The sequence below is a fragment of the Lissotriton vulgaris genome, chromosome 4_1 (assembly GCF_964263255.1).
Source record: "Lissotriton vulgaris chromosome 4_1, aLisVul1.2, whole genome shotgun sequence".
Classification (NCBI taxonomy): domain Eukaryota; kingdom Metazoa; phylum Chordata; class Amphibia; order Caudata; family Salamandridae; genus Lissotriton; species Lissotriton vulgaris.
The window spans coordinates 2,037,988,185-2,038,060,273 of NC_141691.1; the positions used below are offsets into that span (position 1 = coordinate 2,037,988,185).

At 42.9% G+C, this 72,089-nt stretch overlaps 1 protein-coding gene across 1 annotated transcript; it reads right to left on the reverse strand.

Annotated features, from left to right (window-relative positions):
* Positions 1-11,889: 11,889 nt before the first annotated feature.
* LOC147724919 (fucolectin-1-like) lies at positions 11,890-45,707 on the reverse strand. Its single transcript, XM_086918133.1, has 3 exons — positions 45,545-45,707; positions 34,850-35,132; positions 11,890-12,043 (listed from the first exon to the last, which is right to left on the reverse strand). Exons 1-3 carry the CDS (start codon positions 45,705-45,707, stop codon positions 11,890-11,892), a joined length of 600 nt encoding a protein of 199 aa, XP_086774259.1.
* Between the last annotated feature and the right edge of the window lie 26,382 nt (positions 45,708-72,089).

Consider the following 72,089-nt stretch of genomic DNA (forward strand, 5'->3'; position numbering starts at 1 on the left):
CTGGGTCCTTTTGTATTTGCTGATTCCAGGTAAGTAATGTTAGGTCACTTTATTTCCAATTATGATTTAATCATTACAGATGAAAATAATTCCCCTACAGCAGTTTCAGTGGCTACTTTTTTGGGGGTATGGCTGCGCCTTGATGGTTGATTACATCTTTATGTCGCATGGCCTCTTGAATAAATTTTGTATGTATGTATGTTATGGATGAAACTATATGGACCACCATCTGGTAATTTTGTCACTGTTGTCCCCCACCCCACCTCTAGTTAGCAAACATGCTCTATATATTCACCAGCCTGTTGTACAAAATATTAGACCGCTACTAGCATGGCACCAATTCAACACACACGTATTCTTGAAAACATTGATAAAATTACATTTGATTACTGTTATGACGTCTTTCAGAGACACTCAGTCCAGCACAAGCCTTGGAGTCCTTTGTTAATGTATGTGTTTGCACTAATTGCCCTGTCAAAACCTGTAGTAAGTGCACCTGCACGAGCTCCACTGTGGTACGATGCTTGTTCTGATACCAACAGGGGACCGCCTGCAGCATTGGCTAAGAATCGGAGAATAGGTCTTACCGGGCACAAAGTTGTATATTGCCAGTTTGCTGGTCTCGGATGTGGGTCAGTCACAGTGCCTGGCTAGTATTGCTGAGATGGCGCAGCCATAGCGCTTTACAAATATCTTCATTATTATTATTTTTATTAAAGTAGAAGAAGAAAAGTAAACAAAAAAAAAGAAACTAGAAATAAAATAGAAGGAGGGAACTCCAAATTATGCACTGGGACTGGCTGATGCCACGTTTGACAATCATAATCCAAAATATTTTTGGGAGAAGGTCAATTTGATTAAAATCAGAAATAGCTTTGCAACGATAATAAACACCCATATTCAGGGCTCACATTAAGTATCTCATTTTCAGTTGATCTACCGCTACAACAATCTTATCTGTGTTTCATACACTACATGTAGTCCAGATGCCGAACATAAAGATCAACTTGATATTGATGACGTTTCACTTGCTATTCATTAGAGGCCATCTGGCAAAATCCCCGGACCCAATGGAGTTCCTTGAGATATTTTTAGATGTAATTTGGACATTTTGGCTCCGCTGTAACAAATATTTTTAATAATTGTGGCACTGCTAATTTTCTTCCAACTTGGTCAACATCTACTATACTCCCATTTCTTTAAAAAACAAATGCAACAGAATCGAACTACAAAGCTATATGCCCATCTCAGTAATTGATTCTTCAATTAAGTTTTAATGCAGAGTGTTTTTTAATATCAAGAAATAGGTTCTCACTGTTTTGGAGTCCAGCTCCAGCTCGCATCTTGATTGCCCTCGCGCTTCTTTCACACACTCTAAATGGTCGGAGGACCCCAGCATTGACCTCGCGGTTTTGACATTCTGCTACCTGCAGTGGTCCCACCCCCTCAGAGCAATTATTCGGACGGCAGGTAGCGCGTCCACGTGATGTGCGGTGCTTCTGCGCCACACTTGCCCTTTATATGGCGTCTGCACTGCACTGGCCTGTTGCGGCTGCCTTTATAATTTATTTGGGTACACTGACTGACAGTAGTGTCAGTCAGTATCCCCAAATAAATTATAGAGGCCGCCACAACAGGCCAGTGCAGGCCAGTGCAGCGCGGCCGCCGTCCTCAAAATAGTGCCGCCTGGGGCGGACCGTCCCCACCGCACCCCCCTAGCTACGCCGGTGTTTGTGGTCCTCTTGTTATTAGTCTCCTTGTCCTGTTTCTACTCACTTTCAATCTCCTAGATGTAACGCTGCTGGTCCTGGTCCCTTCTGCGTTCTCCTATCTTGGTACTCTTAAACTTTGTCCTTCTGATTTGATTGTCCTTGTCCTCCTGGATCTGCATCAAGCCCATTTAGGTCTACTGGTATGCAACCATTGATCCAGGTGTTCTTGATCCCGATTCTCCTTGTTCGGATCTTTCTGAGCCTGGCAATTCTAGTGCTGGTCCTCCTGCCCAACCCAGATACTGGCTGAACTTCTTACCACCTCACCCTGGTCCTATTAATTGTAATAATTATTCTTCCTCACTTGGTAAATCAAGCTGTGGTCCCCTCGGTCCTGATCTTCATGACCCTCTTAGCCCTGTGTACAGTCCATTTGGTCATAATCTTTTTAGTTGACCTAGACCCCTTGCTCTGGTCTTCCAAGTGCCTTTGGTACTCCCTCCTTAGCCTTCCTAATTCCTGTTCCGCTTATCCTATTATCCTGAACATACTGTAATGTAATGCATATGTAAAGTAATCTACAGTTAATATAATTTAGAAAGCGCAGCTTATGCCCGAGGGCATCCTGACGCTCTGATCAAGGGCAACAGAAAAAGCCAATGTGGTACGCAGGAGGCTAAGATGCTTTATCCATCCTTTGTAAAAAGCCTGGATCTTAAGGCTTTTCTGAAACTGAGATGAGAAGGAGCTGTTTTTATGGAAAGTGTCAATTTATTCCAGAGCACTGCCTTTGTCCTGTAAATGCTCACATCCTCATGTAGCCTTTTTAAATGGGGAGACCATTGTGTTCCTGTTTGAACCTGAACATTTTTCTTTTGCTGTTATGTTTGATTTACATTTTCTCCTAAACTAGTCAGGCGCCAGCCCTTGCAAAGATTTAAATGCCAGACAGAGGACTTTGAACTTACTACATTGTCTAACAGGCAAACAATGTAGTTTTCTGATGGCTTCTCTTGCTGATTCGTATTTTCTTATTTAAAAAAGGAAGCAGGCCAATGCATTTGCAGAATCTGCAGTCTGTTCAGAAGACCTGATGTGAGAGTCAGATAGATGACTGTTACAGTAGATGATGACCTCGGTCTTTGAGCCATTCAGGTTCAGGCAATTGCCATCCATCCAATTGCTCACCTTCTTCATACATGAGCTGAATGCCTAACATGATCTTTTGTCCACCTTAGTCAGAGACACCACAATTTGTGTTTCATTCACATATTAGGCCAAGGTAAAACAAGCGTCTTTAATTATTGACGCCAGTGGCATAACATAAAGATTTAAAAAGGGTGGGGCACAGTGCCGATTCCTGTGGGACTCCGCATGGCAGGGGAAACTGCCTGGAGACAAAATTGCCCATTGCCATGTTTTGTTGTCGATTTGTTAGAAACGATTTTAGGAGACCCATTGCTGTTCCTTTTATCCCCAGGTCATGGAGCAGGTTCACCAAGATCTCGTGGCTGACCGTAACAAAGGCAGCAGAGAGGTCAAGCAGCACCAGCACCGCAGTCTCCCCTCTGTCAAGAACTTCCTGTATATCTTACGTTACTACAGTTAGTGCAGATTCTGTACTATGATTTTTTCTAAATCCATGTTGTGTGTCATCTAGCAGCGAGTTCACTTCTATGAATTTTGCGATTTGTTCGTTCATAATTTACTTTCCCAGCTTAGCAGCAATAGGGAGTCTCAGGAAAGGGCGATAATTACTCGGGTCTGCAGTATCCAGCTTGTCTTTTTTTAGAAGTGGTAGAATTGAGGCAAGTTTCCATTGGAAGGGGTGGATCCCACTGATAAACATATCGTTAGGGATTTGTCTCAGATTTTTTGCCCCTTTGGCAGGTATCATGTGCATTATACAGGGTGGCCAGGGATCATATGGTGAGCCATATTTAATGAACAGAGTTAGGAGTTGTTCCTTCGGGAGTCTTGAAGGTGGAGAAGCTGATTCTGCCCTCTAGGTAAGTTTGCATATGCTCAACTGGAAGATTAGCTACTTTGTTTGCCGCAAATTTATTTTGAATATCAACAACCCTCTCTTGAAAAAGCTAGCTAGTGTGTCACAGAAATCTTGATTTATCCCTGCTCCTTTATTACAAAGAGGGGAGTTTTGTTTGCATCGCAGGTGGTGTTTATGTGCTCTGAGTAATAAGTGCAAAAAACACAGTTGATGGACAGAATGTAGAACAATGTCATAAATTCACCCCAGTTCAATGATCTGGGCCTAAATCCATCGTTTTTTTGCACTCCACACCACCCTGGGTTAGACACTGGCTATGCAAATCAGCTCTGACCCTGTGCCTCATGGGAACAGTCCAGTCGAACTACCAAGCTATGTCTTTCCCAGACCGGAATCAAGCATCCAAGGACCGGTTTCTAGCTATCAGCCTTCATCAGCCTGGATAGCTTGACTCCAGTGGTGTGGGGAGCCTGGGACTCACGTCTGAGTATACCCAGCACACTCGGGGTGAAATTGCAAAAAACACAGTTGATGGACAGAATGTAGAACAATGTCATACATTCACCCTAGTACAAGGATCTGGGCCTAAATCAATCGTTTTTTTGCACTCCATACCACCCTGGGTTAGACACTGGCTACATGCAAATCAGCTCTGACCCTGTGCCTCATGGGAACAGTCCAGTCCGAACTACCAAGCCATGTCTTTCCCAGACCGGAATCAAGCATCCAAGGACCGGTTTCTGGCTATCAGCCTTGAAAAGCTGGATAGCTTGACTCCAGTGGTGTGGAGAGCCTGGGACTCAGGTCTGAGTATACCCAGCACACTCGGGGTGAAAATTGCAAAAAACACAGTTGATGGACAGAATGTAGAACAATGTCATACGTCACCCTAGTACAAGGATCTGGGCCTAAATCTATCGTTTTTTTGCACTCCACACCACCCTGGGTTAGACACTGGCTATATGCAAATCAGCTCTGACCCTGTGCCTCATGGGAACAGTCCAGTCCGAACTACCAAGCCATGTCTTTCCCAGACCGGAATCAAGCATCCAAGGACCGGTTTCTGGCTATCAGCCTTCATCAACCTGGATAGCTTGACTCCAGTGGTGTGGAGAGCCTGGGACTCATGTCTGAGTATACCCAGCACACTTGGGGTGAAAATTGCAAAAAATACAGTTGATGGGCAGAATGTAGAACAATGTCATACATTCACCCCAGTACAAAGATCTGGGCCTAAATCCATCGTTTTTTTGCACTCCACACCACCCTGGGTTAGACACTGGCTACATGCAAATCAGCTCTGACCCTGTGCCTCATGGGAACAGTCCAGTCGGAACTACCAAGCCATGTCTTTCCCAGACCGGAAGCAAGCACCCAAGGACCGGTTTCTGGCTATCAGCCTTCATCAGCCGGGATAGCTTGACTCCAGTGGTGTGGAGAGCCTGGGACTCACGTCTGAGTATACCCAGCACACTCGGGGTGAAAATTGCAAAAAAAACAGTTAATGGACAGAATGTAGAACAATGTCATACATTCACCCCAGTACAAGGATCTAGGCCTAAATCCATTGTTTTTTTGCACTCCACACCACCCTGGGTTAGACACTGGCTATATGCACATCAGCTCTGACCCTGTGCCTCTTGGGAACAGTCCAGTCCGAACTACCAAGCCATGTCTTTCCCAGACCGGAATCAAGCATCCAAGGACTTGTTTCTGGCTATCAGCCTTGATCAGCCTGGATAGCTTGACTCCAGTGTTGTGGAGAGTCTGAGAATCACGTCTGAATATACCCAGCACACTCGGGGTGAAAATTGCAAAAAACGCAGTTGATGGATAGAATGTAGAACAATGTCATACATTTACCCCAGTACAAGGAGCTGGGCCTAAATCCATCGTTTTTTTGCACTCCACACCACCCTGGGTTAGACACTGGCTATATGCAAATCAGCCTTGACCCTGTGCACCTTTGGAACAGTCCAACCCGAACTACCAAGCCATGTCTTTCCTAGACCGGAATCAAGCATCCAAGGACTTGGTTCTGGCTATCAGCCTTGATCAGCCTGGATAGCTTGACTCCAGTGGTGTGGAGAGCCTGAGAATCACGTCTGAATATACCCAGCCCACTCCGAGTGAAAATTGCAAAAAACACAGTTGATGGACAGAATGCAGAACAATGTCTTACATTCACCCCAATACAAAGATCTGGGCCTAAATCCATTGTTGTTTTGCACTCCACACCACCCTAGGTAAGACAATGGCTATATGCAAATCAGCCTTGACCCTGTGCCTCATGGGAACAGTCCAGCCCGAACTTCCAAGCCATGTCTTTCCTAGACCGGAATCAAGCATCCAAGGACCGGTTTCTGGCTCTCAGCCTTCTTCAGCCTGGATAGCTTAACTCCAGTGATGTGGAGAGCCTGGGACTCACGTCTGAGCATACCCAGCCCACTCGGGGTGAAAATTGCAAAAATCACAGTTGATGGACAGAATGCAGAACAATGTCTTACATTCACCCCAGTACAAAGATCTGGGCCTAAATCCATCGCTTTTTGCACTCCACACCACCCTAGGTCAGACAATGGCTATATGGAAATCAGCCTTGACCCTGTGCTTCATGGGAACAGTCCAGCCCGAACTACCAAGCCATGTCTTTCCTAGACCGGAATCAATCATCCAAGGACCAGTTTCTGGCTATCAGCCTTCTTTAGCCTGGATAGCTTGACTCCAGTGATGTGGAGAGTCTGGGACTCACGTCTGAGCATACCCAGCCCACTTGGGGTGAAAATTTGCAAAAACACAGTTGATGGACAGAATGCAGAACAATGTCTTACATTCACCCCAGTACAAAGATCTGGGACTAAATCCATATTTTTTTTGCACTCCACACCACCCTGGGTTAGACACTGGCTATATGCAAATCAGCTCTGACTCTGTGCCTCATGGGAACAGTCCAGTCCGAACTACCAAGCCATGTCTTTCCTAGACCTGAATCAAGCATCCAAGGACCGGTTTCTGGCTATCAGCCTTCATCAGCCTGGATAGCTTGACTCCAGTGATGTGGAGAGCCTGGGACTCACGTCTGAGCATACCCAGCCCACCCGGGGTGAACATTGCAAAAAACACAGTTGATGAACAGAATGCAGAATAATGTCTTACATTCACCCCAGTACAAAGATCTGGGCCTAAATCCATCGTTTTTTTGCACTCCACACCACCCTAGGTCAGAGAATGGATATAAGCAAATCAGCCTTGACCCTGTGCCTCATGAGAACCGTCCAGCCCGAACTACCAAGCCATGTCTTTCCTAGACCTGAATCAAGCATCCAAGGACCAGTTTCTGGCTATCAGCCTTCTTCACCCTGGATAGCTTGACTCCAGTGATGTGGAGAGCCTGGGACTCACGTCTGAGCATACCCAGCCCACTCGGTGTGAAAATTAAAAAACACAGTTGATGGACAGAATGCAGAACAATGTCTTTTATTTGCCCCAGTACAAAGATCTGGGCCTAAATCCATCGTTTCTTTGCCCTCCACACCACCCTAGGTCAGAGAATGGATATAAGCAAATCAGCCTTGACCCTGTGCCTCATGAGAACCGTCCAGCCCGAACTACCACGCCATGTCTTTCCTAGACCGGAATCAAGCATCCAAGGACTGGTTTCTTGCTATCAGTCTTCTTCAGCCTGGATAGCTTGACTCCAGTGATGTGGGCTAAAGAACGGTGATGGATTAAACCCAGCTCTTTTGACCGGGTGTGAGTGTTTGATTGATTCAGATGTTCTGTCAATCACCACCCCCTTTTGTACCGCTTTAGACCACCATAAGTGTGGCAGGGTATGCTCAGACGTGAGTCCCTTGCTCACTTTGCCACTGGATTCAAGCAAGCCGGGCTGAAGACGGCTGGAATGCCAGAAACCGGTCCTCGGACGCTTGTTTCCGGTCCAGGGAAGACATGGCTTGGCAGTTCGGGTTTGACTGTTCCCATGAGGCACAGGGTCAGACTGATGTGCATATAGCCATGTCTGAACTGGGATGGCAGAGTGGGCTAAAGAACGGTGATGGATTAAACCCAGATCTTTTGACTGGATGTGAGTGTTTGATTGATTCAGATGCTCCGTCCATCACCACCCTCTTTTGTACCGCTTTTGACCGCCATAGGTGTGGCAGGGTATGCTCAGACGTGAGTCCCTTGCTCACTTTGCCACTGGATTTAAGCAAGCCGGGCTGAAGACGGCTGGAATGCCAGAAACCAGTCCTCGGAAGCTTGTTTCCGGTCCAGGAAAGACATGGCTTGGCAGTTCGGGCTGGACTGTTCCCTTGAGGCACAGAGTCAGACTGATTTGCATATAGCCATGTCTGAACTGGGGTGGCAGAGTGGGCTAAAGAACGGTGATGGATTAAACCTAGATCTTCTGACTGGGTGTGAGTGTTTGATTGATTCAGATGCTCCGTTCATCACCACCCCCTTTTGTGTCTTAATCCTGGCCATTTCCCATCAAGTCCTGATCCTCGTAGTCCTCTCCAATATGGTTCTGTTCCTCCTGGCCCTCGCCTTCCTGCTCCTTGCCTGCATGGCTCTGCAATAATTTTTACTGTCACAGACCATTCCAGCCATTTCTAGTTCTGGTGTTCCTTGACTTCCAAGTCATGCTAGTCTATGAATTTCCTAGCACTGTACTTCATGGTGCTGATTTGACTGGTCGTCATTCCCTTTTACTCCTCCCCTTGTCATTTGGATTTTGAGTCTCATGATTCAAAGGCTTCCAATCCTGGACCTTTTCATTCTCATCCATCATTCCTCTGTTTGCTGCTCCCCTGATTTATATAGTCTCCTTGTTTACATGTTAGTAATCCTAATGTTGGTCACCTTGTTACATGTAGTTCTGGTACTCCTTTTTCCAGGCCTCATGTATTGTGTTCCTTCAACCTCTAGTCCTTATGTTCCACCAGGCTCTTGTCCACTGGGTCCAGATCCCATTGTTCCACAACCTCATGGCCCTCCTGCTTCATCTCATCCCGGTCCTAGTACCACCAGTGTTGTGCTTCATTATACTGTGCCTCATCATCTAGTTGTTCCTGGTTCCCTCTGGCATTTTAACCCTTGTCCTCATAGATTACGTTTCTATGGGCCTTGTTCCGCTTGTCCTGGCCCTTGTCTCTCAGGTCACCATACCCCATCTCCTGCCCCATATTCTCCTACCTTTCATCCTCCTCCTAATGCTTCCTTTACCATCCCCCATCCACAATGACTTCAATCAGAAACACCATCCAAGCCTGTCACACAGATACGTTTTGTCTTCCAGATTTCTTTTAATGAGACAGCACTTTCAGGTACAGAAATTATGCCCCAGCGCAAACATGATTTTGCCCATTTAGAACACTTCTTAACATGTTCAAAATCAAAACTACCATTCCCAATATGCATTGTGCAGGTGACTAAAATTACAGGGGTCTCTCATTTCATGGGTCCAAAAAGCATTCATGTAAAAGACCTACTCTCCTGGATAAATATTATAAACATGTGTATTTATTCACAAGTAGCAGAGTGGACTCCTCCTGTAAATTACTCAGATATAGTACTTGCCTGCTTTCACTTCACCATTTCAAATATATACTGTTACTGTGTCTTGCTCAATTTACCTCCTGCAGGTGCCTTGTGTCCCCAAATACCCATTACCGACTGTATGTGTCCCTTCCTTTGGTGCCCAGATGCCACTTATCTGTCTGCATTATGTTTGCTTCTGCTTGTTGACTTCTGCTGTGTTGCCAGATTTGAAATAATAAGCAAGCATAATCCACCTCAAATAGAAGCCTAATGCTTTCCACTAGGCCTTTCATAGGAAGCCAAAAAGAGCTCACCCCCAACAAAATATCAAAAGGAGCATCCTCAACTTTAAAAAACAATGCATTCTTATGAGGGAATAAAACATGTATGTAACATGCTTTAAATTCATACTCAGTAGTCTTTGCTGAAAATCAAATACTCTCTAACTGAAGAGCGACATATCTGTGTGCCATATCCTCCTGAAGCTTCTGTTGTGTTATTTGATGTCTTATTTGAATATATTAAGAATTTTTATTCAAAATGTATTTCATTTTTTTATCTATAATCAGAGTAGCTTATTTCATGCAATTACCTTTTACACTATTTATCATGTGCTGGTCATTGCACATCATCAGTACTATTCGGCCTATGGCCTGCTAAACAGCAGACATTATGTACTTTTACCGACGCTGGATAAATAGCAGAGATTTTGCACTGTTTGACCGGTGATCAGGTAAATAGATACTTCCTGATTAAAACAGATACAGCTCACTGCCTGCCTCCAGGATGAATGTATACAAGCCTCATCAAGGCAAAAATAATCATGGCTCATAGGGTGGCGCAGCCTACTGATGCATTTCCAGGTTTACGATTTCTCATAAATCTGGAAATGTGTCTGGTTCCATGAGTGGTGCACGGGAACACCCACAGCAACACCCATGGAACACCCCTTTCATATAAAGCGCTGAGTTCCAAATGGCCATATTACAGGGATAGGACAAGCCATGCAGGGTGGATTTTCCTGTCCTTGTACATATAGGGCAAAGAGCTGCGCTACCAGTGCGTCACATAAAGTGACGTGCTGGTAGTGCAAGGGGCTTTTAAATCTGCCTTCTAGTTTCTATGAAGCACACTGCTGCTAAATGCAGGTAAGAAAGGAGGGGGAGGAGCACAATCCCAACTGCACTTGATAAAAATTAGAAAATAGAAATTTTAATCTCCACTACACACATGCCTGGATTTGAGGCAAACATGTGGACCTTGGACATCAGTCGATGACCAAAACTATTTGCAGTAAAGTAAAATCATAGGTTGGCTACTGCATATCTGTGGGATTTCTCATTCTTGGTCAAGCAGCTTAGTTAATGATTGCACCTTTTTGATTGCAGCTTTATAAGCCTTCTGTCTGACTTGTGAATACTGTGGGGCCTACTTAATAGGCATGTGCCAATTGTTAGTTCCTTTCTTAAATTTATCACTTAATATACCAGCCTGCTGCACACAATTTACATAAATCTTTTGTTTGGCAAGATGTGTTTTGGGGAGGCATCACCCGGTAATCCTTTGATGCGTGTGTTTTTTTGCAATGTGTTGGATGTGGCATTGAGCTTTGTGCGAGATAATCATAACATGAAATCGGAGCTACTGTGAACCGTTACAGAGTATGCTTTGGGAGTAGGGTGTGAATTAGTGGCTAGAGCTGCTGAATTTAGAACTGGGGAACAAGCTCTAAATCGCAACGTCCATCTAACATCCTGTGATTCCGGACAAATCACATAATTTCCTGTATGTAAACAAAGGAATGTGTAATGTTGTCTGGTTCAGTTATAAGGTGCTCAAATGTTCCTGGACCAAGGTTACTTTGTGTTAAACTGCTAAACAAAACTATAGGATGCTTTCTACCTACTTATTTTTGTCCTTTCTTCTGTTTTAGTTCTGGTTTGACATGACAGCTTTCTGTGACGCATTGCTACCAATTGTTTTAAATATACATGCATTTGGCTTATGCTCCACTGGCTGGAGTATTACATTCTATTGGCTGTTTGGTTATCATTCCACTCTACAGGAAGTTCTTGCTTCAACTGGAAATTATGAATTATCATGCTGTTTGTCACATTCAGTTCTCTGTCTTCTGCATGCATCTGATACAGACAGAAATCATATTTTGCTACCTATTTTCCCAGCACTGGTAGAGCCAATAGGGCAGGGTTTAATGTGATACACAGCATTTGTGGATGCAGCACAAGCAAACAGCATTTGAGTATCTCAGTATTTACTTACATAGGCAAGCTAGAACAAACCATTTGGCTTTGCCAATGCTCTTTTTCTTAGCCCAGTACAATTTCCTCTGAAACGTGAATTTTAGCAATACTATAATCATATCACTGGCATTTTATTATAATACAGAAAAATACATGAAAACCTAAAAAGTAATTAGAATGGCTGCTTAAAGGAAGACATCATACACCAGATTTTTCTAATGTGCAATTAACTATCTATTACAACATACATGTAAGAAAGTAAGTAATACAGAGTTTAAGGTAATTTCCTAGACGATGGTGCAGCCAGGCTTATCAGAGCTCGGTGTGTCTTGGATCATTATACACACTATCCGATGTGTCCGTTTTACATTGTTTCCAACACCGGATAAACCTCTACTTCACACAGAGAAAGGAACTGGGTATACTTTGGAATTTGGATATGGACGTATTGTCCCACGATCCCCTTGCAGCAGAATACGGCAGGGTCGTAAATGTTCATCTGTGTGAAGACACCACAGCTGTGACAAAAGAGATAAAAGCAACAGGTTTAAGTTAATGAGAAACAATCCAGCCTAAAAGCAAAGCAACAAATCATAAAAAGCACTATCTTTCCCTTTTTATAAACACATTTATGATTCCCCTACACCTAAATAAAGAGGGCAGCCTAAAAATCAATTTGGGTTACGTTATTTGGACTCCCTCCAATCTTACCTTTCATGATGGATTAGTACATGCCATGTCTGTACATAGAGAATGTGATGGCTTTACCCGTACTTCCCTTTTCTTGGTGGCCCACCTTTACTAATACCTTACTACTGCCTAATCCAGGGGCGTAACACAAGCCCCCGCAGCCCATGCGGTGAGGGGGGGGGGGGCAGAAACTCCAGGGGGTCCCCTCAGCACTCTACTCTGTCCGGAGTGCTCCTAATTGAGCCCAGAGGGGGCCCCTCTACATACCTTGCAGGAAGGCCCCCTCAATTTTCATTACGCCAGTGGCCTAATCAATATGTTACTGACCTTCATGAATGTCTCCTAAGTTGATTCCCACCTATATTCATATTTCCAGAAATTGAATTTGGCACAATTTGGTACACTTCTCATTGATCCATAAACGTTTCTCAAGAATCATCATCTCATTTAGAAGTAGAGATGACTTCCCCTTACTTTATATGATTATTTACATTTCTGGCCCGGCTGGGGGTCACAACATTAGCAGTGATGAACAACATTAAAATGTCAGTAAAACAATCTGAACGTAGCAGCAGATTCACCTGATAATCTCTTGAAATTCCAGCCAATGGGGTGAATATGCTAAAGTACATTTTCCAAAGATCACCATATCTCAAATTCCCATCCTGTATTATACATGAGAGATTCCATTTCCAGAGTACACATAGACAACAGATTACTGCTAAGATGGAATGTAAGTTTGGGTAATTTCCTCTCCACATCAAGATGACAACAGGGGGTTTTCCTGGGTTGTGCCTGTGCTCTCTGTACAGAGATTTAATACATCAGGATATTGGTTGATGAGGATGTAAACCCTTTTCAATCAACAAACACAAAAGGCACTAAATTAACCCTCTGGTAGGTTTGCACAAAATCAGTGAGGCAATTTGCAAAGTATTATTGAAACATAGAAAGAGTATTAAAATGAAACAGAACACAAGAAATATCCTAAATCAATAAATAAAATGCTTAAAATGAAATGAGACTCTAGTGACAAAAATCCAATCGGTAGAATCCGATATATGTGATTATAAAGTATTAGTACATTGGAATGTTGGGAGCTCCATTGCAGACAATGGAGTGCTCCCTGCTTCTACGGGCCGGTAAAGGCCCGCAGAGCAACATTCCAATGTTCTACTGAGGCTTCTCGAAGCTCGAGGGGATTTATATCCCCTCGAGTTTCGAGAACCCATTGTTTAATTTGTTAGAACATTCTGCCCTCTAGTGGCAGAATGTTCTAATAGCCTTATAGCCCTTCGTAGCAGGGCTATATCGGCAATTAAAGTCCCGCTGTCTCGTTAAAGTCCCTCGCCTTCGGCTCGGGCCTTTAACGATTCAGCGGGCCTTTAATAACCGGTAAAGCCCGCTACGGCGGGGTATAAGGCTATATTATGTGGATTCAGTGCCTAAAAACGCAAAGACCCACTCACAGTGCTCTGGCCATGCCAGACCCAGAGAAAGTCACATTTTCAGGCTGACTAGAATGAACCATGCAAAAGACACACAAATAATAGATGGAATTCAGAAAAAACTAAAACATTCACCCCCAGTCAAGTTAAATCCATTGTTCTTTTGCTCACCATGCTATCTCAGTGTAAGCCCAGCAATATGCAAATCAGTCTTGACCCTGTTCATTATGTGAACAGTCTAGCCCAAACTGCCAGCCAGGTCCTTCATTACCTGGAAACAAGCATCCTAGGACCAGTTTATCAACCAGGCTAACTTGAAGACAGTGGCACAGTGAGCCCGAGGCCCACATCTGGGCATACCTGTTGCACTTACGGAGAGAAAGCAACAGGCACACAGGTCCCGTGGTCTACATGCCATTGGAGTCAAACTCGCCTGGCTGATGAATAGTGAAACCCCAAAACCAGTCCCAGGATGCTTGTTTCCAGTCCAGGGAGACCTAGCCTGGTAGTTCAGACTGGACTGATCAGATTGGGAGCAGGATCAAGACTGATTTGCATATGGCTGGGTCAAAACTGGAATGACATGGGCAGCAAAAACAATGAAGGATTTAGGACCAGATCTCTTTACTGGTGTGAAAGCTTGACATTGTTCAGCATTCTCTCCATCTATTGTTATTTTTGCATTTGTCACCCCGAGGGAAAAGGGTATGCCCAGACATGTATCCTCTGCTCTCCATGTCACTGGAGTCAAGAAACAGTATAAAGAGTGGTCCCAGTAGAGCAACTTCTAAGAACACACACAATTTGAACACCAACAGGTATGCATTTTCGCACCTTTAAAAATCTGTGTTCCATATTATTTAACCATATCAAACATTTGGAGATGTGGCTTAATTGGGTAATTGCCATCATTTGTAACTACTGGAGTCAAGATAGCCTGACTGATGAGGGGTGAAACCCTGATACTGATCCCAGGATATTTGTTTCCAACAAGGGAGGACATGGCCTGGCAGTTCAGGATGGACTGTTCCTATGGGAGCATGGACAAGTCTAATTTGCGCACGGCTGGGTTCATAGTAGAGTGGCATGGGGAGCAAAAAAATAATGGCATAGGCCCAGATCTCTGTGCTGGGCTGAATGCTTGGATTTGTTCGGCATTCTGTCCATCAATTTTACTTTTCGCATTTGTCAACGCGAGTGGAACAGATATGCCCAGACGTGGGTTCCCTGGTCTCCATGCCACTGGATTCAAGCTAACCTGGCTGATGATGGTTGAGACTCAAAAATTGTCCCAGGATTCTTGCTTCCATTCCAGAGAGTACCTGACCTGGCAATTTGGTATGCAGACAGAATATTAAGTTGGAAATGACAACGTGCACAAATATGGAGTTGGAAACATTGTGACACAGACATATCGACAGCAAGAATATCGTGGTCAAGAATATCGACTTTAAGGTAAGAAATATTGTTTGAAAAAATATTACAGTCATTAACATAATTTGCAAAAATATAGTTGTTTATAATATCGATTGGTTAAATAGTGTTATATATTTTAGTACACATTTTAAATATACGTGATCTATTTTTTTGTATAAGTATTGTTTTTTTTAAATATGTGTTCAATTTTAGTAGTTATCAATTTTATCTCAATAAAATGTTGCATTTTTCTCTCCAGTAGTGGGTTGGGTGTTTAAAGTGGAATAGGAAGGGAAGAAATTGAAATATAATAAATTAATGATTATATTTATATATTTATTTAATTTAGATTTTATAATGTTAATTGTCGGAAGTCATTTATTAATAATTTATTATTAATTGCTCATTTAATTATTATTTATTAATTAACTGGTAATTAATTATGGTAATCATAATTTTTGTTTCATGAGCGGGTTGTGGGGTTTATAGGGTTAAAGGGTGGGGAGTAATTGAACTATCATAAATTAATGATTTTTTTAACATGTATTAATATTTAGAGGTAAAGGGTGGCAAGTAATATAATCTGAATTAGTTAATACTTATTTGGTAATTAATGTTAATTAACAAATTAACATTTAAATATGGCAATTGTGTAATTAATTTTATATGTGAGTTTTTGAGTTTATCGTCGTAAAGAATAGGAATTAATTTATGGTTTATTAATTATTAAGTAAATGTTAATTGATATTAATGTATTATTTTAAAATTAATTATGGAAATTGTGTAATGATTTTAGGTGTGGGTCGTGGGCTTTATAGGGTATAGGGTGGGAAGTAATTAATGTTTAATTAATTAATAATAAGTTGACCTTTAATATTAATTCATCAGACAATAATTAGGGTGAATGTTTCTTTTCTTATGTGTGTGAGTTTTGGTTTTATAGCTGTAACATTTGAGGAGTAAAGTAATTCTTATCTGTTTTCATTTTCTTTTTGATTAATCATATTTCTGTAATTGAATGGTAATTATGTTAACTATGGAGGTAGATTTTTTAAAAATGTAAATGTGTGTTGTGAACTGTGCGGTGTTATAGGGTAGGAAAAATAACACAATTACATTTATTAATAATTCATGTTTTTGTTTATTAATAATTTCTAATTAAATTGTCATTTGTCTGTAAATTATTTGTACATTTATGTAATACAATATATCAAGCTATTTGTCATATCTATTTAAAAAATCTAATATATTTCTATTTTTTAGATTTTTTAAATCATTTTCTTTTTCCTTTTTTTAATATATTTTGTGTTTGTTATATTATGTTTATTTTTAATGTTGACCTTACTGGACTGGGACTATTAGTTTTTTACCTATCCCCTACCCAACACTTTCCCTAATGTTGCCGTAACTGGAATGGGGAAAAGTATTTCTTGTGCCTCCACTATCCAACATTTTTTCTAGTGTTGCACTAAGTGTAGTGGGAATATAATGTTCTACCCCTCTTTTATTTAACACTTTTCCTACTGTTGCACTCACTGGAGTGGAAGTAGGAATTCTTACCCCTCCTCTGTCCAAGACTTTACCTACTGTTGCACTCACTGTAGTAGAACATTTTAGTTAAAAGACTTATAAATAGTTTAATATTTTAATTTATAATATGATGTATTATTATTGGTGTGTGTATATATGTGTGTGTATGTTTTCAAATTTTCCTATAAACAGTTATAAAATCAATTAAATTTGATAGTGTTCTAATTGTTTTAAAGTAAATATATATATTACATTTTGAATACATACGTTTACATTTTGTAAATTCTATTTATTTACTAAAATCTATATTAAATCCATTTATCTTTTTAAAGTTAATTTTAATATTTATATATTTAAAATGTATGTTTATACATACATTACAATCAACATATTATATATATTAACTATATTTTGACATCAATATTGGTATACCATATTTTTGTACTTACCAATATAAATATAGGATGATGATATTTTTGATATTGATATTTATATCTCAATATTTATGAATGAAGATATTTTAGGGGTTGATATTGGTATATATAGTGAACCGTTGAGAGCAGGGTCAAGACTGATTTGCATATGGCTGGGTTTAACAGGGAGCAAAAAAAATATGAATTTAGGCCTAGATCTCTTTACTGGGGTGAATGGTTGAAATTATTCAGCATTCTGTACATCAATTGTTCTTTTTGTACAAGGTTAGTCCCACTAAAAAAAGTTACCTTCCCAAAGTCAGGTGCGAAGAGTCGAGAAATTCAGGAGTGCATGCGAATGCCATCCAAGGCTCCAGGGACTGTGTGGGCATCTCTTGGGGTTCAGAGACTCTAGCAGAGGCCAGCAAGGCACAGGGTGGAGCAGTTGCAGCAGGTCAGTTAGTCAGTTGCAGGGAGGTCTCTATGGAGTAATGTGTCACTGTAGCTCACTGTAGCTCAGAACAAGAGGTCCAGTCTTTCTTCACAGAGGGTAGTTCAGGCCCCAAGCAGCATTGCAGTCCTCTGGAGAACAAGGCTGGCCCCAAGCAGTAGGGCAATCGTCAGGGAAACAAGACATGCCTAAAACAGCAGGGCAATCCTCTGGTAGCAGCAGAGCAGGTTCTCAGAGGAAATATGAAGGCCTATAGCAGGTAGTCAGTCCTCTGGGGAACAAGCCAAGTCTCAAGCAGCAGAGCAGTCTTTTCAAAGCAAGGCAGGCCTCCAGCAGTAGCGCAATCTTCTGAGAAACAAGGTAGTCCTTCTTCTGTAATGTCCTCAGCTAGAGGAATGTGCTGAAGAAATGCTCTGGATGTCCAATATTTATACCTTGTGCCATCCAATGAAGTGGGGGAATTCTCTAGTCTATCACCCACATCTGGTTCTGAGAAGTTTGCCCCATGCCCGCCAAGTGCCTGTGCTATAGACAAGTCCTTTGAAATGTAAATAATACATGAAACAGCTCCACCGCCATCTTTTCTGGAAGAATGGGCCATCCTGTCCACATCTAGTCCCCTATTGTTCACTCTCTGGGTCCAATACAAATTCTTGATTGTGGAGCGACATTAACAGCAATGGACAGCTGAAAAATTCTAGATTGCCTAATAAGCTAATGGGCAGGAAAATATTAACTTTCTAAAAGTGCATTTTTTTAAATTTTAATCTAAAATCTGATTTAACCATCAAAGAGGATTTTAAACTACAATTCCTTTGAATCCAAGCTAAACATTTCTGTCTGCTCCCAATCAAACGTTAGCACCTATTATATTTAATATGGTTTCTGAATGTTATTCACTGGAGGAGGTAGCGCTTAACGTAGTGAAAAATATTTTTTTTCACTACCAGGACATATAAAACCTACGAACACATGTCCTATTTTTTTAACATTATGCACCCTACCCTTTGGGCATTTAGGGTCCACCCTTCGGGTTTATTACATGTATTCAAACCATGTCTTGGCCTTACAAGATATTTTTTTTGCTAGCCAAAATGGCAGTTAAAAACTGCACTTCAGGTTGCAGTGGCAGACCTGAGGCATGTTTTAAAAGGCCATTTTAGTGGATGGCACAATGAGTGCTGCAGGTCCACTAGTAGCATTTAAGTCGCAGTCCCTGGATGCATATAGTACCATTTTACTAGAGACTTGCAATTAAATTGAATTTACCAATCAGGTTAAAGCCAATTGCACCATGCTTGAGGGAGAGAACACACGCACCTTAGCACTAGTTTGCAGTGGTAAAGTGCACTGAGTCATAAAAGACATTCAAAACAGATTTGGCAGAGGAAAAGTGGGAAGGCAGACATTTTGAGTGAACCTGCAGAGAGGGCCACAGCCAACAGGGAACAACTATGACGTTAATGAAAAGGGCAGAATCATCCTCAAGGAGAAAAAAAAATGTAAGCCTTCGGTGAGCAGACTATCTACAGATATATGTAATTCCAATAATATGTGACACATTTTCTTAAAGAGGTAAAAATTTCACATTTATTCTAATTGAACTTAATCTACATTTCTAAATAGGTAAACAATAGTAATTTGAGTAAGCTAATCTGCATTTATTCTTATTTTATTGTAATAATATCATTAAAAAGTACATTAGATAACAAATTTCAAGAAATACAACCAAACATAACCATTCCTACAGGCATCCATTTAACACTATCTGTATGGTATTTCAATGTGTGTATAGAAGTGTTCTTGCTGTCCCTGACTGCTATTGTATCCAATGCTGCTTACTTTGTATTTATATGCCCCCTAAATTGGTGCTTGCTCCTATTTTAACTGATTCTGAGGACATCCTTGCTTAGTGTTGTATTGTGGGAACTAGACATTCATCTACCTTAAGAGACCACCAAGGAAAAATATACCAAAGGTCTTGATGGGATATGGGACATTATATCGGGATGCATAAAATCAAATGCAGAGTGGGAACCCCTGGTAAGGAGAAACAATACCTTTGAATAAATCCACTATGACCCTAACTAACCAAATCATCCGGGCAGTTTAGCAGATTATAAAGAGAAATTATGGGAACAACTAGTTGACTTGGGTACAAAAATGGAATCCCTCAGATAGGACATTGACTCACTTGTAACCAGGATGATTGATCTGGAAAATAAAGCCACTCAACTGAACAACCCTGGCTCTGAGATGCCATAAATGGTTAAACTGCTACAGACCAAGTCAAACTTAACACTCATAACATGTAAGAAAATGGTTAACAGCTTGTTAGAAATGGGGATTCTGGCTGGCAGAGGTGCCTACCATGTCCAAGCAGAACCACAAAACTCTAAAAACGGTAAGTCAGATACACGCCCTCTATTAACCTTTGCTCACACTCTGGTAGCTTGACACAGAGAAGACAGGCTTAATTTATGAGCCAATATGTAAATGATTTGTTTAACACTTCAAAAAGTAGCAAAATGAAAACACCACAAAAAGACTCCATATCAGTTTATAAAAATAGATTATGATTTTATAAATAAAACTAGACCAAAATGATAAAAATTCAATAAGTAGAAGGACAATGATCACAGTGCCACTGGATTCAAGCTAGCCTGGCTGATGAAGTGTGACATACCCCAAAACCAGTCCCAGGATGCTTGTTTCTAGTCCAGGGAAGACCTGGCCTGACTGTTCCTATTGATTGTAGTGTGAAGACTGACTTGCATTTGTCTGGGGCCAAACTGGAATGGCATGGTGAGCAAATAAATGATGGCTTTGGGGCCAGATCTCTGTACTGGGGTGAATGTATGACATTGTTCTGCAGTCTATCCATCAATTGTTCTTTTTGCATTGTCAACCCGAGCTGGACGGTTATTCCTAGACGTGGGTCCTGTGCTCTCCTTGCCACTGGAATCTAAGCTATCCTGGCTGATCAGGGGTGAAATCCCAGAACGGGTCCTATGATGCTTGTTTTCAATCAAGGAAGGCCCTGGCCTGGCATTTCTGGCTGGACTGCACCTAATGTGGGCAGGGTCAAGGCTGATTTTCATATGGCTGGGACAAAACTGGAAAGGCACTGTGAGCAAAATAACTATGGATTTAGGTCCAGGCCTCTGTACTGGGGTAAATATATGACATTGTTCTGCATTCTGTCCATCAATTTTTCTTTTTGCATTTGTCACCCAGAGTGGGACAAGTATTTCCAAACAAGGGTCATATGCTCCCCTTGCCACTGGAGTCAAGCTATCCTGGCTGATGAGGGGTGAAACCCTGAAACTGGTTCTAGGATACTTGTTTCCATTCCAGTGAGGACCTGACCTGGAAGTTTGGGCTGAACAGTTCCCATTGGGTGCTGGGTCAAGACTGATTTTCATATGGCTGGGTCCAAACCGAAATGGCATGGTGAGCAAAACAATGATGGAATTAGGCCCAGATCTCTGGACTGGGGTGTATGACATTGTTCTGCATTCTGTCCACCAATTGTTATTTTTTCATCTTTCTAAAAATGACATTTCTAAAATAGTGATGTTAAATCCAGCTTTGGCAGCGAAGAAGATTTTACATTACCATTCCAATATTAAACATGACAGAGCTACTCCTTCACAATCAGGAAATGCATCCTAAAAGTCTCATTAGGAATTCCCAGTGAAAGGGGTAAGCCTCAAAATAGTGAAAAACAAATATATGTGCTCTTCTCCACTAGATCATGCAAAATGTAAATGTGCACATCCTACCTTTTAGTTTCATGGCACCCTGCCCTAAAGGCTACCCTGGGGATACCTTAGACATGACATATGTGTGATAAAAGATCAGTTTAAGGCTTTGTCAGAAGATTTATATATCAAGTTGAGAATGCAGTGTAAATGGCACACTAAGCTCTGCAATGGCAAGTCTGCATTATATTTAAAGTCCTACTTGTTTGGGTGGCACTATCAGTGCTTTAGTCCCACTAGTAGAATTTAATTTATATTTAGTGCACAGGACTAGGGAATTACAGGTAAATTAAATGTGCCCATTTGGATACATCAATCAAACCCTGTTTTAGATGAGTAGCATAAGCACTTTAACACTGGTCAGCAGATTAATAAATATTTAATACAGAAAAAAGTTAAGGTAAGCAGGCAAAATGTTTGTAGAACACCACTCAAAATATGTCAGGTCTAACACAGCTAAAAAAACATTTACAATTAAGAACCCTGGAAGTAGGAGTAGAAGGCCTAGATGTTTGGAGGTGTATGAAGTGGGCTTGTGCTCATCTTTGATTGTTACAGTGAGGCGAGATTGGACAGGCTGCACAAGGGTGCATGATCAGAGGTTCCAGAACATCCTTGCAAAAGTATATTGCTACTCAGTAAAGAAGTATTCAAATATGTGAGAGAGCAGATGAGAGCTCATGTTATTAATACTTAGATTCATTCGTACAGGACATTTCCACAGTGACCCTTCAAATAAGCCTTGTGATAAAACCCATCACAGACACATGTAGAATGAATTAGGATCAACATTGCGAATTTCCATCGGTATCTATTTGGAGAAGGATTATCTAACCAGATTCTCCTTAGATTGAGAATCCGTGGTGGAGTTCCTGAACATCCCACTGTTGGTCCATGGTGCAGTGAAAGAGAAAATACAAGATAGAAACATGCCATATGCCATTCCGAAATGGGGTTGAGCAAGCAGATGGAAGAAACCTATATCAAACAGGTGAAGGAAGGTGAGGAAGGGATTATTAGACTTAATACCCTCTCCGTTGGTTTATCTTCTAGATAATCAGGAGTGATCAAATAGTGACTTTTGCAATGCATAACTTCAACATGAGAGTTACATTTTTCCTTTTTTCTGAACTATCATTGTACAATGTTGTGATTAATTATGTGTGGAGGGTTCTGCACCACTTCTTTTAACATAGCTATAGTTATTTTTTTGCTAAGGGAGCATATGGATGGCATGGTGCTGCTCACCCAATGAGAGCTCACAATAAAGGGGATCTCCCAATAAAAGTTGACTGTCCTGTAGGAGAAACTCTCTCATTTTCATAAATATCATGTATCAATACGCTGCTTATGTTTATATTGTTGCTCTGGGATAACATATTTATGCTTGGAGGCACCCAGTCCTATTTTCAAAAGATGCTGGAGTTTTCTGTTTCCTGCAGAGTATATATGGATATACAAATATTTAGGAGGGAACTGCTTCAAAATGTCTATCCCATATGTGCTATTACTCCACATGCTCTATAAAAGGTAATGAGATAGCAATCTATTGACATCTAGAGTTATACTTTCCAGTGCTTGACTTAACAATAGATAAAGAAAAGAAGAACCCTTTGGTCTGAGGAACTCTAAGCCTTAACAACGGTCAAAGTCTACTCCCCAGCCTAATCCCTTACTCAGGGTAGAACTCTTTTTTGGTTGACTTTCTCTCAGAACTCTCAGAATTGAGGGGATATACTTGTGTGAGTGGACATTCATTCAGTTTAGTATGCAACTACAGACAGATATGGGTAATGCATTTTCTAAGAAACTATAGGGTGCAATAAATACTTTGGGTTTAAGAGATATTTGGAGAGACATAGGCTGGGTTAAAAGGCATATATTTACATTTAAAGCACATATAAATCAGTGGCATGAAAATGCCATGTTCTGGGTGTCTTCTGGCTCACACGGCTGATGCTATTTGATTACATTTTCCAATCATTGCTTGATGACTGTGGACTGGCAATATTGCCCATTTCATGAATGAAGTGGATGCCTCAGTTATTCTCAAACTGGGAATAACCCTTAAGTCTGCATTAATGTAGGCAAGTAGCTGCTCTCAATACTGATGCAACATATGTATTAGTTCTGTCTTCCAGAGCAGGCCTGCTCTTGTCAGTTTTAGTCCACCCAGATAAGTCTAAATTCATTAATGGTAGGCAAGCACAGGACAAGATATGAAGCCTGAGCCATATGGTGAGATAGATGTGCAATGAGTCTCCCTGGGTGTTAAGAACATGTATGTGTTGACTGCTTTTTGTTTAGGATGATTCTGGAATGGATACAATATGGCCTATATTATATCACAATGATTATGTTCAAATAGGTGAACGAAGGACAACTCAGTTACGTTTTAGCTGGTCAGTGGTGTAGCTTAAATGTTTGACAAATTGGGATACACTGCAAATTGATCTCTTTAATACCATTCACCCTCCTTATTTGCAGAAAAGTGCAGTCATTTACTAATTTTATGTTATACTACTAATAGTCTTGCACTTCTTTCTGCCCCTTCTGATTATTGATAACACGGGCATCCTTGAGGCACTGATGCATTACAATAGCTCTGTGGTGTATATAGTCCCATCTCCCTGTCTTTTTTGATTTGTATTTGCTGGAAATTGATACATTTTGGGTTCACATGGTGACAGGCAGATCTGTTTAGGATATAGCATGGTATTCATGGCACAGGCAACTGCATAACCCCTACCTCTGTTACTTGTTATATACACTTTTAAAAATGTGAGCGTCACAGGGGGATTAACTACCTTCACATCTCCCTATAAACTCATCCATTTTAAACCAGACTCAATACTAGGAGGGAAAGTCGGCCCTTATGAGAAATCGCAATGAAGTTGGATGTAGGTCCAGAGTAGACATGTTTCATGGGGACACGCTGTAAATTAATTTTGAGGTGTGGGAAATGTTAGTTTTAAATGGCCAATAGCCTATATACATTTTGGGAATTAGAAATATAATACAACTTGATCTTTTTAGGGCAGGTGCCCTCCCTTATTTGACAACATATGCTGTAATTTACAACAGTGATTCATTCTTTTTATGTCTTTCTGTGAGATGATGGGCACAATAAAAATGAATAGTCCTCACTGTAATTTACTTATTTCAGGCAATTCTTTTTACTATGAATAGGGGCTTCTAAGAAGCTCTGAAGAATTCTACAATGCACTATGGTTGGGATGGTTCCCAGCTCAGTGTTCCTATTGCATCTCAAATCAGAGGGTACCTAGGTGTTACAAAATTGAAACTATGAAAATATTACTCCAAGCTCTAAATATTGTTCAATTGATCCTTGATGGAAACTGTTTTGGGTCCACATGAAGCAAGCAGTTGTAGGCAGGTCTGCTTGTGATGTAGCATGACTTCCATGGCATACGCAATTAAATACCATGTGGCTCAATTTGCACTATGAATGTTTTTAATATACTTTTTTTAAAGTTCAAAAACCTTTATTGACTTTTTGCACAGTAGAGCAAAGTGACAAAAGGGGTCACAATCCAAGCACAAGCGTCTTTGATACATACAGTGCAATTGTCCACGCAATTATGTAAACAAACTAAACTTACCCATTCCCCAACCGACTGACAAAGAGGTCAAGAATTAATGCAAAACTGTCAAGTCTATGGTAGTAAAGTCTATTAGCGCTTATGGAGAAGTAGCGATACAGTATGGCTTTGCAAGAGGTCACAACATTATTTTGAGACAGAATATCACTAATAAAGATAGCACAGCATCACACCACCCTCATCCCCAACACCGTTAAATACAATAGTTAAGACCTTGATGCTTCCATTCCTGAGTCAGAATGCCAAAGCGCCCCGTTCTGGGAGCTCATGTCTCATGCGGATACTAACTGTGAGGTGTGGGGGCAGGTTCCAGTTCCGGGTGCTACATCCTTCTCCCCCGATCTGCTTCCTGCTCCAGAAGATGTGAGGTGAGTGGGCCCCAGATGTCTTTCGGGCGTGATTTGGTGTGAAGCATGTCTGCGTAGTGGTGCATGAAGACTTGCCATGTAGACATAGTGTGAATCCAGTCCTTACATTTAGGAGCACGACCTCTCCCCCACCTACACGCCACCTGTCATTTTGTCAGCAGTAATCCCATTGCTAGGAACTTTTTGTGCATTGTTTGGATTTTCTGGGTCAAATCTATAAGGGCCATGAGAGGGCATGGTGTCATCTGGATACCTATCATGGTCGATAGTCCCTGAAACGTCTGTGCTCAGTAGGCCATCACCTGGGGGCAGTCCCACACCAGGTGTAAAAACCCTGCTCCGTCCTGACCGCATCACGTACATGCATCACTGTCTCTGAGGCGAAACCTTTGCAGCCTGTCCGGAGTATGTTATAGGCGATGCAAAAATTTAAAATGAATGAAGCGTAACCTACTGTTGCAGGTCACTGTCTCTGTTTGCGCACAGCTAAGTTCCCACTGTTCATCCGTCAGAGTGACATGTAGATCAGTTTCCCATTCCTGCCTGGTGCGCACTGGGTAGGAGGCCGGCGTATTTTGTGTGCCAAGGGCTATATGCTTGTAGTATGGCATGCAGTGGGCCTAATGTATCAGTCTCCTCTGGAAAGGCAGTTGTTACAGCCTTCACATTCTGTCGAAGACATGTATACATTAATGCGTCCATTGCCGTCGGGCCGCAGGTCTCAAAAAATTGTTCCCTGGAGCTGAACTGCCCTCCCACTTTGAGATCTCCCCAGGGGCATCATTTAAGTTTCCCCAGCATCTTCCGACACAGCCCCTTGTAAGTGACTTGCCATAATTGGTTTCGCGATTGGGACAACATAGTAGAGTACAACATGGGAATCTCAAGCTTACAAGCTGCAATGCCAGTATTGTACAGTCCACGGCAGACAGGTCTCGTTTGTGTTCCTTTACCACTGTGAAGAGATAGCACGTTGTGGGTGTTGGGGCCATATAGCCATCCTCCACTGGTAAATGGGTCATAAAGGGAGGTGGGTGAAACCAATATGTAGGGAAGTGGGCCTGTGCACAATAGTAATATAGTTCGAAAATGGGGACATTGTATCCCCCCTTGTGGTATGGCAGCATTAAAATGATAAGGTTTAATCACGCCTGTTTCCCACCCAATATAAGCCTCGTAAGTTGAGAATTGAGTGTTTTAAAGAAAAAGTCCTGGGATGATAAGTTACATTAATAAAACGGTACAAAAGTGTGGGCAATAAAACCCTCTTAATATAGGAGGTCCTCCCCACCATGGAAAAGGGAAGGTGTATCCTCTTAGTGACGGTGTCTGTAATTTTGTCTATGGATGTATCATAAATTAGCCACATGAGCGCATCCCTGTCTCTAGCGAAATGTATACCTAGGTATTTTACCTTGTCCACCTCCAAAACAAGGGGATAGTACAGTTGGTGCGGTGGAGTGTTTTCAGTAAGGGCAAAGACTGCAGATTTAGACCAGTTGATTTGCACCCCGGAAATGGCCTCAAATTGATCTCACAAAGTATAGGGTTGAGATTATCAGGGTTATTTTAACATAAAGTGTCATATTATTTGCATAAAGGGAGATGAGTAGCTGTCCAGTCGGGTAGATTAACGCTTTATCATTATGGTGTCGCCAAAGCTTAGGGGCTAAGGGCTCGATGGTCAGGGCAAATAGGATTAGGGACAGCGGGCTACCTTGCCGTGTGCCACTAGATACAGTGAAAGGAGAGGATTTGGTCCCGTTCAGAAGAAATGAGGCCTCCGGGCGATTATATAACAATTGGATCCATTGGAGGAAGGTAGAAGGCATCCCCATATAACCCAGTGTGCCTAGTAGGTAGTCCCACTCCAGGAAGTCAAACGCTTTGGTAGCGTCAAGGAATACAGCAACTGCCGAGCATTTAGGGTCAATATCTTGTAATACAGCGGCCAGGGTTTGGAGATTGAGTGACGTGGCTCGACTCGGAATAAAACCAGCCTGGTCAGATAATACCAGGCGCTGCTTAAGTAGATTGAGCCGGGACGCCGGGACCTTGGCTAATATTTTAGTGTCGCAGTTTAAGAGCGAAAGGGGCCAATATGAGTCACGATAGTGTGAGTGTTTCGCTGGTTTCAACAGGAAATTTAAAAGTGACTCTCGCATCGTTATAGGCAGACTACCTTTCTCAAATGCTGCGCAGTACACCTCCTTCAGGATTGAGGCCAGTATTGAATCGTAGGCTCTATAAAATTCTATTGGCAACACCTCGGACCCCTGGGCCCATACGGATTTCATCTGCATGATAGCATCTGTAATTTCATCCAGTTCTAAATACAGATTGAGAAATTTCCGTTGAGTGTCCCCTAACCAGGCGAGGGCTCTATCCTCAAAGTAGCCCGGCAAGTCAAGAGGGGTGCTTGTTTGGGAGGAGTTACTATATTAGTCCCTAAGCCTGCACAATTGACCAGGGAGGTTCCTATGCATGTTGCCTTGTGTATCCTGCAGCTCTGTCACATAATTGAAAAATCTAGGTGGTCTGATCGCGGCAGTCCAGAGCTTTACCTGGGCGGTCCCCCTCACCATAAACGCTATATGGTGTTTCCCCCAAAACTTGCACTTCCTATCAGCAAGATCTTCATATTCCGTAAGTTTGCTGCGTATGGTGGCCCTGGTGCCATTCCCATCAAGATCTGAGCCCAGCCCATTTTCCAATTGTTTGAGTTCTCTTTCTAATGTGGATAAGCTATTGCGCAGTAATTTCAGTATGCCCTCACCCTTAGGTGTGCACCAGCGCCGGATCATAACCTTGAATGCCTCCTACAAAGTTGCAATGCTAGGAACAGAATCTTAATTGCGATCAAAAAAGTCTTGTATGTCTTGTTCCAGCTCAGTTCTAAATGCCGCGTCTTGAAGGTGCAATGGGTTGAGGCGCCAGCTATTGTATGGAGATTGTTGGAGGGGTGCATGTATCTCAGCGATGACAGGGGAATGATCAGAGTGGGTACAAGCCAAGTGGGTCACCTGCCCTAGCTGGTGCACCATACCCTTGGACACATATAGGTAGTCTAGTCTGGCCCAAGCTGAGTGGAATGCCAAGAAGTGTGTGTACTCCGAGTGCATGGGGTGGTTATATCTCCAGGAGTCAAGTAAGTAAATCTCATCAATAATGTCTCGTAGCACTATCTGGGAAGTCGTATAATGCCCCAGGGAATCTCGGGACCTATCAATGTGGGGTTGCATTAATGTACTAAAGTCCCTGCCCCACATGTAGGTTGTGTCTATCCCCTGAATTCTACTCCATAAGCAAAGGAAAGCCCGCGAATCATCAGTATTAGGTCCATAATACTTGGCAAAGTTCACATCGTGAGGGTGAAATCAACCTCAGAGCAAACAGAATGTGCCTTCTGCATCAGTTTCCGACCCACCTGGTACGAATGTCACCCCCCTTTTGACAAATATAGCCACTCCCCGGGGGTAAGTAGAGCATGATGCTAAATTGCGGTGCAAGGCCCACCTTGAGGTGAACTGGGGAGTGGTGCAGGGACTTAAGTGCATCTCCTGTAGCATAGCCACTGTAACGTGAAGTCTATCAAGATAACCCAGAATCTGTTGTTCTCTCCAGGGTTGTTAAGACCTTGTATGTTGCACCACACTACTGTAATACTATTGAAGTTTTGCGTATCGTCAGTCATTGTATCATATGTGACATTCAGTATATATATCCCATGCAATAATGACTCCATTAGACTGGACAAGCTGTAAGGCAGTCATAGATGAAAATCCCCCCTCCACCCACACCTGCTCCCCCAACTTGCTGAGTACAGGACCCCCCTCCTCCCACAAGAAAAACATAATATAACTACTTGTACCCCTTGTTTACGTAACTTCCGGGGGTTTGCCCTCTCGGGAACACACTAGGGGCTCACGACCCACCTTCTTCCCTCTATACTCTCACCCACCCATTACAACACCAGTAGGTGGGCAGCTGCGGCAGGACAGAGGCAAATAGCCGAGCCAGGCATTATACCAAACAGTAAGTGTACTTATACATCACCAGCGTAATTCAGTTCTTCATGAATGAAGTGTCAATAAAAGTTCCAGCAGATACTGATGTCAATTATGTAGTTCAGCTGGGGTCCGACCTGGATGACGGGGACCTGGAGTGAGCTTGTACTCTTGACTCTGTGGTAGCCGAGCGGTGATCGCGCCGATGGTAGTCCTCAGCTTGCTGTGGATTCAGGAAGAAGTGTTGCGGTCCCTGATGGGTTATCTTCAGCTTTGCCAGATATAACATGGCATAGGGGATTTGTTGCGACTGTAACTTTTTCTTAACAGCAGCAAATTTCCGCCTGGTGTCCGGCACTGATTGCGTAAAGTCTAGGAAGAAGGCCAGTGTTGTGTTCTCATAATGCACCTGCTTCTTTTCTCGGGCAAGGCGCAGGACCGTGTCTCTGTCCCGGTAATTTAAAAAGCGAGCTATCACAGGCCGCGGTGGTGCCCCGGGGGCAGGTGGGCCGCCAGTGATCTATGTGCTCTCTCCACTGCGAGGGAAACCAAAAAGGATTCTCTGCTCAATAATTCCGCTACCAGTTTCTCAATGAAGTCCTCCATGCGTCCTGTGTTTGTAGATTCCGCCAGACCAAGGATTCGAACATTATTTCTTCGAGAACGGGCCTCCAAATCCTAATTCTTCTCAGCAGTTACTTTAAGTAACTTGTCCATCTGTGACATCTGGCTTTTACTCGTTGTAGTTCCATCCTCTAGATCAGACCCTCTAATCTCGACTTCGTTCAGGCGGTGCTCATGTTGTCCCAGCTTGGTGACAACTGAGTCCATACGTATATTCATTAAATCTATTTTAGTGTCTATGGACGTAAGACTCTGTTTCCTGCCAAGCAAAATCACCTTCCAGTCCTCTTCAGGCATATCCTTGACATCCGATTCCTCGTGCTCCTCAGAGCGCGACTTGGGAGTCTTGCACACCTCGAGCAGGATTTTGGCCTGCTTGGCATCAGCACGCACCATGGCGCCAGCTGGTGAGTAGAACGAAGGAGCGCAAAGCGATGTCCAGCAGCGGCTGACATGTGCAGATGTAACTTCATGAAAGCAGTGCTACAGATCACTGGGGAGACAGAGCAAGTAGTACCTGTGCAATGGTTGGAGCATATGGCAGTAGGCGCACCCAGCGTCGTAGCAACGGCTACAAATCAGAACCCGAACAGTTCATGACACAGCACAGTCTAGGCCTGTCAAGGTTGTATGTTCTTTGACTCCTATGCAGCGTGCAGGTAATGTCTAAAATCCAAAGCAATGTCTCCATAGTTACGATTATAATCACCAAGGGCGGCATGAGGAGAGGCTAACAATAATGGCCGGAGAAGGCGCCAATCATATCATGCGCACATCTGTAGCCCCGGATCCATCTACACATGTGTACCAGCGCCTTTCAAAGGTACCGATCAGCTATGTCCCTCGCCACCATGAAGCTACTCTCAGCACACCCAAGATAGCCGCGCCCGACAGTGTAAGTAAAACCTTAAGGATATCCAGGGCAGGGAGTGAGCAGTAATGTCCCTTCTGAGTCGAATTGTTAGAACTGGCGGGATGTGATCTTAAGTTCTCACTGGCAGCATGTAGGGTAATCTCCGGTTCGGTGGCCCTCACCGCCTCACGTTTCCTGACCGGGCGGTCCACAGCGCAGCATCAGGAACAGCCAGCGCCTACCGCTCTTGGTTTCAGCGGGCTCTTCCTCCACCGCCCGTCTGGCCAGACTCATGAATGTGGTATCACTGAAAGCAACAGAGGAATAGGTTTCACGCGGTGTAGGTTAAAGCACAGAAAATCAATTCAAGATGGGCATTATGAATGTTTACTGGCTGGACTGGAGACTCACAGGTGTGCAGCCATCTTGGTCGCACGCCGCCTAGCACCCCTATGTTTTTAATATTTAGGGCTTTCACAGGGTGAGTAACCACCTATTCAACCCAATATATACTTATCCATTTCAACCTGGACTTTACATGAAGTGACGATCGATCGCTATGATCAGTGGCATAAACACGGTATGAAGAAACACAGATACATTTTTTAACTCTTGTAAATGGAAATTTGGAGGTGGAGAAAGTTTAAGAGTACATTAAGCAAAGCATGAATCACTCTAAAAGAAGAACATTGCCTATAAAAGAGATTGCACAATAAAGAAAGTATACACCTGCCATTCCTGTGATCTTCAACCTGTTTTCAGTATTGCTTGAAATCCAGCTGGTCTGTGGGTCGGTAAGAGAATATTGTCCTGTGGGGCTATTCATTGCAAAGTCTTGGCACAGGATTTATTGCATGGTTGGTACTATGTGGCCACAACTTTACATTGCATGTATTCATATGTATTCCTAGATATTTGATGGGTTATGGGGTGATATGAGGCATGTATGGTTGATTTTTTTGGAAGGATGAACTATTAGCAATCAACACTGTTCTGGGTTACCCTTTCAAAGCAGACTCAGAACTTTACTTTTGGAAAAGGATCTATTGGACCCAAAAGGCATCACACAGAGGTATGCATCTACTGTAATAGTGCTAGCCTATAAAAGCAGAAAGCTCCACCTTTCATGATCCAGTGTCTTCAGTGAGTGTGGGTTATTTTGTTTATAGAGAGTTTAATCAGCAAAGTTAAAGACAAAAGTGCCAAAATGGATCACCCTGGTAATCACTTTTGGAATATATGCCTGATGCAGAAATTAGGGCCTGATTTAAATTAAGGCAGACAGCCTGTGGGTTCTTCATTAGAATAGAATGAATTATTCTGTCCACATTGTAGATAATGGCACATAATCACAAGCACAGTGACTTGAATGTGTTGAGCACTGTTCACCTGTTAAAAAACACCGCTCTATATACAAATAATTTCATCAGTGTTTTCTATTTTTTTTTTCAAATTTCTTTGCTTACATCACAAGAATTAATTTTACCACAACAACATTTTTACATAGTCTTTATCACAATGAATATGGCATGTGACACTAATATGCATCATAAACTTGTAAAGAAACGTAAATATTTGCAATCACATATATTAATTCATTCAAAATCTGTTGCCGTTGCCCAATACATTTCGGAACTTGAAGCAGTTCCTTCATCAGGGGTTAATCTGTAGACAAAACATATAATACATACATGAAAATACATAAGAATTCCACCAGTGGTTTACAATCTCAAGGGACCAGTAGATTAGCAACAACTGGTTTGTGGCTGGACTTCACCTACATTTCAAGTGACGGAGACCCCTGGGGCCAAAGTCAACCCACCATGTTCATGGACAGAGGGGTGGACAGAAGAATACCCCAGATACCTGCTAAGTTTTTTTTAGCCTCTTCAGCATACTTCGGCATACTTTAGCAACACTACACCACAACATTGATTCCTATGACAGTTTACCCAAAGAGTCCGAAAGTGAACTGGGGACTGCTTTCTCTGTGAGGCAATTGTTTTGCTTGGCCAAATTGATCCCTGTGTCTGGCTTTCGGTTAGAACTGATCACCAAATGAGTGTCCTTAGAGGCATTTTCAAGTTATACATTGTGACTAACCCTAAACCAGAAGTCACAGTAAACTACAATGATTTGTTGTGCAATATGAAAAGCTGTGATTCACTGTTCCTTCAAAAACGCACACCTACAGAACCCTCTGGTGGATTTTTTTCATTGACATGTCTCTTTAAAGAGAAAAATTCAACCCATTGTAAGGTCTGGCGTTTACTAAAATTATATGTATAATATACTTACTTAAACAGGATTTGAGCCACCTCTTCATCATTGGTCTGCTGCTGGGTTATTCATATTTTACTATCGCTGTTTACAGCATAAATCATTGGTCAATGGGTAACTTAACTTTAAGTGATTGCATTTACCTTTTTCACATAGTAGCACATCCACACACAAGGTGATTCTCTTCTGTGTCAGTGCATTTGTTTTTACTTTATTACTGCTTTAGCGTTACCTTTGTTTTTAGAGTTAAATTTAATAGTAGGATTCTTTCTGCCAGATAACAAAGGGTCCATTCAAGCTTTATCAGTTCTTGTTGCCTGTCAATGCTCTTTTAAAATCCTTTTGAAGTGTCATGTTTCACAGCATAATAAATTACGTCCACTTGAAACTGTTCTGCAATAGGTTATTCTCTTTTTACTGTGCAGGCAGAATACAAACTAAAAGCTACAATATTATACATGTCTTTAATTCTTTTTTTCTTGCTTTCTTTTTTATTTGCCCGTTTCTTGGCTTCAATCCTATTTTATTGGCCTTCTTTCTTTCTTGCTTTCTTGCTTTCTTTCTTTCTTTCCCACTTTCCTTTTTTCATTTTGCATATTTATCTTGCTCTTTTCTTCCTTCTCTTCTTTTTTCATTGCTTCCATATTTATTTCCACCTGTCTTTCCTTCACTCGTTTTTTATTTTCCTTCTTTCCTTACTGCCTTCTTTCAGTCTTTCTTTATTGTTTTTCTTTCGTCCTTGCTGTTTTCTCTTTATTTTTTGCATTCTTTCCTTCTTCCCTTTTTCTTTCTTTCTTTACTTTGTGTTTTTGTACTTGCAGTCTTTCTTGAGTTTTGTTTTCTTTATTAACTTCTTGTTTTCTTTCTTTTTTGCCTTCTTTTTTTGCTTTTCATCTTACCTTTTTATCTTTCTTTCTTTCTTGGTTTCTCAAAGGCAATAGCCTGGCTGTCAATGACTGCAGAATACGTTTTTTTAGGTCTAGTTAGCCAGGACAGTTTGATTTTACTAAAATGATTTGAGTGACATAGCTATTTATGGGGGTTTTCAGCAACACTATTAGCTTGTGGTAACCATGAAAACCATGAATTGGCAAAAAGCTGGTCGAAAACGCCTGGCCTATTCACTGTGCCAATACTTGCTACAAATGGGTTTTATAGTGTTGTGTTTTCTACTGTTTCGGCACTTCTAAATGCTTTACATTTGTCCCTTTAATAAAGTCTGACTGCTCTGAGCCACAGCACATTACTAGACCTGCTTTGAAATTGTAACTTTAGTACATGGTGATATCGCACAACACGGCCATATAATGAACTGTTTTCCTCACACATTTTAATATAAATTGCAACATTTCTGGCTGCTTTGTTCTGCAAACTTCAAACCCTAGAGGTCAGTGTTTGGTACAGCTTAGAAGATTACTTTGCAGTAGTATAAATGTATCTTCACTAAGGCATTTGTCAGGTCACCCGGCAGGTCAGTTTGAAGGAAATGTTCTCTTCCTAACCTTGGTTACTGTAGCCGACTCGCCCCACCACAGAGTTATTGTGCGAACCTAAAACCTGCAGCAAATATAACTCCCAAGGTTTTGGACTTCTGGGTAACTCGAAATTTTGAATTACACAGATTTCGAGTTACTCCAAATGAAGGAAGTCGAAATCTGCACCCCAGTCTTCATAGTGTTTTGGTCCCTGCTATTTTGGTGGCCTAATGACTTAAAATCCATCAAACTCTGAGAAAGATGGTTATAGGCATTCCTTTGTAGCTTTGATGCTTTATTAACTCTGGGAACAGAAGAGGGGTTCAAAACATGATTGCTTATTTAAAGTGATACAGTCCATAGAACAATAACAATGACTTACATTGGATTGATGATATCCGGAGAGGGTCCAACACGAACTTCAGCCAACAACAGGCGCTTTTGGCAACAGTCATTTCTGTTAAATATCCTGATTGCTGATATTTTGTAGGGTTTTCCCAGATTCAGGCTCCACCAGGGAGCCGTATCTTTCCCTGTGTGGCTGCAGGAAGACTTTCGGAAATCCATTGTATGTTGTCCATCAATGGCAAGCCAAGGAGTTGCCTTTGGTGATGCTTTGTACTGAGAACTCTGACGGACAAATCCATGCCGTGCTATATTATCATCTGGAAGAATGGAGAACATTAAGAGATATGACTCAACAGCAATTGAGGAGGGTGCAGAATAGTCTAAACCTCTGTGCAAGTTACACCTGAAAGTGCTAGACAAATGTTATTAACTGTAAGAAAAAAGATAAGATGAAGGCTAAACAAGCCAGCAACCAAGTGAGAGAGGTGAGGTCTGGGAGCAGTTTTGGGTATACATGTATTTTAATTAGGCCTTTTCTCAAGTACCACCACAGTTGTAGTTTTGAAATGAAGTATGGCCTATTAAGAGCAATTTCCTAATTTCGATTTATTTGCAAGTTTCAATAGTGATGCATAGTGGCTCTCAAATAGATCTACCTCATGAATATTAATGAGGAAGGTTGCCTTTTTTGACCCACTTTGATTTACTGCCATCACAGGGATGGTGGCCTGCTGGTGTCAACAGACCATGTAGGCGATTGCTTTGAAAAAAAGCAGATTTTTCAAGCAGCCTGTTTTGCTTAAAAGAAAACTATACTTTTACAAAGAAAAAAGTGAATTGTTTAAGTTTAATTTTTTCTTAAGTACGCAGGGGTTCAACAGACCCCTGCCTACTCTCCAAAAATATTTTCTCTACCATTCTCAAAGGAGAAAGGGTCCTTGGGAACCCTTTCCCATTCGAAAATGAGTTACCACCAACTTTAGGTTGGCGATAAAGTGCCAACACAACATATGTGCATACCAATGCGTATCAGTATTTGGAAGGGATGCCCTAAACACCCCGTTCCCAATAGTGATTCATAATCCCAAATTGCAATTCGTTAATAGGGTACCGAATCACAATTTGGACTTTGCACATTGGAAATGTTTTTTGTATTCGCAAATAGCCCAATTCTGTAAATTAGGCCTAGGGGCCCTATGTAGATAATCCCAGATTACCTATTCTTAAATACCGAATCATACCGAATCGGTATTTAAGAACAGGCAAATGGGATGTAGGTATTTTTACTGAAAGAATTACTGAATCGGTAATTACTGAATCGGTAAATACCGATTTGGTAATTGCCATTCATTCCTATGGGCCTGGAGGCCCATAGGAAAGAATGCCAATTACCGAATCGGTATTTACCTATTTGGTAAAAGGGGAAAACATTGAAGGGTGGCAGGGTGTCACTCTGACACCCTGTTGCACCCCTCAATTGTGTATGGGTGCACATGTTAAATACATACATGCCCTGAGGGCATGTATGTCTGCAACATGGCACTGTTGGAAAAGCAAAAAAAAAGCTTTTTCCAAGGTTTTCATTACTTACCACCAACTTGTAGTTGGTGGGAAATAACGAATCCTAAAAGGGGAAAAGCACTCATTTGAGTGCTCCCTACATAGCAAAATCGGTAATTCACCGATTTGGTATTTTAAGGAATCGGTAATTTACTGATTCCTTAAAATACCGATTTGGTAAATTACCGAATTAGTAAAATGCCCAGCTATATCTCATTTTCCAAATACCGGTCGGTAACGGCCGAAATTACCGAATTTCGGCCGTTACTGACCGGTATTTGCCTAACTACATCTGGCCCTTAATGACTTTACCTTGTTTTTGTCTATGGTGAAATGTTTTGATACACACAGGCCCATTTGTGTTATGCAGAAAATATTACATAGGTAGAGGGGGATGAATGTGAGTCTTTGCTGCTCAAACATTTAGAAAAAGAGTTGTTGCATAACAGCTGTCCACCTCATCCTCTCTTTTCACAAAATCATCAGGTTTGTCAAAATCATATTTAGAACCAGCAGCAAAGTTCTAACTTTGGCAACCCGTCATCTTGGAGTGGAGAAGTGTGGCTCAATGGTTAGAGCGGCAGACCTTGATGCAGAACACTGGCCAGGGACCAGGGTTCGATTCCCGCCTCGGCAGGATCGGGCTTAAATTCCTCTGACCGGATATTCTCACCTCAGTGCCGAATCTAAGCATGGGCCCCACGCTGCAACTCTGGGCAATAGCTTGCTTAGTCTCCACAACGGCCCCCGATGCACAAGAGATGCCTGGTTTCACCATGGGATGCCCAGGAGTGGACACCTCACAAGGAAAAGCCAGGAGGGGTTCCCTTGTGGTAGGAGTACAAGCGCCGGGATGCCTAAGGGTTACTGTTCGCGCTATACAAATACAATACATTTACATCTTCTTTTTGGAACCCAGCATGGAACAAATGCTACTCTAGAATGAAAGGAAGGGTTGTTTTTGCAGAAACTGAAACATGGAATTCCCTATACAGTATTGGAATTACTAGGGAAAGGACAAGTGAATAGGTATAATATGAATAAAATTAAAATTGGTAGAAAAGTGGACACTAAAGCACCCCCAAGTTCTGTATATGATTTATAATAATATTGATATTTTGCTGCATAGCTTTCTGCAGTCTCCACCAAGACATGCATCTGAACAGAATAAATATATTATTTGTTTTAGCTCCCAAATCATTTGATTGAAGGGTATACAAAGTACACTATATCCAGGCTGATAATATCATGACATACATTTGTTAAAAACAGGGATTAATTAGTGTCTACAATAATAAACTGTGACAGAGAGGCATGACTCAGTCCAAAAAGAATTAATGATGTCTTTACTATCCCACAAAATGGTGCATTATTAAAAAAAATGTGGAATTAGATCCACCTGAACATTTATTAGTGTCTCTGGTTAATCATTCTTACATACTATTGTTTCTCAGTTGAGATGGCTCCTTTCAAAGCAGCAGAATGACCTTTGTGTAAACTGAGCTGCTCTATGACACAACATCTACGTCTGTTCTACAATGCAGTGGAAGTAGTTTTCATCTAAAACACACTAACATTGGAAGAACAGCTATATTGATAGATATCCGGCACTTTTTAGGCGTCGATCCTGGTTAATAATTATGTTGATCTTTTTGAAAAACTGTGTGCACTGTGAAAACAATCCATGCATAGCAAATAGAGCTATATGGTGTCATTATAGAGATAGCATCCTATGTATTTGCCACGGTACATGCTCACATTTGACATACTAACATGGTTATATATATTACAGGAGCTTCTATATTTCACATGGTCAGTTATCTCTGAGAGTTTCTGTTTTACATCTCAATATAGAATAATTTTAAAAATGCCTTGTAACAAAACATCACATGCCCATTGATGATATCCTCCTACTACATTATCAACACTACCATCCTTGTACCCATCGCAACAGAGTGCTTGTGACTTTATTCAACAATCTAAAAGATCAGAAGTACAATTTGTGACTAGATGTTACCCCAAACAAGGAAACAAGGAGATCTGGGTTCAATGAGGACGGTTAAGGTCTGTTAGCCCGAAAGTGGTCCCAGGATGCTTGTTTCCGGTCTAGGGAAGACATGGCTTGACAGCTCGAGCTGGACTGTTCACTTGAGGCACAGGGTCAAGACTGATTTGCCTATAGCTGTGTCTGAAGTGGGGTGACAAAGTGAGCTAAAGAATGATGATGGATTCAAGCCAGATATGTGACTGGGGGTGAGTGTCTGAAAAGTTTCAGCGCTACGTTCATCATCTCTTTGTGGTTGCTTTGTTTTGTTTGACCTAAGTTGGCAGGGTATGCTCAGACATGGGTCCCTTGCTTACTTTGCCACTGGATTTAAGCTAGCCTGGCTGATGAAGCCTGTTAGCCCAAAACCGCTCCCAGGATGCTTGTTTCAGGTCCAGGAAAGAAATGGCTTGGCAGTTTGAGCTGCACTGTTCCCATGAGTTACAGGGTAGCAACTGATTTGCATATAACTGTGTCTGAACTGGGGTGGCAAAGTTAGCTGATGAGCAATGATGGATTCAGTTCTTTGTCCATCATCTCCTTGTGTTTGCTTTGTTTTCCATAAGTTGCCAGGGTAAACCCAGCCGTCAGTCCCTTGCTCACGTTATCACTGGAATCAAGCTAGCCTGGCTGATGAGGGCTGTTAGCGCAAAACCAGTCCCAGGATGCTTGTTTTCGGTCCAGGGAAGAAATGGCTTGGCAGTTCGAGCTGGACTGGTCCCATCAGGCACAGGGTCAAATCTGAATTTTCTCCTTGTGTTTGCTTTGTTTGCCCTAAGTTGCCAGGGTATGACCAGATGTGGGTCCGTTGCTCACTTTGCCAAAGGATTCAAGCTCACCTGGCTGATGAGGGCTGTTAGCCCAAAACCGGTCCCGAGACGCTTGTTTCAGGTCCAGGAAAGACATGGCTTGGCAGTTCGAGCTGCACTGTTACCAGGAGTTACAGGGACAAGACTGATTTGACTACAGCTGTGTCTGAACTGAGCTTTGCAAAGTGAGTTGGAAAACATTGATGGATTCAACCCAGATATGTTACTGGGGGTGAGTGTCTGAAAAGTTGCTTCATGAATCATCTCCTTGTGTTTGCATTGTTCGCCATAAGTTGCCAGGGTAAACCTAGACGTCAGTCACTTTGTCACTGGATTCAATCTAGCCTGGCTGATGAGGGTTGTTAGCCCAAAACCAGTCCCATGATGCTTGATTCCGGTATAGGGAATATATGGCTTGGCAGTTTCAGCTGGACTGGTCCCTGGAGGCACAGCGTCAAATCTGATTTGCATATAGCTGTGTTTGAACTAGGGTGGTGAAGTGAGCTAAAGAACGTTGATGGATTCAACCAAGATCTGTGACTGGGGTGAGTGTCTGAAATGTTTCAGCGCGCCGCCCATCATCTCCTTGTGTTTGCTTTGTTTCCCCTAAGTTGCCAGGGTATTATTTCAGGTCCAGTGAAGACATCGCTTAGCAGATCGGGCTGGACTGTTCCCATGAGGTTCAGGGTCAAGAATAATTAGCATATAGCTTATTCTGAATTGGGGTGGTGACGTGAGCTAAATACCGATGATGGATTCAACGCAGATCTGTGACTGGGGTGAGTGTCTAAAATGATTCAGCGATCCGTCCATCATCACCTTGTGTTTGCTTTGTTTGCCCTAGGTTTCCAGGGTATGCCCAGACATGAGCCCCTTGCTAACTTTGCCACAGGATTCATGCTAGCCTGGCTGATAAGGGCTGTTAGCCCAAAACCGGTCCCGAGATGCATGTTTCAGGTCCAGGAAAGACATGGCTTGGCAGTTCTAGCTGCACGGTTCCCATGAGTTACAGAGTCAAGACTGATTTGCATATAGCTAGGTCTAAACTGGGGTGACAAAGTGAGCTGAAGAACAATGATGGATTCAACCCAGATACAGGGCCGTTTCTGCCATTAGGCAAGACTAGGCAGCCGCCTAGGGCGGCAAACGGGGGAGGGCGGCAAAATAAAGCAGGCAAATAAGTGGGCAGCAGCACCTGTGAGTGCAGTTCAAGCACACCTGATTGTACATGCTGCGCACACCCTAACTAGTGGTGTGTGGGCCAGGCCGGCGGTGCACACTACCAGTGTATGTGAGGGTCCCCAGGGCCGTCAATCTTGTAGCACGGGATAGCGCTACCAATGACGGCCCTGCGCCTCATTTCTGGCCAATCCTGAGCAGTGCTTCAGCAGCCAGGGACGGTGAGGCGCATCACCCTCTCTCTCTCTAGGCGCGCAGGGGACGGACTAAGGCCAGTCAGCACGACTCTGCAAACAGCCCATCCATGATCCGGGGTCTGCTCCGCATCCCACATCGAGGAGCGCATGGACTCGTGGACGTGACTTTCACCCAAACACATGTGAGTCACCGCAGTCGGTGACAACAATGTGAGCTAAGTTATGTTATAAACGGGTGTAAAATATATTTCGGATGTAATGTGTGAGTCTCCCAGCTCGTCCTCACGGCCCCAGAGATGTGCGCACAACAGATTCGGCTCTGAAGGGTAAACTTGTTTGCCCTCACTTCCCAGTGAAATCGAAACTCTTGTTTGTTGCAGCAGGCCCTGATCAATGATTATACGATGGCAGCCGCGGCCCCATGTCCAGGCCTCCTGCTGGTGAGGTGATGGAATTCCAGTGTGCATGTGGGCGAGGCTGGAGGACACGGGAGAGGGGGTCAAGGAAGGCAGTGAAGAGTGTGTGCCTTACAGAAGAGCTGTGCGTAGTCCAGCAGTGCGTGGAACTGGGCCTGGTATCAAGACTAGAGCGCCACAGTATTTCACCACAGCCAGCCCTCGTACCTTGGTGAATAGGAGGCCCATGGCCTCTTCCCTTCCCTCAGGCAGGGAAAGTAGAAGTCTGCACTGCCCCAGGCATGATAAGGAGATATGTATAAAGGTGAGTGATTTGCAGTGGTGTAGCTAGAGGCGATGCTAGAGGGTGACCAAATGTGGCCTGTGCCCCAGCCGTATTTGTCCTGGCCACCCCAGATAATGTACCCCGTTGCTGTTGAATGTACTGTAAAGCAGCAGAGAAAAAAACAGGCACATTTTTTATCCATCGACCCTTCACTGCAAAGTAGTGTTTGAGGCAATGCACAAGCCTACCCATACAGCTAAAGATATATAAACATCCATACAAATTCGAAATAAAACAGTGTAAGAAAATATACATACAAACATACAGATATATTTGCAGGCACACCCCCCCATTACAATTGCGCTTTGCAGATAGCCCTACCAGATTTATCTGTGGTCCACTCTGGGTCCCGCTTGAAGTCCCTTCTAGAGACATCACCAGTGATTTGTTTCTCCTCAGAGCCATTGTTGTGCCTTTTAGCTGCGCTCCCAGTGCTGGGCACCTCTGGTGGCCCACAGGAATGCATCGGCTTCGTACAGATGTTTACGAGGTCGACTAAGGACTCGGGACTTTTGGGGTCCTTGCTGTGAGTAACAGCAGGCATTCCCTTGGCTCTGACAGCAGGCCACCTCACCTCTGCGCGCCATTATACGTCCATAGATACGGCACCTGCAATGCCTTTCTTTGCCTTTATGGTTCCAGTGAAAAGCTATTGAGGCCATATGATTTAGGTACTACTGCTCGGTGGCTGCTGCGCCCTGGCAATAGTGCATAACATTGGTATTAATAATGCCCTAATTTGAATTCCTAGGCTTCTGGAACAGGCTGCAATGTTTTTAGAGAGTCTTGGTCCCCTAGGTTTCTAATAATGCCCGATTCTCCCTGAAGCTTTTAATTCTGAAAACTAAATGTGTCACGTCAGCAGATCTTCAATCATTATCTACTGCAGGCCTGTAATGGACCTTACACTGCCAGCCCACTGGTATACAGCCTGTGATAAGATAGAAATAAAAATGTATAGGCATCTTAACTGCTCATTTATGTCGAACCCCAGAATGGTTAGTCGTGCTGCAGCACCCCTACTTCCAGCACCTATGGGCTGGCCCTATTGTTAGAGTGGACTAATAAAGGGGTCGTGGGCCTAGGAATGAAAGGGACGCCATAGTGAGCTGTGGTCTCAGGGTGCGTCACGTGACTGCCTTGCAGCCCCGCACCTAATTTATTTATACAAGTCCCTGCATCACAAGGGACCCATCCATAGCCGGCATGTACACGGGTGTCTTTGCATCAGCCACCCCACAAACTTGGTCAGGTGGTACTTTACAGGGCATACGGCAAAATAATGGGGCCCTCCAGCCGAATATGGTGGGGGCCACCACTGAAACTCCCATATGCCATAAATATCCATAAGACTTAGGCTGAATTGAGGATGGAGCCTGGCTTCACTTGAGCTGAGCACAGTCCAGCAGCGCTTCCAGACCTCTGGTGCGTAACTGGGCCTTGTGCAAAGAGCGCAGCAGCGACTCAGCATTTCATCACAGCCCTCGTGCCTTGGAGAAGAGCCCCCCTTCCCTTCCCTTCTCTTCACATGAGCTGCGCACAGTCCAGCAGTGCTTCCAGACAGATCTCTGGTGTATGTGACTCTGTGCCTGGTGGTCCCTATATATAATTAACCCAAATCATGGCGACTTGGAGACAAAAAATAGTAGAAGCATGACTTTGGAAAAACCAACTCAGTGGTACTTGAATATGCTTCCACCGCTATTTAGCATATGTATATGTGTTGTTGATATATATTTAAAAAAAAAATATATATATATATATATATATGTGTGTGTGTGATTCTAAATGATAATTTTTAATTAACAATATTAAAAATCATGTATTTTTCTACTTGTTGTGGTATTTAGCAGTGGTTGTTTTTGAATGGGTGTAAGTAGCCTGGATGACGGGGGGTGGGGAGTGAGGATAGTAAAAGTGAGTGAGAGGGCGGTATTTTTCAATTCTCGCCTAGGGCGGCAAAACACCTAGAAACGGCCCTGCCCAGATATGTGACTCGGGGTGAGTGTCTGAAAAGTTTCAGCGCTTCGTCCGTCATCCCCTTGTGTTTGCTTTCTTCACGATAAGTTGCCAGGTAAAACCCAGACGTCAGTCCCCTGTTCACTTTGTCACTGGAATCAAGCTAGCCTGGCTGATGAGGGCTGTTAGCCTAACACCAGTCCCAGGATGCTTGTTTCCGGTACAGAGGATATATGGATTGGCAGTTCTAGCTGGACTGGTCTCATGTGGCAGCGGATCAAACCTGATTTACATATAGCTGTATTTGAACGGGGTTGGTGTAGTGAGCTAAAACACGTTGATGGATTCAACCCAGATCTGTGACTGGGGTGAGAGTCTGAAATGTTTCAGCGCTCCGTCCATCATATCCTGGTGTTTGCTTTGTTTGCCCTAAGTTGTCAAGGTATGCCAAGACATGGGTACCTTACTCACTTTGCCACTGGATTCAAGCTAGCCTGGCTAATGAGGGCTGTTAGCCCAAAACCGGTCCCAGGATGCTTGTTTCTGTTCCAGGAAAGATATGGCTTAGCAGTTCAAGCTGGAATGTTCCCATTAGGCTCATGGTCAAGGTTGATTTGCCTATAGCTGTGTCCGAGCTGAGGTGGTGAAGTGAGCTAAAGTACTATGATAGAATCAACCCAGATCTGTGAATGGGGGTGAGCGTCTGAAAAGTTGCAGAACTCTGTGCATCATCTCCTTGTGTTTGCTCTTTGTTCGATGCATTTAGCGCACATCCACTTCCTTCAGTGGTGCCCCATAATAATTTTGATGAGGCTGTATAGTATGATCTTTTATGACTATTGACTTTGTATGGTTTTGACTAGTCGTAACTGATGCAGTCTTTTTCTTTGTGCAAAAAACACAGTTGATGGACAGAATACAGAACAATGTCTTACATTCACCCCAGTACAAAGATCTGGGCCTAAATCCATCGTTGTTTTGTTTTGTACCGTCTCCTCGGCGTGCTTCAACATCCTACGCATGCTACGGAAGATCTTCTGGTGGATCCCCACCGAGACCAGGAAGACCGTCACCCAGGCCCTCGTCACCAGTCGACTGGACTACGGCAACGCCCTCTACGCCGGTACCACCGCCAAGCTCCAGAAGAGACTCCAGCGGATCCAGAACGCCTCAGCCAGACTCATCCTCGACATCCCACGAACCAGCCACATCTCCGGACATATGAGAGACCTGCATTGGCTCCCCGTCAACAAAAGAATCACCTTCCGCCTCCTCACCCACGCACACAAAGCCCTACACGACCAAGGCCCGAGCTACCTCAACAACTGAATCAACTTCTACGCTCCCAAACGCCACCTCCGATCAGCCAACCACGCCCTCACCGCCGTCCCCCGCATCCGAAGAGTGACAACAGGAGGAAGGTCCTTCTCCTAACTGGCCGCCAAGACCTGGAACTCCCTCCCGACCGACCTGCGCCTGACCCAAGACCACCTCTCCTTCAGGAAGAAGTTGAAGACCTGGCTGTTCGAGCAGTAACGGCTCCCCCCTCCCCCCAGTGCCTTGAGACCCTACGGGTAAGTAGTGCGCTCTATAAATGTCTTTGATTGATTGATTGATTTGTTGTTTTGCACTCCACACCACCCTAAGTCAGACACTGGCTATATGCAAATGAGCCTTGACCCTGTGCCTCATGGGAACAGTCCAGCCCGAACTGCCAAGCCACGTCTTCCCTGGACCGGAATCAAGCAGTGTTTTTTTTTGTGGGCATGGAAAGAATGCTTCTGGAAATTTCTGGTGTGTACTTTTTTCCTCTCACTGTTGACATAGTTAGTTTCTATTTTTCTTCGCAAAGCGTTATGAAGTGCTTCTCTTTACTGCAGACTTTGCACATTTGTCCTATTGCTGGTCATTTGTCTTTGCATGGACATGAAAACACATGTAGGGAGCACAACTTTTTTCTTTCCAGCCTGTATCTTACATGCGTCTACTAGAGGTGTGTTTTTACGTGACCAGTACTGATTCACTTTTCGCTGTTGCAATTTCCATGTCAGTTGCCTGCGGATTCACTCTTACTTAGGTCCTATTGGCTATTAGCACTTCCTCTAAGCTAACCATCTCTCTCAACATGCATCTCCTGAATGAGTCTGAGAGATAGCTATTGATAATTCGGAGATGTATGGCTTCATCATCATTAAATTCACAAAATGTTCAGTGTTTAATATGCACATCAATCGTCTCACCAGCTTGCTTTTGTGCCTGATCGAATATGTACCGTTTGTTGTCGATGTTCGGCATATATTTGAACTTGGCTTCCAACGCTTCCTTAATTTGACGGTATGATGCTTCATCAGTGTATGACATTTTCTTTAGCACTCCTTTCACTCCATCACTGGCATTGTTCATTAAGTACTTAATGATTTTCTCACTGTTTTCTTTATCTAGGGCTTCTGTGAAATAGTCAAATGCCTATATCCATGATCCATATAGCAAAACGTATCCTGCATCTGGGTGGTGGTGGTGGTGTTAGAAACACAACAGCAAAATACTTCAAGCTCTTTCCTACTGCCATTGAGAGTATTTGCTAAGTAAGGCACTATATTCTATTTTGATGTTAAGTGATGGTTTCATCTCTCATAATTATTTGTCACTACTTTCAGCTTTCTTTATTGCACCTGGCTGTTGCTCTGTTTACTGTTTCGCTTTGTATCGATGATGGCTCTGTGTTGTACTGTGGTGCAGTATCTCTTTTTTTGGTCTTACCAGTGGGCTTCTGGCAGGCATTCACATGTGCTCCTCTACAGGGCCTTCAACTTCTTCATGGGACATATATGCCCTGGAGCAGGCCTTTTATTCTAAACACATCAACTTTGAACTGCTTCTCATCAAAATAGATGCACTTGGCACACACAAGCACTTTGCCTTAGCATTGTATACTTCCAGGGAGAGTAGTCTTGTTTTGGTTTTTGAGCACTTGTAACCAGTTGTATCATTCTCCTCAGCCCTTGAGAACCCGCATTTATACACCACCCACAAAACTCTAGATTGTACATCTTCATTCCACAGTATACAGTCATGTTCATATCTTTGAATATATCATAACCATTAATAACCACAACTAAACTCCTCCCAGCAGGTTACGTACTACTATTAAGTCAACCCAGAAATAAAAAGTCATAGCAAAAGTAGTGCCACAACACTGCAGATACAGCTGTCAAAAATCATCCCAGACACATTTGTTGAGGGAGACGTCAATGTACCACATAACTAGTCTGGAAAAACTGTGAGGATCAGTGTCTGTCACTGATTTCGAAACATGATGTGCAAGGAAGAGGCTGGCTTAGTGATGGCTATAGGGACCTGTAGGCTGGTGTAACCTCTCTTGAGGCTTTGAGACACAACAGAGCTCATTGCACCTGACCACTCTGGATGAGAATTAAACCAACAGACTTACCAGCTCAAAAAAAGGAGAACTCCAAATCCATTTCTTTCCTGTGCATATGGAGTGTGAGGGCCTTGTGGACTGCACAGAGGTAGCAGGCCCGACAGGCATGGACAGATATCCCAGACACTGATCCCACCGGGTAAGTACTACGAATGGACCAGGCAGCCTGCTAAAATTCCCTGGTATCTTTTTAGTGCTGTGGGGTGAGTGCCCTTGGTCTTTGATTGATAAGAGTAGAAAGAGAGGAGTGAAACATCTTGAAGGACTGTCAGGGAATCAATGGTCATAGTGAGAAGATCTGGGGAATACAACATACTCATGTTTCTTTTAATTAAGTAAAACAGTACCCCTACATTTTATGAAACAATAACCATTCCGGAACATATAATTCTGACAATTGCAATGCATCAGCTGCAGTGTAAAGCAGGTAGCCCCCTGTGCTGTAAAACCAGAGAGGGGCAGCCAGCTGAACAAACGTTCTTGCTTCCCTAAAAGAAACGCAAATGTGTGCAACTGTAAGAGAGCTACCAGCTAAGCTGTGATTTGTGTTCTTTTAAAACACATATATTAAAATAATGGTTCTACATACTGTCTGGATACTACTAAAATCCAGATATTTGAAGCACTTTTTATCCTAAACCTTTTTGGCATATTTTGCAGCAGCCTATTTTATGCTGTGTATAATGCAAGTTTAAAATAATGACTTACATGTTCACAGTGCTTTCTCTCACAACTTGTAATCTCATAGACATAAACATACAGCTGGTCCATTGCATTAACTAATACAGATCTCATAATGTATGATAATTATTTTCCAACTGGCTAATATAACTTGCATTTAATTTTCAATTAAGTTGTGTGTTATTTTATATGTGGTTACCTGAAGGTGAAAGATCAAAAAAAGTTACAGAATATTCTTGTTGATTAGTAGTGCCTTTGACCAGGGCCCATGCTCATTCGCACAGCCTCATTGCATGGAGCAACATAGTTCCCATATGTTATTTAATGCACTTCCATGACTGTGGGAAATACACTAAGAGGGCAGGGGTACATTCCAACAATTGAACACCTCTAACAAAATAGTGCGCCCTGGCGGCCCCCTTATAGCCTTCCCACTGCAATGTGCATTATGGACATTGTGACAAATACTTAATATACTTCCTTAGTTTGGTAGAGTTTGGATGAACTGCCTGCATATACGTTTTTATGTAAGACCGTGGGTGGTGACTTTTGGGTGAGGAGTAAGGGAAGGGGTAAATGCACTCACAGCACCTCGCTGCCTTCTCTTACAGTGCAGGATTTGTTTATTCTAATGTGAATTCTAGTGTATCCTGCTTACAGATACAATGTAAAACTATGCAGCAACAATGGACAAAAACAACCCAAAACAAAAAACAAAAATGTGTTTTAGTTCCACCACAGAAAAAGTAGACACCAAAGACATTTAGGCGAAAACCCTTCATTTGCATAAGCAACAGAGCCTCTGCTCAATATGAAAATGGACTCTCTCACTGCCAGAGTAGATGAGATGACTACTTGTTTGAATCTGGAAAAATAGAAGATTAACACAGCAGAATTGTACTTATCCACCTTGGAGAATACCTCTGCTGCCACCAGTGCGAACCTCCTCGATGCGGCTATGATACTCAATGTTAAAAAAGGAAAATATTCAGAATAACCTGCAAGTGATAGGTGTTTTAGAACCTCAAAACACTGGCAACATGCAAAATATGAAGAATCACGTTTTATGACCTTACTTGGAACTGAACATTTTTCCTCCCTATTTATTCAGCTATATATGTGTATGCTGCGTAAGGCTGGCTCTTGCCGATCTATCTTTCCTGACTTCACCATGATGGTGTAGAATGCACATCCAGACTACTCCTACTTCAATCTCTCAAAGTGAAAATATTGAACAATATAGCCTTATAGCCTGACATAGCTGGCTATACTAGCCGTTAAAGGCCCACTCCAGCATTAAAGACCCAAGGTGAGGGCCTTTAACAATGGGGCGGACTTTAATGCCAGTATAGCCCACATATGGAGGGCTACAATGCTAATATAACAATTCACCACTAGAAGGCATTGCTATCTGTAGTGCAGTTTTAAACTTCCAATTCCACCTGGCAAAATAAACCTTTTGCCTTTCCTAAACCTTGCTTTTTAATACCTTGGTCATCTCTAAGGTAGGCCCTAAACAGTGCATGGGACAGGGTACCTTATTTGAAAAGCATGACATGTTTCAATTGTTCCATGTCCTAGTAAAGAAAAACTGTTACATTTTATTTTCTAACTGTAACTCCAACCTTTCCCAGAGGATAACATTGGATTATCTCATTACATTTAATATGAGCAAACTTTAAACTGGAAACAGGCAGGACTATCAAATTTAGATCAATTGCAATTTAAAATCCCCTTAATGGTAAAGTGCAATCCTAAATCACGATTCAGACAATTACACTTTTAGAAAGTTTGCCGTTTCTTGACCTGACTATTTAGTGTCCTGGGACAGGTTACCCTGGTGTTAGGCTTTGTGTATTCCTCCCATGCAGTGAGACAAAAGGGAATAGGAATAGGCAAGATTGGGCATCCTGTCAAGATAGGTGGGGACAGAGTTGGTCCCGCCTGACTTGTACTTTCACATCAAAGGGGCTTAACTACATCAAACACAATGAAACCTAACACAAGTCTTTTGTCACCCCAAATTATTGGCAGAGTGGTGCCACTCCAGTTAGGGAGCACTGGCTGTGGTGTTAAAGGTGCTGCCCCTGCATAAATATAAACAAAAAAGTGGGCTGAGAACCAGGAGATGTCCAGGACCTACCAGCTCATTTAACCACATAAGGTGCTTTGCCAGTCAGGCTTACTCCGCTGAAGATTATGAAATATTTTTCTCTGCAGCATCAGCTAATCCTTTTCAGCTGTATCACTTCACAAAGGTATTCATCCTTGTGGCAACCTCATCAGTTACAGCCTGCAGGTTTGTCCCTCTGGAAATTTTTAACTTCCCAAAAAATTCCAAATTTCTTAGGTAGAAATCTTCACTGCAACTCTGTCCAACACCAGCACGACTATGACGGCTTCCGCTTGGACACTGCAGGCATCTTTGCCACACTGAATTTACCTCATCATAAACTTTTCTTCAAAATATCTCAAAGTTGAAATGTAATGGAGACTGGACCCAACCTATCTTGTGTAGCTAAACGGCGCTCCATCATGATTGACCTTATCTTTTGACTTAGCCTTGGTTTTGCTCAACCAGATACCTTCAGTTGGCAAATTTTCACTTAAAAGTTTAAACATTTATAACCTCTGTTCTATTGATTGAATTTGATTAATTGTTATGGTATTTCATTTATTACAATGTATAACAATTGTCTACATTGGTTTGGGGATTTTTCTTGTGATGTTTTTCACTTCATTACTGTTTGTGTGTTGAATAAATACTTAATATAGCACCTCTAAGTTAAGTCGCATTGCTTTTGAGCCAATCTAGCCAAGGGTTAAGCATATGTTAATTTAGCAGCCTTTGTGGTTCACCCTGACAAGGGCAATGCTGTTGCTTCATTAGGGTTTACACCTTCTGAACCAATAACCCAGTTTCATACAGTGAGCAAAGATAAATGCCAGCTGTATTTCTTTTTATGGAGAGAGAGAGGATCCCAAAGCACTTAGGAGGTATTATTGAACCTAGAATTCCTCGCTTCCTCGCTCAACCCACATTATGTATTTCTAATGATTCCCTCCATTCAGGCAGTTAGTCAGAAGATAAGACAGCAAAGGTGAACACCAGTCTGATTGTCCCAGGTGGATGAAAAAACCCATGGTATCCAGACCTCTGAGCTGCATGTCCATGTGTACTGTTGTAGTGCAAATGCCAGGGCTACATGAAAGTTTGCAGCTTCTTCAATGGTCATAGAAAGGATCATTTATTCCTAAAATGACTTGTCAGTCTATGTGTTAGATGTGCTTTTGTATGTAGCATGCGAATACTATGATGGATTACCTGCCAGTATATAATTTTCTTTAAATATTTAATTTTCAAGATTGCATAAGGAGTTTTAAAGAAAGTGTGTATTGGTCACTATCAAGATGCCCGAATATCTGAATCCAGTTCTTAATATTTCTTTGAATGTATTCTTGTTTGCATCTTAATTTTCAGTTAACAGTCTTTTTTGGTAATAGTTACTCCATGCAAGCAGGTGAAGGAAATGTATGTTATTTAATCTTCACCTCCCTTCACTGTTTTATCAAAGAAAACATTTTCTGGGAATAAAGTCCTTCTTCTTAACAAAATGTTCTCTGACTTCCACCTTTTGCAGCCAATGCTTTGGCTGCTTTATTCCCAAACCCTTTAAGGAAAGGTACACAGACCTCATCCAAATTCACATTACCTACATAAAACTGGGGAACCTCACGTAGAGAAATTCCTTTTTGTAGATTTGGTGGGTAAATCTATGCGCAAAACTGTAAAGAACTGAACATTTTCTGGATACATATTTATGTATATAAAACATTGCTGTGAACTAGCTAGGAAAACTCATGTTGAGGGTGTTCGAGCTCATTTGGTGAGAACAAAAAACACCATTTCCTTTCTCTTTTGGGCTTGCTAGTTCAATCTCTTTTGCACCCACATTATTTAGATTTTTTTTATTATTTTCTATATATATATATATATATATGTATATATATGCATATATTTTTTTTCACTGAAAAAATCATAGGTTTCACCCACGTTATAGTTAAAAATTAGCATTTAAAAAACCTTAGAAATTCACTGAAAAAAACATAGGTTTCACACATGTTATAGTTAGCTGGACATTTCACTCATACAAAACCATTGAAATTCCCTTGTTATAGTTAACTATAACTCGCGCGCCCGCAATGCACTGCTGATGACATCACATATTACATCACTCATGACATGGTCAGTGACATCACTCATGCCATCACTGATGACATCTCAAATGACATTACTGATGACATCACTGATGACATCATCCTTGTGACAGAGTGGTAGTCCTCCTCTTACTCTAATATAACCTTTGACACACAAAGTGTTATCAATTTGTTATCAATTTCCTGCATAGGGACGGTTGTGAGGCTCCAAAAATAGGCACTAAAGGATTTTGCGCTTTGTTATTTGCGGATGATACCCTTTTAATTTCAAAGTCACCTCAGGGTCTCCAGCAACTTTTAAATGATTTTATACATTTTTGTAATGAAAGGGGCTTGTTCTTGAATAAAGGGAAAACAAAGTATATGATTTGTAAGAGGGAAAGGAAAGTATCTAGTAAACCGACATGTGCTGGTAATATTTGACTAGAACAAGTAGATGTTTTTGACTACTTGGGTATTCGAGTGTCCCCATCAGTTCATTGGGATACTCATATGGAAAAGTCAAAACTAAACCTAATTGTCCAGTGTAACCACAATAGAAAGATTCATAGAAAAACAGTCTCACACCAGATTGCTCCAGCACTCAACATTTACAACACTAAGGTACTGGGGAGCATAATGTATGGTGTAGAGTTGTGGGGGACTGGAAATATAGCACTGCTAATTGTAGCTCATTAGTAGATTCACCCCAAAGCTCCCCTATGGCACATTGTAAATGGATCTGGCACGTAGAGAACTGATATACAAGGAGAATTATAGACTGCTAATGTTCTGGTTAAGACTATGGAGTGTGGAGGAGCTTGAACCATACCATACCTTTGCTGGACCTCCTGAGATTACCCAAAGGGTCGAAAATCAACTGGTTTAATGCAATACAGAAAATCTTGGGGAAACTGGGCATTGATGGAAGGGGTAAGGTGACATACATTCTATACATTTCTCTACTGCACTATAGTGTGAATGCCTAACTCATTCTGCAAATGCATAACAATGACTGGTTGTAATACTACTGAAACTTGACAACAGGATAGGGTTTTATGCAGTTATCTGTCAGCAAATACATGAAGTAACCACCTGCTTTTGCCACAACGGTTGCACAAGTACACACAGACTCACAGTGGGATTCTAGTCAAGCAAGACTATTCCCTGTATTTTTTCTGGAGAAACTCACTAGTCTGAAAGGGGTAAAGTGACTGCTAACATTCTTCACATTTCACTACTGCACTCTAGTGTGAATGCAGGTGACCCAGAATGCTGCAGCTCGAGCGATTTTTGGCCTGCATTGCCGCACTAGTGCCTCAAACCTTCTTCTATCACTCCATTGGCTTCCTATACGGAAGAGGATAATGTTTAAGGCCATGACCTTAGCCCGTAAAGCCCTGCATGCCAATGGTGCAAAATATCTCCAGAAGAGACTGGATTTTTACCGTCCGACACGATCCCTAAGATCGGAATCATTGTCTCTGGCAGTGGTGCCACGGATAAAAAGGGCCCAACTGGGCGGCCGGTCCTTCAGACTCCTTGCCCCCCAGTTATAGAACTCTTTACCGCTGTCCTTGCGGACCACATCGAATTTGCTTGCCTTTAGGAAAGGTTTAAAAACTTGGCTGTTCTCTGGTTAGTGTGCTTCTTCTTTTCTAGGTTTCTGTCTTTTTTTTAATGTTATGTTTTCCAGTTCTTCTCAAGGTCTGGAGCACAAAGCGCCGGTACACTCCTTTGGAGTAGCCGTTGCGCTATAAAAGTCCCTTTTAACATAACATAACATAACATGCCTGACTCATTCTGCGAATGCATAAGCAATGACTGGGTTTTTAATACTTCTGAAACTTGACAACAGGATAGCTTTTTAAGCAGTCATGTGTCAGCAAAGATATGAAGTAACCACATACTTCTGCCACAATGGTTGCACAAGTGCACACAGACTCACAGTGTGATTCTAGACAAGCAAGACTATTCCCTGGACTTTTGCAGGAGAAACTCACTAGTGTGGAAGGGGTAAGGTGACTGCATACATTCTACACATTTCATTACTGCACTCTAGTGTGAATGCCAGACGCATTCTTATTTATTTATTGGACATTTGTAGAGCGCCTGGTTACGCCACCGGCGTGTCCCCGCGCTATGATAAGTGGAGTGGCTGCCCCCCCCCCCTCCCACAGAAAGCTACCTGCTAAACAAGTGGGATTTAAGTTTCTTCCTGAACAGGATCTCAGATGGTTCCAAGCGCAGTTCTAAAGGCAGGGCATTCCAGCATCTGGGAGCGAGGTATCTAAAAGATCTTCCTCCCATGCGTGCCTTCCTTACTCTGGGAACCTTTAGCAGTCCAGTCCGCGAGGACCGTAGATTGCGTTTGGGCTCATAACAGGTCACCAGACTCTAGAGCGGAGCAGGAGCTTTGCCGCTCAGAATGCGGTGGCATGTGGAAAGGGCTTTGAACTCCACCCTCTTCCCCACATGGAGCCAGTGGAGGGCCTGGAGCGCTGGTTTAGAGGGTGACCTCCTGGGGAGCCTGAGTACAAGTCGCGCCGCGGCATTTTGGAGCACTTGAAGGTGGCCCAAGACCTTGCCCGTGGCCCCCAGATATAACAAGTTCCCATAATCAAGTCGCGAGGTGACCAGGGCGTGCACCATTGTCCTTCGAGCAGCAATAGGGAGGAGGTCTAAAACTTTCCTTAAGGCTCTCAGAACACCAAAACACACCCCCGTCACCCGGCTGACCTGGGGACCAAAGGCAAAATCCGCATCCAGCCACACACCGAGGTCCCTGGCTTCCCGGCAGGGGACGGGGACTTCACCCAGGCAGGGCGGCCACCATGCCGACGACCAAGCAGACGGCCCTCCCTCCACCACGAGCACCTCGGTCTTGCTACCATTCAACTTTAAACAGTTTGCGGACATCCAGGTTGCCAGGTCTTGCATGTAATCCTTGAAGATGTCCGCTGCAAGCCCGGGTGCACGCGAGAGGGAGATGACCAGCTGCGTGTCATCGGCATTGGACACCAGGCGTAGACCGTATCCTTCCACAATGGCTGCTAGGGGGGAGACATAGATATTAAATAGGGTTGGGCTCAGGGACGAGCCCTGAGGCACGCCCTGGCCCAGCCCAATCTCCTTCGAGTAACAGTCACCCAAGCGGACCTGAAAGCACCTGTCTGACAGGAAAGATTTGATCCAGCCAAGCACTTCTCCTGATACCCCTCCTTCATTCAGACACTGTAGCAAGGTGGAATGTGCTACAGTGTCGAATGCCGTGCTTAGATCTAGTAGGATCAAAGCCATGGTTTGGCCCTCATCCACACCCTGTCGTAATGCTTCGACCGCCATGAGTAGCGCAGATTCCGTCGAATGACGGGGGCGGAAGCCAAACTGCGAGTCATGGAGTAGAGATGCCTCCTCCACAAAATGCATAAGTTGTAGGTTGGCCATTTTTTCCGCCACTTTAGCCATATAGGGCAGGAGGGAGATTGGGCGAAGATTGTCAAGTTTTTCGAAGCTGACGTTAGCTTTTTTCTACAGAGGAAGTACAACTGCTTGCTTCCAAGCATTAGGAACAGTCTGGGACTTGAAGGAGGCATCTAGTAGATGACGAACATAGGGTTCAAGTACTTGCAGACTGCCCTTCAACCGACTTGGAGTAGTTGGGTCTCTTGGAGAGCCAGATTTTATCGACCCGCAAATGCGAAGAAGTTCCTCAGTCGGAGGGGTGACAAAGGTGGTTAGTCGCAGTTCCCCTTTGATTTTAGTGGTTTCCAAGTGCTTAGGGCTGTTGTCAGCCTGCTGAGGGAAGGAGCTGTAGATGTTTGCTACCTTATTTGCAAAAAATTCTGCGATACGATCACAGCCCTCCGTTGTGCAGAGTTTCTTGGGCACCACAGCAGGCTTCCCTACCGCGATTGATTTATAGATTGAGAAGAGTTTCTTAGTGGACTGTTCTGCTTCTTCAATCTTATTGCAGAAATACAATGTCTTAGCCTTCCTTATCAGTTTATGGTAGCTGCTCCTACAGTCTATGTACTCTGCTTTAGCGTGGGCCGTGTAGGCAATCCCCCATTGCCTTTCAGCGTGTTTACACTCTGCTTTGGCTACCCGCATATCCTCATTATACCATGGAGCCGATCTCTGAGCGCGGCCCCCCACTTTTGCCACACCGAGTGGGGCCACCAAGTCCAGTGCTTCCGTGATACGCTGGGCTAGGTTGGAGTTGATTTCTTCCACTCCCTCACCCCCAGGGTTGCCCTTCGCAGTGAGCGCCTGATTGAATTTGGCTTGAGAGAACACCGCCCATCTCCGCCTAGGGTGTTTATCAGCAGGAGGTTCAGTCGGTCGTGCTCCCAGCAACTCAATAGTGAACGGGATGAGATGGTGGTCCGACCATGGGATGGGGACCGGGTTCTGAGCTTCCACTTGATCCCAATTTGCAAAAATCGGGTCAAGAAGGTGGCCCAGTTGGTGGGTGGGGTGCTTTACTTTCTGCTCAAACTGCAGTGCTGCCATTACTTGACAGAAATCCCTCGCCACCTTGTACGTATGGGTATCTAGGTGTAAGTTCAGGTCACCCAGAACTAAATATTTGTCAGCTCTTAATGCTGCCTCTGTGACGCCTTCTACTAACTTCTCGATAAATGTTGCTGTCGAGCCAGGCGGGCGATAGATCAGAAGGCCCTTCAAGGTGAAATTGCCACTTATCGAGATAGAGAAGGCTCCGGCTTCACCATCCTCAATTGTGATTCGTTCTAGATGGCATTGGTAGTCCTGTTTAGCTACTATGGCTATGCCACCCCCTCTGCCTAGTGCTCTGTCTAGCCTCTGCAGGGAGTAGCCCTCTGGGATAGCTTCAATGATCTCCGGCATGGAGTCCTGATCTAACCATGTTTCCGTGAGAAAGAGCAGATCCCATTGCTTCCCACTAAGGAGGTCATGCATATCAAGGCAGTGCTTGCGTAAGGAACGTACATTCAGCAGACCACATACCAAGTTATGTTGCTCTCTGATTTTAGCATCCCCACCTTTACGGAAGGTGAAGCTGCAGTGGCTGCAGCCCACGTTGTTTTCCACCTCCATACTGTGTGAGCAAGGTCCTAAATGCTCACTGCGGAGGAGAAGTAGATCCTCTCGACTCCAGCTGACATGCTCTAATGGAGGGGCAGGGGGACTGGCCCTGGGCCGCAGTCGGCCGCGGACGGGTGCAGACGGGATTAACTTAGGCGCAACTTCGGCGCACCTTCGTCGCGCCTGCTGCGCTCGTCCGCTGCGCTGCCTACAACACATCCGCCTTATATCCCCCCCAGCGTCCCAACAACTAGAGCGCTGCAGGTATCTGCCGGAAGTGTCTGGCTCGGACCCTCTATGCCCTCTGCTCGAACGGTGCTAGTCACCGGCGTCAGAATGAGGCGGGAGGGAGGGGTGAGTCCAGCACTCCGTTGCTAGGTAGCGGCAACTGCTTGTCTGCTTCGAAGAGGTCAGCCGAGCAAAATGCAGGTTGGTACGGTTAAAATTGTCCGCAGTTGTGCCAAAACAAACAGTGCATAAGTGGCTTGCACGCGCTGGTGAGTTAAAAGAATTTTTAAGATTTTAAAAAGAGCTCACGCGCTATAGCAGCATACAAGTATTATTCACCAATACGCCGGTAGCTCTTCAGTAAAAGCGGTAGGGACACTGCCTCTGCCCACTTACCACGAGGGGATCCCGGATCCAGTGCCTTATATCCCCCCCAGCGTCCCAACAACTAGAGCGCTGCAGGTATCTGCCGGAAGTGTCTGGCTCGGACCCTCCACGCCCTCTGCTCGAACGGTGCTTGTCACCGGTGTCGGAACGAGGCGGGAGGGAGGGGCGAGTCCAGCACTCCGTTGCTAGGTAGCGGCAACTGCTTGTCTGCTTCGAAGAGCTCAGCCGAGCAAAATGCAGGTTGGTACGGTTGAAATTGTCCGCAGTTGTGCCAAAACAAACAGTGCATAAGTGGCTTGCACGCGCTGGCTCACCACAGTGCCAAGTGAGTTAAAAGAATTTTTAAGATTTTAAAAAGAGCTCACGCGCTATAGCAGCATACAAGTATTATTCACCAATACGCCGGTAGCGCTTCAGTAAAAGCGGTAGGGACACTGCCACTGCCCACTTAATTACTTACATTCTGCAAATGCATAAGCAATGCCTAGTTCTAATACTACTGAAATTTGACAACAGGATAGGTGTTTAAGCAGTTATCTCTCAGCAAAGACATCAAGTAACCATATGCGTCTGCCACAACGGTTGCACAAGTACACACAGACTCACAGTGTGATTCTAGACAAGCAAGACCATTCCCTGGACTTTAGAAGGAGAAACACAGTAGTCTAATTAAAAACAAAGGCACCACATACAACACCTTACAAATTAATAATTCACCTTTCAAATTGTTTTGTACATTAACAAGTATCTGAATCATACACCAGATTTTCTTAGCAAAACTTAAAAATGGCAAACTTTCCCTCTCATTCTGCACACATATACATGTAAATATCAAATCACATTGCTTCCCACATTAATTCAAAAGCTAACACACATTTCTAATGGTTACACATTTCAACCCTTTTCATTTCACATAACTTTGAACTCTACCCCCATTCTGCTTAATGTCTTTTACCATAGTAACAGTTCATGGAACACTCAACTGAACACACAGGTCACAAGTTCAGCACACAATGTTGCAAATTTAAACAGCAAGTATGCTTGACTTTCTAAAATATTAGCTTATCCTATGTAATGTTTCTTTCAAACAGTTTTTTATTAACCTATTTTTCAATCTATAATGTTCTCAAACAGCCAATCATTATTCCTATTTTTTTTAAACTGCATCTTATCCACCATTTTAGAAAAATCTTAGTTTTCAAACTGCCTATTTCACATACAGGCACGTTCTGAGTGCACCCAGACCTCTCTTCAAGATACTTAGATTGTGGATTGTGGGACACAGCTATATTTTCTGGAGCAAAAGGTATGCTGAAAACATAGATATTGACAAAGATTTAGCTTTGCCAAACGGAGCCATTAAATGGATTGGACAGAGAGGATTAAAGTGGCAACAATTGATGCCATTGGTTAAATCATTTTGCATCTCCAACATCCTGACCTCATAATTGTCCACTTTGGTGGCAATGACCTAATCACTTTGACTGGGGTAGGTCTGGGAATGCTTATGAAGGACACCTTTGGAGATTTGATGTCACTTTGCCCCAATGTGCCTTTGTCTATTCTAACATATGCCAAAGACAGACATGGACCACTGGTCCAATCAATGTTGTCCACGGAATGAGCAAGCTAGTAAACATGTCAATAAAGCTGTTTCTGCTTATCTCAGAGATTATAGGATTGGGTCGATTTACAACAACAATCTGTGTTTTAATATGGATGGCATCTATCGGAGAGATGGTGTTCATTTTACAGATGAGGGTAACAGAGTCTTCTTCAACAACTTTAGACTCTGCATAGGTACTTACTTATAAGTACCAAAATCTCCCAATAAACACAAGGGATCTGTTTAGGCCCAGCCAAGATCTAAACACATAAGCTTGATGTATATTTAAAAAAAATTGAAGTCCGGCACCCAGCTTGTTTTGGAGTCTCGAACCCAGCAAGTTCACACCAGGGGGGCCTCGCTAGGAGTCACGTACCCAACGCGTTCATACCAACAGACTCCATACTGTGACTCCAAATTTTTCTGTACATTTCTTTTTAGCTCCTACCACTAATGTATATTCTCCCTGGAGATCCATTCCCCCAGGGCCTGTATACAATGGTGGTGTCCATGGGGGGAGCCCCAATGCCCCCATCTTGAACCGAGGCACACTTCCTTGTTTGGAGTGTTGACAGCCAATTAAAATGAAGTTCGTGATCGGGAGGGTGCACGCAAGGTGCGCACAGCGTGCCCGGATCCACCGCAGCCATAGATATCACTATCTTTATTCCTTAATTTCTCAAAAACTACTGAACGGATTTACACCCTTTTTAAAATAGTTGCTTTCTGAGCCAAATTTGGTATAATTCCATTCAGCAGTTTTTGCTATAACAATGTTTTTTCACCACAGTTTTTTGAATTTCTCAGGAACTACTGAACGGATTGCCATCATTTTTTTTTAAAAAAAAGGGTGCTATCTGAACCAAGGGCTACCTTTTTTGTGAAACTTTGTGTAATTCTGTTCAGCAGTTTGGGCTGTAGCCGTTTCTCAAATTTCCTATGAGAAATAACATGGGGAAAACATGTTTTGGGACCCCCTTTATTCTCAGCCCCCGCTTCACGAGTCACCCCCACAACCTTCAGAATAGGAGGGGACTAGAGCTGGCCAAAAGTTATTGCAAATAGAATGTTGCGGATTTCCTATGGAAAATATGTCCTAACTATAACTACCTACTGGCGACCGCCAGTAGGTAATATAGATACACATATATATTCACTGGAAAAAAGCCATAGGTTTCAAGGACGTTATAGTTAGTTGGACATTTCATTCCTACAAAACCATAGAAATTTCACCGTTATAGTTACGGTACCTAACTATAACACGTGCCGCTGCAATGCACTGCTGATGATGTCACATATTGCGTCACTTATGACATGGTCAGCGACATCACTGATGACATCTAAAATGAAATCATTGATGACATCAATCAGTGAATGTGTGTTTCTATAAAGTTTATATCAGTATTATATATGTGTTAAGGTGTATTGAAGAATGAGTGGGTATATACGTGTGTGTATGGAGGATTTATTAGGTGCGTCACTGACTGTTTCAGTGAGTTATTACATGTGTCTTATTGAATGCATGGGTTAGTGACTAAACTGTGTGAATATGTATCAATCGGTCTGCTGTTGTATAAGTACATATATATATATATATATATTTATATATTCATTGAAAAAAAACATACGTTTCAGGGACGTTATAGTTAGTTGGACTTTGACTCATATAAAGCCAGAGAAATTTGCCTGTTATAGTTCGTTGAGCTAACTGTAACTTATGTGCCCGCAATGTACTGCTGATGATGTCACATATTACGTAATTCATGACATGGTCAGTGACATCACTGATGACATCACTTATGACATCTCAGATTATATCACTGATGACATCATCCAATGAATGTCTGCTTCTGTAAAGTTTAAATATTTTGCATATATATCTATGCCAAGGTGTATTGAAGAATGATTGGATTTACAACTGCCTGAATGGATTATTTAGTAGATGCGTGACTGACTGTATAAGTGAGTGATTGACTAAACTGTGTGAAAGTCTGTATTAGTCTTTCAGTTGGCTTGTAAGCAGTTGCATGGGTTGGTGAGTAGCTACATGAGTGTCAATATGGGTTATTGATTTGTTGTCTGAGTATCTGTATGGGTGCCTGAGTGTCGGTGTGCGTGGGTGGGGGGTGTGACTCTGTGTATAGATGTCTGAGTGGCTGATTCACGAGATGAATAGATTTAAGGGCTGTATGGGTGAGTTAGTGTGTATATGGGTCTGTTGGTGAATCAATGAATGGCTCAAAGGAATATGTGTAAGTAACTACATATGTTTTAAGACAGTATCTGCCAGTGCTGGAGTATTCAAATGACTATACATGAGAGTGAGCTATTTAAAGAGTGGGTGTATAAATGACTGTTTGCTTGTATCAGTTATTAAATAAGACACTAAATATGTGTTAGTATCTGGATAAATAAGTGATGTGATGTGTGTATAAATAATTCAGTTGGTGTATATAACTGTATACATGAGTAAATGAGTATGTAATTTATTCTTTGCATTGCTGACTAGGTGTGTGAGTAACTCTATGAATGAGTAGTAGAGGGTGACTGTATGTATAGGTGTATGAGTACATATTATAGTACTGTATTGATAAGTGAATTTGAATTTGAATTTGTAACTATGAATAAGACACTGCCTGTGTGAATAGACCTACGAAATAGTTGGTGGTATGTCGTATCCGGCATTGTTGTATGTATGGTTAAAAAAATAGTAGTCTGTATTTTAGAATGGGAGCATCAAAGTTTATATTAGAGCATCAATATGTGCATCAGATTATCACAGGGATGATCTCATCAGTGATGTCATCAGTGATGTTATTTGAGAGCTCATCAGTGATGTCACTGACCATGTCATGAGTGATGTAATATGTGACATAATCACAGTGCATTGTGGGCGCACAAGTTATAGTTAGCTCAACTAACTATAACAGGCAAATTTCTCTGGTTTTATATGCACCAAATGTCCAACCAAGTATAACGTCACTGAAACCTATGTTTTTTCAGTGAATTTCTAAGGTTTTTTAAATACTAATTCCTAACTATAACATCTGTAAAATCTATGGTTTTTGCAGTGAATTTCAAAGGTTTTTGAAATGCTAATTTCTAAGTATAACGTTCCTGAAACCTATGTTTTTTTCAGTGAATTTTAAAGCTTTTTTAAATATCGAACTACTATTGTGTATTTGTTATTAGTACTGTTTTTCTAACTTTTCAACTACATAAAATAAACTGCAAAAGTGCTATGTAATGTAAAACATTTCACAGATTACAATGCGTTTTTAAAGAATACAAAACTATTTAACATTCAGATAACAGACTTCCTCCCTTTTTTTGCTCTCATCAGCTACTACTTAACTTCGCTATTCACAGTGATGTTAGTGTAGTTTCATAAAAAACGCAGAAAAAAAAACAATCCACTTGATAGTTAAAAAACCAAAACCCAAATTCTCCCAATTATAATACAAAATCAACACAAATAACACATCCAATTTTACTTCAAATGTTCAAATCTTACTTTACTTCGTAGTTTCTCTGCACATTTTCCATAAATGCCAGATAATGTGTCAAAAATTTCACTTTGAAAGCATCCAGTATGCATTCCTTAAAGATCTTTACACCTTCTCATGAAGCCGAATGGTGTATCTAAAATCTTTGTTTCAGAAAAATCAAGTATGAACTCGGTAATTCATAAGGCAGTCTCAGTTTCATTTCCACATGTGTATTGTTACAGTGACCCCAACCATTAATACACTTTAAATAAACTGTATAATATCCACTTGTAGTAGTACTTCCAGCATGGAAAATGATAGCAACTGTTGCAGAAGAGCTTACAGAAATAGATACTTAATTAGCAACAACATTTATAATTTTGGTTTCCACTTTCTTCCATTTGGTCGACAGCATTGCAGCATTATAATCAAATATTTTCCATATCTCTGTTGGCATAATGTAAATAGCATTCTTGATTTACAACAAGAACACATCATCTCATGATCAGCTTCTTTTACTAATTTGAAATGGTACAGATTTGCAGTCAGGTACAGTTAAATATAAAAATCGTTCTCTGTCAACTATAGTCCTTGAAAATAATAAACACTCTTCACATTAATGTTCCCATTTGTACCTGAGTCCAAATACATTTTCAATCTAAATTCTTTCATCTTCTAGTACTCCAAGCATAACCATCAGAAATTCTTGTGCATATTGCTGTATATTAGAACTCAGCGTTAAAGATCTAGTACATGTATCCAACAGTTGGCGAATATCAGAAGAAGAATGGATCTTCTATCAGTTCTCAATTCTTGAAATAAAGTGTAAAGTGCTGAACCTAAGATTTTTTCCTGACTTTCCATAATTTCAACAAAAAACTTTTCAAGATAAAATTGAATATTTAGAATAACATTGCCATAGCAGTTGCCACCAAAAGCATGTTCTAATTGTTATCCAACAACATCATCACTTGTTTGCATGTTCCGCTTCTTTAAATTGTTTGTTTTCTGTTGATTTTCTTTCTGCTTTTCAACCATAGTTAATTCTTCAACATGTTTACATTTTGAACACACAACACGTTTCTCATAAATAGGATATTCACCTAAATGGGGAGCATAAAGCCTTCTCAAACGAATATATTCTCTTACACAATTAACATCAGCACTAACTTTGTTTTTATCAAAATCAATTAAATACAAACCCAATTACACTCTAACTTGAAATAATGCAACATATACCATTTCCTCTTTCAACACACTTCTTCCTACATTTAATAAAGTGTTATCTACACCTAAATCTTGTGATTTGTGAATAGTTATGGCATATGCTACACAGAAGGTAATCTGTTTTCTACGAAAGTACAAGTCTTTTGCAAGCAAAAAACGTAAGGCAGAATGTGAAATCTGTCTTACCTCATCAATCCGATCAAATTTAACTTTCAAAAATTCAATTCCATTTCTATTTTGATATTTCACAAAATCAACAATTTTCCCCATTGCTCTATTCACCAAACCTGCTTCTACATTCAGATTATCATTCAAAATTACCCGACAGTTTAAGAATACATCTAAAAAAAATTCTAAGCCAGGTTTTTTTGATACAGACTTTTCCAAAGAATCCATTTTAGTCTGTTGTTTTTCTAAAAGAACTATTGCTATTCCTTGATACTAGATTTTATCAATAGCTTCAATGTGAAATATTTCTTGATTTTCCAATTTCATAAGCTCTCTATTAAATGAATAACACTCTTCCACTGTAGGCATTAAGCAAACTATAAACTTTTTTTCTTTCATTTTCTTGTCCATTACTTCTGCTGGTGTGTTTTCATTTGTAAACGAGTTCTTTAGAAGATGACTTTGAAAAGCTTGTTTACCATGTTTGCTTGGAACACCAATTCTTACATCTTTTAGAATATTTGCATAATCTTCATCTCTTGCTTGTCGCATACTCTGAGTAAGTTCTTTTTATTCAAAATGTAATCACAGTTTCACATTTCCAATGAAGAAACTTTTAAACACTGGTTCTCCTTTTACAGGGGTTAGTTGTAGCAGATCTCCTATTACAATTAAATGTTTTCCCCCAAAGAGAATGTCAGAATCTGTTTTTAATACCTGTTGCATTCTTAAGGATACAAAAGCAAGGATTACGTTTGAGACCATGGTCACCTCATCAATAATTAACAGTTTCATTTTCTTCAGCACTTTTGACACTTCATAAGAAGCTTCTGTAGACAACTTCTGATATTCTAATACATTATCATGCTCAACTGGTAACATCAATAATCTAGGCAAAGTAACTCCTTTTAACATTGTGTGCAGCTAATTCAGTTGGAGCTGTTACCAAACAACATAAACATGTAAACCAGTAGTTTTTTGAAGATAACTGATCAAAACTTTTATTAAAAAACTTTTACCTGTCCCAGCTTGACCACTGATGTACATCAGAAGAGGTTTAAAAGTTAAAGACACACATTCTTTTTTTCATGCAGCAATACATGTTCTATCCGTTCCCTCACTTGCACATATATTTCTGTCTGTTCAACATTTACTTGTTCTTCTAAGTTTTATTCTTCTTGTGTGCTTGTTGGATTGCAATTTCTATTTCATGCTTAGCAATCCCTGCTTCATTTTCCAGCATTGGTTGTCCAAGAGGATCTTGACTACATCGACCACTACTTTGACTATCTTGAGAACTTTCATGAGCTATATCAGCTATAATACAAAAATTTCCTGTTCAACTTCATCATTCACCATTTTTAAATATGCAGGGAAAATTGGACATCCAATGCTATCTTTACAAGCATTAAAAGAATCTTCGTAGCAGTCAAACTCTCCAAGTTGTTCGCTTTCACTACGCCATGGTTTAAACAGTGGCAGAAGTGCTAAATAGTACAATTCTCGCTTATCTGAAGTTTCGAAACTAAGTTTCTTGTGGTTTATAAGAATACCCTTTGCATGTTTTACTAAACAACCATGACATCCAACTACTGCAAACTTTCCTTCTTTTAAATTCTCTTTAACATTTCTTTTGAAGCTGTAATGTTGAAGTACTTCAGACAGACATAGCTGTTCCAGATGTTGACTCCTTTTCGGATAGTATGTGTTCAACATGTTAGTTTTAATAATGTCTGTACTGTCCCACTCATTTGCTGCTAATTGTTCAATTTCTTCCAATGATTTCAACACTCTATTTCGTAGATGCCCGCCACCCCCTCCCAACACCAATTCCCAATGGGAGTAGACAGACACAGGTTTGAACTTTTGGAAGGCGGGGGGGAGTGACCCCCCCGGCCGTATTTATTAAAATATGAAACAAAATTTAAAACATTAAATAAAAGTTTCATGAATTATGTACAATTTTACATTTATTACATTTCGATGAAGACATGTTCTTTGGCTAACCTTAACAAATCTCTAATACAAAGGTTTCCTAGCCGAGTCTAGCATCCTGAAAATGCATACATTCTAAATTAAAATTGTACATCCTAGCATTAAGGGCCAACGGCAAGGTCTTAACCGGTGTCAGATCCCTACTACCAAAACCCCGCCCTCACGGTGTGAGTGGCGCATGCGCAGAGGACTTTACCCTCATTGCCACCTGTAACTTCCCTTGTCGTAGGGGCCCCCCTTTTCACTCGACGCCATCTTAAAGGTCGTCTGAGTTCCCGTGTGAGGTATCTGTAGGGAGGACAGCGTGGACTCCCCCCCATCCCCACACTCTCTATCTGCCGTCGCGGATATCCGGCCCCCGGGAAATTTGTAGGAGGGGCATCTACCCGCCTCCCCCCTGGGAGGGGCCTATGGCCGTCTCCCCCTAGGCGACCCATCCTTAGTGGGTGCCGCCTCCCCGTGGAAGGGGCCAATGGCCGCCTCCCCCCGGGCGCTCCCATCCATTCTGGGTGGCGCCCCCCTCTAGGGACCTTGAAAATACTGCTCAACGATCATGACCTTACCGCCACAGGCCGGATAGTTGATCAACTATCCGGCCCCCCCATTCCTCCTAAAGGTCATGCTTCCTCAAACCCCTTAGCCATGCTATGAAGTCTCCTATGAGTAAATCATTTCCCTCCCTGGACAGGTGAACCCCATCATTCAGATACATGTGATCAACCCGAATACACCCGTGAGGGATGCTATGCAACTGTGCTGAATGAAACAATTTCCCTATCTTATTGTTAACCCTTTTCACAGAGTGGTTCAACGCTGACACTGAAATGCCCCCCGCCAACTCTTCCTGGGGATCATGTGGGACCAGGCAATTGTGCACCCCGGGAGTTTCTTAGCCAACCAGCTAACTGCCGACAGGATGTGTTCTAATAACACTTGTCTTCCCAGCTTCACTAAGTCATTGCCTCCCAGGTGTACTATGACTACAGATGGAGGTGACCTTTGCCGCCCTAAAAGACCCTCAAAGAACGATTGAAATTGGTCAAAACAGAGCCCGCCCTTCCCATGGAAGGTCATTCTGTACCCGTATTCCCCAGATGCGTGAGTCGCGTCACCTGCCTTGAATACGTCCCCGGCGCGCCTCACATATGAGTGGCCCACGACCCATACCACTCTCTCTCCAGTCGGTGATCCTTGACCGCTGGTCTCCTGGTGCTGGGTCGACTTCCAATTCCGCCCCGCGTGACAGGCTCGCGAAACTGTAATTCAAACAAAAGACAAGAAGCGTGAGTGCATGTCAATTGATCTTTACAACATGTGCAATCGCACATACCTTTTGAAGCAATTCGAGGACCAACGGCCCAGCTGCTTTACTTCCTCCGCACTATGACCCCGGGCTCTAGCCTCAGTAGCAGCCCCTATCCTAAATGAGTGGGTCCCAAAATCGCACGGGTCCATGCCCGCAGCAGCGATTGACAGTGCTAGCACCCTCTGAAACTGAAATCTCGTCAGTGGGGTGCCATCCTCGTGCCTCAGCAAGCTCCCCCCCATGTAGCTATCCTCAATGCCAAGTATTCCTCTACGCATTTTATCGGACAAGTGGGGGACCCTTGTGCACGCTGCACGATAACACTATCACCCATAGCTCCCTGGTCAGTCTTGGACCTGGCTATCGAGATTACCATCGAATCACCCCTTATTTGGACGTGATCCCTGCCCAGGCCTCCCTCTATATCCTTCTTGTTCGTTGCGGCCAGTTCGCTCACCCGCATAGCCCCATGGAATGCCAAAAATGGCGCCAAATACCACGCTCCCAGCTGAGTCAGTCCACAAACCTAGTTCATCCAAAGAAGCTGGTGGCTTGTTCCACACAACTCGACCGTTGAAGTCCGCCAGAAATGCCAACCAAATGCGCATATCCTGGTGAACCTCTGCCGACAGTCTCGTACGGTGGTGTCCCTCCTTGAGACCAACCATAGCTTGTGCAATAGAGCGTGAGAAGGGGCGGGCCATTGGTATCACCCTCAAGGCAAAGTTAAGCTGACCCACTGTTTGCTGTAACTGGTGCAGGGTCACTTTCTCCTTGCCCAGGCATTGTGTCAAGGAAGCCCTAAACTTAGCCACCTTATCCATCGGTAAATGGAAACATCCTTCCACAGAATCGAGCTCAATTCCCAGAAACTCCAGTGAAGTAGATGGTCCGACCGTCTTACCTGGTGCCAGTGGGACTCCGAACTCCCGCATGAGGATGCAGAAGTCCCGTAGCGCCTGCGCACATTTCGTATCGCCGGCTGCACCCAAAAACAAGAAGTCATCCAGATAGTGCATAACATGCCTATGCCCTGTGTCCTCAGTGAATTCCCACTCTAAAAAAACAGCTGAACATTTCAAAATAGGCACAAGAAATGAAGCAACCCATAGGCATGCATTTATCCATGTAATAACTCCCCTGAAATGCAAAACCTAGCAAGCGCTGATCTTGCGGGTGTACCGGGAGCAACCGGAATGCCGATTCGATGTCCGATTTTGCCATCAGCGCTCCGGGGCCCAGGTGATTTAACATGGCCACGGCATCATCGAACGATGCGTACCGCACCGAACAAACGTCTGGGTCAATGGCTTCGTTCACCGAAGAACCCCTTGTTGCAGACAAGTTGTGAATGAGTCTAAACTCCTCTGGGTCTTTCTTCGGGACCACCCCTAACGGGGAACACACGAAATCCGCCACCGGCGGGCGATGAAAAGGCCCCGCCACCCGCCCCAAGCTGACTTCTTTGGAAATCTTCTTTGCAGCTACGCTTGGGTTGTGTTGGACAGATAACTGATTTTTACAAAAGGAGTCCCCCCGAAAATCCCCCGCCGGGATGTTGAAGCCATATAGGAATCCCCTCCTCAACACCCCGGCGGAAACATGATTAGGGTATTTGTTCAGCCAAGGAGTCAGAGCCATGATATCAACAGGTGTAGGCAATCGGTTTACAAAGTATCACCTCACTCTTGCTTAGACCCCCCTTTTCCTCCCGTTCCGCTGTTTTTAGATCTACAGCTACTCTCCGGGTGTGAGGAATTCCCACAGCCCGCACACACATGCCTGAACCTACATGTTCCCTGGGGCCTGTTACAGTTGCCTCTATTGAAGCCCCAACAAACCCCCCGCTTGCCGCCATTCCCGACGGTCTTGGGCTGATAGTCCCCGCCGGCGCCCGCTCGAAAGGACACCGCTGGATTTTGGCGAGCTGACCCTGATCCGCTCCCGCCCGGCGAGGACGTACCTGCTGCCCCAGGCAAGAGCTGCTTGCGCCATGACACCGAGTCGAGGCAATCCCAGGTCAAAGTAGCATCAAACTCTTTCGCTTTTCGGAATTTCATATCGTAACCTTTCCACTCATCCCCCTCATACATGGTATAAAAATCCATAATCCTATTCTGATAACAGGTCAACTCAGTCATGATTTTAGGCTTTCGCTCCCCCATGACTGCCGTAAATATGGAAAAGGCCTTTACCCAATTTGCTACGTCTCATCGACCATAAATTCCGCCATCTTGGCCCGCCATACACTGGGGTGCCATAAATCTTTCTGGGATTTTGCATATTCCATCTCGCGATGGTCAGTCAACAATGAAAACATATTCACATATTTCTCCCCCCATATCAGTTCTTTCGTGGCCGCAGGGATGTGCTGTGCCACCCTTTCGCGCCTTGAAGGTAACGAACCCTCCCCTGCCATTGGCAATTTGTGCTTACCAGGTTCGGCCGTCGTGTCTGCCGCCTTTTACCGGCTAACCGCAGGTCCTCCCGGCGCCACCTGTGGGGGAACAAGAGGAACATTCGCCATTGCAGCCTCTCTCGACTGCCGCAACTGCTCGATTATTAGTCTAGCTTCCTCGGCCGGGTCCCCCGCAGCCACTTACCCCCGCTTTCTTCTTGAGCCATGGCAACACTGCCGCTAACTGGATGGCCAGTTCGGGGGGCATCTCCTCGTCGTTAACAGTGGTAATTACAACCGGGATCGGTAAACCTATATCCAGGTTTAGTACCGGGCTACCCGCCGGTGTGATGGGGGCGATTGGGGGTACCTCAGGAACTGGAACCTCCCCAGAAACCGCCCTCCTCTTAACACGCTTCCCCCTACCCTCAGGGACGACCCCCGGCAAGGCCGGGCCTATTACCTTCTTAGGACGGCCTGCGCTGTTCTGGGCCGCTAACTGTTTTTTAACATCGGCCAAACCTCGACCGATCGAGTCAACTTTACCGAGTTTTCGGTCCATAATCGCCATTCGATTCGACAAGGTGCGCAGCACCTTCTCCAACTCGGAGCTCTTTCCTGCTTTCTTGCCGGCCATAGCTCGTGTAATCTGCGCTGGTTGATCAACGAGGACTGGATCTTCCGTATTCCAAGGAACTGAAAGAGAAACAACAAGATTACAAGTTCTCAAAATTGCCGCTTGTTCCGTCGAGGGATCACGAGCAACGAGTTGGTGCAGCCTTCAAAGCACAGGAACAAGAGGACGCTTCTTCGGATTCCCGCTCTATTTATTCATCTGCGGGAGGGCGGGGACCCTCCTCCGGTACACCTACTGGGCGTGGTCTTCCGTGCGGGTGTCTAGGACAACCCCTCCTGGGCGGGAAAGGGCGCGCCCTGGCTACGCCACTTCGGGCATACCAGCCGAGCCACGCCTCCCGCCCAAAATGGTTTCCCGGGGGGATCGGGGCACCCAACCATACGATCGGGGGGACCGAGTGGTCGCCCCTTTGCAAATGATTCCTCGTGACTTTGAATATAAACTTGACGAGCACAAGTGGTCTGAGCATTCATACGATCCAATTTCTCAGTGGGAAAGCATTTTAAAGTAAAGCTATACAATTTTTTGCTGAGGCCATTTTCTTGTGCAATGTCTTCCGACATTTGTTTCATCTCTGTTTTTTCTGATTTTGTTATGTATGATGTAACATAACGTGCATCAGCAATTGAGTTATCTGCAACATACCGGATGTCTATGTTCGCATTCTCCTTTTTTTAAATGACTGTAGTCATTGATATACTTTGACACTACTGTTCTTTTTTAAGTTGTAGGTATTGTTTGGAGATGTCCAAAGTTATTGTGTGCCTCATAGAAGCATACAAATAATTTACTTTTCCTTTAGAAATGACTGGAGGGGGAAAACCAAACCGACATTTGGTGTAAAATTTTCCTTTAGACTTGTATTTTCTTCTGCCATACTTTCCACAACGATGACTTTGGAAACCTAAAACTTGCTGTCTCTAGCTTCTATCTCTTGGAATCTCACGTCACATACTGTTTGATGAAAGACAATACAATTTCATCAGAATAATTTCCAAATTTAGGTGCATCCTTGATCCATAGTAGCATATGTATATGAGGTGCACCTCTTGCTTGATACTCCTTTCTCCAAAACAAATTGGTCACTTCTCCAAAAGGTGGATTCTGTTCATTGCAGATAAGACATCATAGCTCGAAATCTATGATTAAAATATCTGCACACATTTACATGCTCCAACAAAAACAGTCCACCAGGAGTCTTTATTTCAACATTTTTTATATTGGAATTTGCTTCTCTTAGAAACTCAAGCAAATCTTCCCATGCATACTCTGCAAAGCTAAGTGTGACAAACCATGTTTGTGTACATAAGTTCTGTAACATACATTTGAGTTCTCCATGACCACGATACCAATACTCATTTGTTCAACATTGACATGTCATTAAATTGATTAACTGTGCTTCTTAATTTTCATCTGTTTCTTGAACTTTCTCCACAAATTCTTTCGCAGAAAGAAGTGATCGATGAACTACAGTTTTAAGTATGTGGTTCACTGCATATGAGAGGGAAGACAGAGCACTTTCAAACAAAAGGTGAAATATGGAAAGGGAAGACCCCTCGGTCCCCCCGAACGTATGGATGGGTGCCCCGATCCCCCCGGGAAACCGTTGTGGGCGAGGGGCTTGTTTTGGCTGGCATGCCCAAAGCGGCGTAGCCGGATCACGCCCTTCCCGCCCAGAAGAGGTTGTCCTAGACACCCGCCAGGAAGTCCGCGCACGGAAGGGCATACCTGAGGCGGGCCCCCGCCCTCCCACAGATGGATAAATAGAGCGGGAATCCAACGAAGCTTCCTCTTGTTCCAGTGCTCGGAAGGCTGCACCACTCGTTGCTCGTGAGCCCTCGAAGGAACAAGCGGCAATTTTGAGAACTTGTAATCTTTGTTGTTTCTCTTTCAGTGTCAGGCGTGTAGAAGATCTAGTACCTTGTGGATCGAGTTGGACGGAGTAACCAAGATAT

Bases quoted from the DNA above. Each gene is read 5' to 3' on its own strand.
- LOC147724919 (XM_086918133.1), bottom strand. From the start codon at position 45,707: ATGAACAATGCCAGTGATGGAGTGAAAGGAGTGCTAAAGAAAATGTCA. The intron at 35,133-45,544 runs GTGAGACGATTG...CCATTCTTCCAG, and splicing joins TCAGGCACAAAAGCAAGCTG to ATGATAATATAGCACGGCAT. The intron at 12,044-34,849 runs GTAAGTCATTGT...CTTTTGTCACAG, and splicing joins CCGGATATCATCAATCCAAT to CTGTGGTGTCTTCACACAGA.